Source organism: Telmatherina bonti (assembly GCF_933228915.1).
Source record: "Telmatherina bonti genome assembly, chromosome: 22".
NCBI lineage: Eukaryota > Metazoa > Chordata > Actinopteri > Atheriniformes > Telmatherinidae > Telmatherina > Telmatherina bonti.
Genome location: NC_136631.1, coordinates 25,239,876 through 25,300,946, shown reverse-complemented (window position 1 = coordinate 25,300,946; position 61,071 = coordinate 25,239,876). Strand labels below are relative to the sequence as shown.

Below are 61,071 nucleotides of genomic sequence, written 5' to 3'. Positions count from 1 at the left end.
TGTCGGATGACAAAGGCTTCAGAAATTGTTGCTGTTGTGAACAAACACATTTCAAGAGGAATTCTTTGTACTCAACAGTAATGAGAAAACTCGACACTCCCGCTCCACATTTTCTGTGCTTGAGATGCTTTTGAAACAGAAATGATGCTTCATCCTGATCCTTTTTATCTTCATCTCCTAAAATTGCAGTTTGAGAGATGTGTTTATTTTTCACACATCTTGCACTTTTTTTGGTGATGAGAACGTGTGATTTTTCTGTGCTCATTTGATGCTCCCCTCATTATCTTCAGATCAGATATTTCACGCATTAATATCAATGTTTCTTTGATGATCAGATGAGTTTCATGCCTATCGAAGCTGTGCAAAAAAAAAAGAGAAGAGCATCTTGTTGGTAAACCTTCAAATTCAGAAAGCAGAAAAAGGGAAGTCTATACATAAGCGTTGTTAAAATCATAAATCTGCGTCGTTGTAGTCAGTTTGTTGTAGGAACAAAAACAAATCTCTTAGTTTGAGGACGACACACTGAACACAGAGGCGACATTTTTCCTTTTATTTCTACGGATCTCACATGTATCGGGTTTCTTGTCACAGCGGTTTCAGCACTAATCAACTGCCTCCATCTCCAGATCTCTCTGTTTTTGAAACCCATCCTCGTGGACTTCCTGGTGCTGTTCGATTTCCTCTATGTGGTTCTCCTGTGGCCCATGGATGCCCTCAGAGAGTCCATGTGATTGGCTGGTGCTTGTTTCTGGAGGCACAGCATGAGAGATCGTGAAAGAACCAGCGATTTCCTTCAGAAGCGCCTGCTCGGCCTTCAGTTTGGCCAGTTTTTCCATCAGTGGCTTTGTTGGTGTCGCTGTTCCAGCAGAGGCAGGGGGTGGAGAGTTTTGGACTGGGTGATCCTCTTTGAGGCCTTGTCGGTCCTCCTGCACCTTGTTATCCTCCTTCTGTGTTGGCTCAGGGGGGTTTATGTCCGGTTGTGCTTTTTGCACTTTCTCATATAAATTCTTCCTTTCCTCTTGCAAAGCCCTGCAGAGACTCTCAAGCTTCTGGTTCTTGATAGTGAGAAGCTCAAATTCCTTTTCTTTGATGGCTTTCTGCAAATGATAACTCACATCAGTTGCATTTTTTTTTTTTGTAGCGAACATATTCTGCCTGGAAGGGGAGTGGGGGTTTTCAGAAATAAACAAGTGCTTGTGTGGAGAATGGCTCTTACATCTGCCACCATGTCAATGAGGCTCTTGTTGCAACCATCAAAACGAGTCTTCCATGACTGACACTCCTTCTCCAGCTTCTTCATTTTCTTTGCCATCTAAACAACAACAACAACAAAGACATCATGTTATGTGGCACACGGGCTAAAAAAAAAAAACTGTAGCTGTTGATGTTTGTAAGTGAATATCCCATGGGATTCTTTCATCTTGATTTTTTGCAGATAAGCTAAAAATTCTGACAAATATCACGAAGCTGACTGCAAATATTCTGTCGAGCAGTTCTTACTTTGTCCATGTCCTGTTTGAAGCTGCTGTAGACACTGTTACTCTTTGACACCGTTCCCTGGAACTCATCAAACTTCCTGGAGTACATGTCAAGCTGAGGAGAAGCGACGGCAAAACTTTACACAAAGGCAGAAAAGCAAGCCAGCGACGCCCATGACACGTTACTCTACCTGGCCTTTCATTTCGGTTTCTTGCTCCTTCATAACCTTCAGTTGAAGTTTATACTCTGACGCCTGCTTTAGCAGCTGTGGGACATTGAAATATGTGAGACTGACTGACAGGAGACTGTAATTCCACATGTGTCGCTAAAACAGTTGCAGAGCTGAACAAATCAGACGTGCGAAGCATACGTGGTCTTTTTCCAGCTTGTGCTTCTCCTCGGCCTCCTTCAGGATCATGTTCGCCTGAGTCAGTTTGGTTTCCAGCAGCTTCTCCTTCAGGTCTCTGTGCTTGAAGACCTTTTCCAGGTTCTACAAGACATTCGGGTGAATTTGTGAGTCACTTTTCTCACAAAGAGGTGTTCAATTTCTCGCTCAGCACGCTTTGGCTGAAGCGCTGTGTCTAATAAGTGTAAGACAGATTTGTGTGGGTTTGCATAATCGCAGTACATGCAATGAACTCTGCTCCCACTCATTCAGAGTGAGAGTACAAATTGACCTTCCTATGCTTCGCTGTAACTGCTCTGTCTGTCTGGTCTGCTCCATACCGCCTCTCGCTGGTCGTACTGTGAAATGAGTCCCTTCAGCTTTTCAGCCAGAGCACTGTTCTCCTGACACAGCTTGGTGTTGCGACTGCTGTGTTCCTCTATTTGGGCCTGGATCTCGCTGAGAGTTCCCTGGAAATGAGTGGTGATCTCTTTCCTCTTGAGGTCGTCTTCCCTGCACCGCTGCAGCGTCTCCTCCTGCAATTCAAGAATACCTTTTAGTGCTTAATACACCAGTTCCCAGCTTTGACTGTCCTGTTGTGATGAACATATGGTGACACCACCTGCCAATTCAGCTCAGATGACTGCTAATGGCACTTTTTAAAGCTCTGCTTTGGCACCACGCTGGTTTGGTTTATCTAGAACAATCTGTTGTTAAGTAATGACAGAGCTGAAGTACCTTTAAAGTCTTGTTATGTCTCTGCAGCTCTCTGCACAGCCCCTCCAGTTTACTCCGAGCCAGCACAGCCCGGCTGTGCTCGCTCTGAAGCTGGTCCTTCTCCTTCATCACTTGGAGTAGCTTCTTCTGCAGAACTTTCATCTGCTTCTGATCACTACGATGCTCTTCCAGCTGCAGAAACACACGCAGACATTTCAGCATGAAACTCAGAGGAGGATTAATATCGCAATAATGCATCACCTCGATACATTCAGTCACTCACGAGCTCGGCATGCTTCTTTATGATTGCTTCCAGTTTCTGTTCAGGACTGTCGAGTTTATTCAGACTTTGCATCAGCAGCATGGCTTCCTTCCCTAAAGAGCCAGAGAGAATTTCAAGTTGGTCACCATGTTGGAGAAATTATTATGGGTTTTGGTTTGAATTAAGTATTAGACATATATGCATTGATTTGCTGTGATCCTGCTGTGTTTTGTGTCAATGCACAAAGCTTTCTTTAAGTCATATGATCCTTGTCTGGAATGTGCAGACAAAGTCTGAGACAGGAAGAGTTTCCTGCAGGGCATCTGTTTTTGTCAGCTGCTTGGTTGACCAGTTGCTTAAGGTTAAAGGTCAGGAAGAGAATGATTGTTTTCTGTGGTCTGCCCAGCAACTAGGAGGAGTTAAGCATGGTTTATAATCGGGTGTTACTTCAGCATCTGCAGAGAGAGTTCTCTCTCCAAGCTCCAGCGTGTGCTTGTATTAGTTTATAATAAAATGTTCATTGTAAGAAGACAGTTGACTCTTAGATGTATTACAACTTCTCAAGACCAGAGTATTTTCCACCACAACCATCTGTCAGTGGCAACCCTGTAGTAGATTTTTAACACTCTGATGGAGATGTTTTCCCCTGGAAACCGTCATCTGGGATTATAAGAACGCTGTAAATGAACAACTGACACAACTATAAAAGGCTCATGGAAAATACTATTTTACCTGATTGATGCACTTCCACACATTACAGCTCTGTTTCCACACCTATCAGTTTCAGTACAACATGGACTTTTCCTGACTGAGCTGAATCAAACCCACTTCAGCCAAAATCAATACAACTTTCTCTAAAAAAAAAAAAATAAATAATAAAGGAAATAAAGAAGACAAAGACCTAGATTTTTGAGCATCTTCTTCTCCAGTTTCTGGTCCTTGCGGGCATCTGGCTCTTTGGCGGCTGTGACCTCTTCCATGTCCTCTGGCTCAGCTGGAATCTGGGCTGCCTGGTAGGTGCTAATGATGTCCTCCAGCTGTTGGCCCAAGTCCTCTGTCAGGTCAATGTGGTGGTGTTCGGACGGCGATGCCTCTGGACCCGTGGGGGCAGGGCTGCTTTCCTGACAAGTCTCCATTATTCTGAGCTAGTAAGAGATGGAAGACAGCTGGCTCTGTCACGGAGCCCAAAAATAAATGAATCATTTTCACAAGGATCCATGTTGCTCTTCTGATTATTCAACACATTTCCCTCTCAGAAATGTTGACGTGTCACAGGAAGCCAGAAACGCCACTTGATTTTTCTGCTACTGTGATTTTCTCACTGAAACGCGTCAAAATGTCCAATAAACTGTTTAAGCTAATGCATCCTCAGATTGGCTTTGTGTCGTTGTGTGAAATGACTGCAGGAGACTGCAGGAATGCCAAAAGCCTGATGTAATTCAGAAGCAGTATCACTATTACACACAGCGATCGCAAGTTCAAGTTTCTACTACAAAAAAACATTCCTCTTGTTATGCGTTTTTCAACAGAATATACGTGGTTACAGTGTAATATCTGATGTCTTATCTTATGTAAGCCTCTAAATCCTGTAAAAGTCTGAATAGAAGGAGATTGTTTGTCTATTGACAAGCAAATAACATGTCAAAACAGCAAAATGATGAATTAAAGTGCTTTTATGTTTCATTCATGATTAAACTATATGGGCTTTGGTTCAAAAACTGATGAACAAATGGAAAAATTATCTTATAATTTTGGTTCTAACACTAATCAGCAAGTTAACCTTAATGTTTGATCAAACTAAAAATGATTGACCTTAACATTTCTGAATTTAAGAACACCTGCACCAACTGAGCGGGTGCAGCCGTGGCAGCTTTCAGAAAAGCACTTTCAACCCATTTCCAGATAGTTCGAATAGAAAATACCAGTCGAAGCAAAACACAAAATGGTCATAAAATCTTGAACTGACTGATTGACTCCAGTTACATAACTTTACCAGAATGTTCTCACTACCAGGGCATGAAAATAACACACTATCGCCACATTTTGTAAAATAGTCACAGATGAGACAAAGCAGCATCTAAACCCACATCTAAGATGACGTCGGGCTGCGTTAGTGCTTCAACACAACATATAAATATTATCATGTGTGATGAATAGTAAGTATGCTTTTGGAGCCAGATAGATTAAAACATTGCTTATTTCAGCAAGACAATGCCAAACATACCAACAGCTTGGACCTGCAGGTACTAGAGTCTGGGTGTTGAACTGGCCTGGTTTTGTCGTTGTTGATGCAACACGGTGGTAAACATTCCCTTAAACCAGCCTTTTACATAACTCATGTGTACTGTACACATAGAGCTCAGCAGGAAACATAAATATTTTATAGTATAGGTAAATTTCACAAAGCATCTCCCTCGTGGCAAAACTGTGATAAAACAACAGCCTGTAAAAGTAAGTTTAAAGCCTTTTTGGTGCATCAAAGTGTAGTCATTTAACGTGACATTGCCTGCTTGTTTCTGTCTCAGTGTGCAGGCTCCCAGTCAGAGCCTGTTTATGTGCATAAAATTAGTGCAGCCTTCACGCTGCCTGTGCTTTCACAAGCAGAGCACATGGCACCTGTTCCAGACCCACAAGCTATTTTGGGAACTTCTTAATATGGGCACATTATTTATTTATTTATTTATCTATTTCTAATCCACTGTTGTTGATGTCAGTTTTAGTAGTTATGTGCATGAAAGCTGCATTTTTCAGCATTTAGTTAAAAAAAAGAATTTAAAAAAAAAAACAAAAAAAACACCAAGGTTACGTAAGTGTCCTGTTTTCTGTTCAGTGTTTTCAAAGGAGGCAGACGTTCAAATAGTAAATCAGCTAAAACTATAGGGCTGCTGATTTCTTCATCGTACAGGAATATGACAGCCGAGGAGCACAGTTAAGGTGTTAAAATGTTCTCATTTCTTTCCACAAGTGAATTTCTTTCAGTTTAGTGAACAAATGACGCAGGAAACTCTCCCTACAGTCAACAGCTTCTCCTTTTTGTGGCATCTTCAAACAGCCGTCAAACTCACTCAGACACTCATTAGTACATTAAATGCTGGGAGGATTGGAAATCTTTCCCATTTCTTTAAATGTTATTTCTTCTGTTATTTACGTGCAAATGTCTACGAAGAAGCAGGGTAATGAGCAAATAGGGTCTTACCAGGACCAAGGGCCAGAGGGGGAAAAAGAAGAGTGTCGAGGGGCTCGGACAGGCTGCCACCACAGATACAACAGCTGTGATAAGACCACCTCAAAATAACCCAGGAGAGCAGAGCTCACTCTGAGTAACAAAAGTGAGGGAGGAAGCAGCATGTCTCTGTCCAGATACTACTGTAAACATGATCAGTGTTGTTCTCTGTGGATTCTTTCAGCTTTACGGTTTGTTTTTTCTTAGTGAGCAGCCATTTTATGTGACGCTTCTGCTCCTTTGAACTGCTGCAGTACTAATTTCATTTGAAGCTGGGTTGTAGTCAACAGCCATGTAATTATTCTAACAAATGGGCTCTACAAGCTGAACTAAGCAGGAGAAGATCTGGGGGGGAAAAAAGAAAAGAAATCTCTGATTGGCCAGATTTAGAGCAGATCTCCTTTTAAGCCCAAAGACAAGAGTCAAAGTTGGTGTAATGAGCTGGAAGAGCCCCACTCTCTACATACATGCGCTGCACATGCAATATTTATTATTCAGTGGAGATGGAGCAGATCTGCTGAACATGATACTGACAAATAAAGCCTGAATGTGGTTTAATACAATCCACAAGGTGAGCACTATTTTTGGAAGCATTCATTTATTTCTCCTGCTGCATGTTATGACTGCAGTAATAATTTTTCACCAGAGGATGTCACTGGAAGGAGTTCATCCAATTTTTCACTCTGGGGATCTTTATTTTATTAATATTATCCTCGCCTAAAGATGAACATTTCCCCCCTTCACCGTGATTCAACCTGTGGTTGAAGGAAGAGACCAGGAGCTCGTTCTCAAGTAAAAAAAAAAACCACGAAAGAAGCCGCAACACACACACACACACACACACACACGCTTGGGTTAGAAGTATATTCTTTTTAAAACAATTTTGAATTTAATCTGAAAAAGTAGAGCACCAAACAATAAATTCCTCATAGCAGAAAAGAGGCACTCCATCCTGACTAACCAGTTTTGATGCAAATTGCTGAACAAACAGATTGGCTACTGAGAGGTAAAATGATTTGTCCTCTGTGTGTTTTACAGGGAATTTCCAGACATAAGAGGCACAATGCAGTTTGGTGAACATGAATACACATTAAAAAAAATAAATAAATAAATTTTTTAAAAAAAGAGAGAGAGAGATACATAGAGAGATACATAGCAATGAGTGAACTCAAAGCTCTAAACATCTTCAGAAATGGAGACATAAATTTAAAGCAATGCACCTTTAAATTTTCTTTATGTAAACATGAGTGAACAAAGTACTTTTTTTTAAATTCCACTCTCAAACTGATAACCACTTGAAGATGTGAATACAATTTTTGTTTTTTCTTAAAAGATGACACATTGTGTTTGTGATCAACACTGCTGTATTTGCCCTCATCAAACCTCGAACCTTGACATCAACTGCAGCCATTTTCCCTCTGAAAGAGATACAAATAATCCACATAAAAAGTTTTCAGGATTCAACACTGCAAAAATAGTTTAAATCATAAAAATACACACACACACACACACATATATATATATATATATATATATATATATATATATTTGGTGAATGGTTACTTACATTTTGAGCTGAAGCACAAAGTCAACCAACTAATGCTGTTAACATCATTCTTTTAGTATAACTTGCAGTAAGTGAGATTGATTTTTCCAGTTAAATGTGAAAATGCATTAATTTACTGTTGGCTGATAACCGTAGCCCCTTGGATTAGTGTCCAACATATTTCACACAAAGAGAGACGTGACAACAAAAGCAAAACAGCTGGAATGTATTAAAATCACGAAACAAGAATACATGTTTTACCCCCTCTGCTTCAACATCCATGTAAGTTCAAACATCAAAGATGAAAAGATGAAAGTGCATCTTTAAAACTCATTTAGAAAATGCTTATGGTCATCTGTATAGGCAAGAAAAAAAAGCCGTCTGTTTAATCAAAGCAAAGACATGAGCTCAAAAGCAATGCCAGCATGGCTCACTGCATAACTGCATCACTGCTGCATAAGTACAGATATACCATATAAATAGTAGTCAAATGTTTACAAGTATCAATAAGTGCTTACGCTCTAATATATAAATACATCTTACAGTATTGATAATTACATAATTACTTCCTCTATTTTTGTGCAATAGCAAATCCCATGCATTTTTACCAAGATAAAAACCACAACATTAAGAAAAATGCAACAGAAGAAACTTTTCTTGTTAAAGATTGTTTCACAAAACTGAGCTGCAGCCGTCCGTCGGCGTCAACAGACGGACCAAGAAAGAAAAAGCTTTCCATTGACCAAACTCTCTGAAAAGCACAGCCGCTTCTGAATAAAGTACCTTGACGTTTTCCATACTCATCTGATGATAAAGAGATAAAGAAGAGCAACAAAAGAAAGAAAGAAAAAAGGCACAGACCCTTGCCGCTTGATCAGAAGCACCAAACTGCACAAGAAGCATCTACTTAAAATTTGGTCAGACTTTTTTATAATACACATACATTTCCCCTTATAAATAGTCTGTAGTTACTGCACTACTGCATCACACCTTGATATGATTACATTAACAACAGTCGATTTTCAAAGTACACACAGTAAAATACAGTGTTTGTATGCATCTAAGAAGGATTATATGTTAAAGACATCTGTACAGGATCCATAAATATAATTTATGTGCAATTGTACGCAAACTACTACGTCAAACAAAGGCATATTAGCATAATATCTTTCCATATTGCACCGGCACCCAATAATGATTCTTCACCTTGCAAAACCTCCTGCTTGTTCATTTGACTAAAAAAAAAACCCTCTGAAGAGAAGAGCACATCAGACAGGGTTGGGGTTCTCCTGCAAGACCAGGCCATGTGTTATCATATTGCCTCCAGTGGGATAACGATGAGTTTATGTGCCTTATGGGACGATGACAGTTGCAAGTGTGACAGAAGGAGCATCTGTTTCTTGATCAAACCAAAGTGACACAAAAAGCTGTCTTAATGAGGGTCCTCTGTGGTAATTTTCAGAGAGGCGATGGCTTTTACGCAGGTCTGGACACTCTCCTCCTGTCTGCTGTCCTTGACACCGGGGTCAGGGCTTTTCTCCTGAGCGGCCTGGCAGCCTGTGATGTCCTCTCCACCCATCTCAGGCCCATGGACAGATCCATCCCTGCTGCTGCAGCGCTGGCCTTCGCTGCTTTGCGGGCTCTGCGCCGGGGATGGACTGACATCGGTGCTGGGGGAGGTTGGGGAGTGCAACATCTGGAGCCCTCCAACTGGAACGACAGGGAGCAAACTGTGGGCCTGCTGTTGGGAGTGAAGAGGGAGGTGACTGAGGATGTTCTGGTAATGAGAACTGGCAGCACCAGGCAGCGCAGGAGCCAAGCTGCTTCTTTGATCCTGAAACGACATAACTGGCAGCATTAGGTGCAGCTTCGCCAATGTTTGCATGTGAAAATATATCATTTAGAATCATGAAATTTGTTAAAGAAATGTGAGGATTTATTTTGAGGCGATGGGGTTCATGACTGAGGGAACTAAAACTTCCCAGCATCAAGATAATCTTCAGCGAATAAAATAAAACAAAATTTGTTTTTTAAACATTTTTTAGCTAAATGAGCTCTAAAAATTGTGATGTATGTAATCTACTCAGATTTTAATTAAAGTATCACCACAATATATGGACTACCATTACAATTTTAAAGACATTAATGCACAAGGTTAATAGTGACACAAATGTTAGCATGCGAATGAGGTGAAATGCTCAATTTAGCATATTAACCTTTCCATTACAGATGCATTTATATTTATACATATATATATATATATATATATATATATATATATATATATATATATATATATATATATATATATATATATATATATATATATATATATATATATATATATACATATATATATATATATATATATATATACATACATATATATATATATATATATATATATATATATATATATATATATATATATATATATATATATACATATATATATATACATATATATATATATATATATATATATATATATATATATATATATATATATATATATATACATATATATATATATATATATATGTATATATATATATATACATATATATATATATATGTATATATATAAAAAGAAGGAGCGAGAGAGAGAGAGAGCAAAACAGACATGGCTATTACTAAGTTAATACTAATGAGCTGTAAACATGCTTAGCATTATGCTACTTGCTAAACTATAGCATGCTAACCTTTTCATTGCAACTGCAAAGATTGCTGTAGATGTTTAAATGACGCAAGGTTTTATCTAGTTTTTATTCATGTGTAGCTGGGCATAAGAAAACAGTGCAAATGTTTCTAAATGCACTTTTAAGCTGAGAATATACTTGCTTTATAACCTTATATTTGCATAGGCAACTGGTACCACTGTGGGTTGAATTTATTGTTTATGTACCAGTTTCTGTACCATGCTCATTACTGGAGAATTCATGGACACATTAGAAAACTCGCATAGTAACTTCTTATTAACTGGATTTGTAGGGTGTAAATTATAACCAAGGTGATAACAGAGAAGATCGACATTTGGTTTGTTTTTTAGAATAAAAACAAGCTAAACCCCAACAACAGAATTGCAGACGATGATGAAGGTTCGCAAACAAAGCATGAACTGTCTTGTTTTAAAAACTTTTCATCATAACTTTTCATCATAACCTGTGTCCTTACATCTGGTCAAACATGTCTCTAAACTCCTACAAACTGGAAAATCCCACATTGCAGCGTAATAGCATTCCAATCATGTGTATGCATGATTAAAAGCAAGTATATTCCCTGCCTTACAAAATATTTCCTAAATTTGAAAAATGTTTGCACAATGCAAAACTTAAAACTACCAAATTTTATCACTTTGTCAAGAAACATTTGGAAACCGTATTAACTTAATAGGTCTAAAAACAAAACAAACTTATTTGCAAAGTAGCTTTATAGCTGGAAGAAGAATGCAATGTAGCACACACCATTTCCATTTCAAAGGTTCCTTGCTGTTGAGCCATCTCCATCTTTACTTGATGTCTGATTTTGTCACCACTGCCTTTGTGTTGGTGCGAGCCTCTGCGCGGTGATACAGCCCTCAACACAACCCTCTGCCTGCCTCTCATTGAGGATTCGCGCTTCCCAGTAAGCTCTGTTCCAGGAGACATGGGTCGTTCCATTGAGACTGGGGAAGGATGCTGGATGGAGTTAAAACTGGGTGAACCGGGCCTCAGTGGAGAGGTATCCCATCTTGGAGAGGAGCGACCTCGCGGGGAGAGCTCTCGCCTCGGTGATGGATAGCGCAGGCGCGAAGGGGAAGGCTCCCTAAGGGGAGACTCCCAGCCAGGAGAGAGCAGGCATGAAGAGTAAGGGTCAAAGAGAAGGTTGGTCTGGTCTGGAGACAACATGGTCAGAGAATCTTCATCCACAGACTTCTCTCTATGGTCGGCTGTGAGGGCGTGTCGATGATCTGAACCAGTTCGTTTGCTGGAGGACTGTTGGCGGACTTCAGCTCCAGGCAGTGAGGTGATGGAGCAGCCATGGACAGCCGCTGTGGATGTAACTGACAGAGAGGTAACGCCACACTGTTGAGGACTTGTGCTTCTTGAACGCAACTTTGGGGTAGAATCACCCTCATAGTCATCATCCTCATCATCGTCCTCATCGATGTCATCAGCTTCCTCATCCATACCATCAGAGTCCTCAACATCTGAGAACTGATGTTTGGTGGTTGCTGCTACCTCTGGTTTGGATTCCTGCTGGATGTCATCCACTTCAGAGGATAAAAACATCGGTTTAGCCAAGTTTATTGCAAAACATCATCAAATATCCAAGATAAGTAAACCTCTTCTTACCATGCTCCTGTATTTCTGTGTCATCCATTGTTACAGACACTCCAAGCTCAAGACATTTCTTCATGTGCGCCTTTGACTTCATGTGTTTAGTCAGGTTTCCTGTAGGCATGAAGCAAATATTTGTTTAAGCAGAAGTTGCGTTCCAGGCTGCAGAAAATACCTCGTTATAGGCTACCCACAAAAGAAAGTGGAAAAAGAAATAAAGAGTTGCTGATTTTGCACAAAGGCTTGGAGGTGCAGCATTGTTGCACCAGCAGCACAAAACTACACAACTTGTGCTGCTGCTGCAGATTCTATATTTATTCCTTATTTATTTATATCTATCACACATTTTTTTTTCCACACAAATGTTCATTTACAGCACTTGAACTCAGGCATTTAAGATTTCTATTTAACATAATTCTGTGAATTACTATGATTAACTTGTCTTTATGATTTAAAATGCCCACCTTTAGTTTTGAAAGCAAAGTTGCAAACCCTGCAGATGTATGGCCGCACATCTGTATGGGTCCGGATGTGTTTTTTCAGCATGCTTGGCTTCTTGCAACGGATACCACACTCCTCACAAATGTATTTACCCCGGCCTCGACCTCTCACATACACATAGTCTTCATTGGACTTATACCTGACAAGAAAAAAAACACATTTTTTCTGTTGCTTTCAGCTCTATGAAGTGAGCATAGGTTGATGCTAACATAACTGCAACACTTCAAGTCAGCACAGATGACAAGTAATATGGCAGCTTGGATCTTGACTAACCCTCCCTCGAAAATCTTAATTCGCGTTGGCACCGCCTGAGCTGTGGAGGCCTCCCTCTCTCTCCACTCCTCCTTGGCAGTTTTGGCTCTGCAGCTGATGTCTTTCACCTTCTTCCCGTAGGTGATGTCCACCTCTTTGGGCTCGGGTTTCCTCTGCAGCTGAATCAGATGAACGTACACCATGTTAACACCCATTTTAAGTGGACACCGTATCGACAGTGAAACACGATGCGTCCAATATTATGTGTCACACATGGTATTACACAGCATGTTGTGCAAACATGACCTGTGCTCCTGAAAGGGGAAAAGCCATGTACATTCACCTGAAAATGAATCTATTTTAATGCATTTTTTTTATTGAAAAACACAAGTGATGAATTAAAGTTAAACCTTTAAATCAGCAGAAGGCGGATGGTCTTTTCAGATACTTTCCAAGGGAATGTTCTGCCAAGTGATAAAAGTCTGCAGTTTGCCAAATTCTGGCTACTAATGTCCTTCAAACCTCCTGCGCTACAAACAGTTATCTCTTGCTGAAAACTTCCGCTGCCAATAGAAACAGATTCATTCAATCAGTTATATTAACTGATTAAATTAGCAAAACCAGTTAAATGTGGGATAAAGAGTGCTTTACCCTCAAACAGTCGAGATGAGATCATTTTCTCACCTGTTTCATGGTCTGCCTCCAGAGGATAAGGGATGAAACCAGTTTCCCTGTGCCAGGCTGACACATGGCGGCCACGGTGTATATAACCTTGTCTCCTCTCTGTCTGGACCGCAGCAGAGCCAGAGCGGCGCTGGTGCTCAGTTCAAGAGGGTTGGGATTGTGGGAACTCACACACCATGCAGCGTACACCGAGGCGAAAGGGGCGTTGCTGCGAGAGCAACTCGGCTTGGTGTAGTTGAGATAACACCAGCTCACACCTGTCGTTGTGCGAAGACTTGGAAACTGAGATAAGATTCTCGAATGCTCTGAGTCTGAGATCAGGACATCTCGACTGGTAACCAGCTGTGCTGCCATATCCATCTGCGCTCCTTCTTTCACTTCGCCGACTGTTATGATCGAGTAAGGCGGTGAGCTTGTTTCAAGGGAGCTGCTATCCATAGCTGTCTCGACTCCGTGTTCGGCAGCCTCAGATGCTGTATGATGAAGTGTGATAAATGCAGCTTTGTGTGAGTCACCCTGACCACGGGGTGTTGATGCACGCTGCATTTCTGACCTGCGCCCCTTCTCTTCACCCAAATGGCATTTTCCTAGCTCCACTGCACTCAGTTCCTCGACAATCTGTCCAAACATTCGTTCTTCTTTCACTCGTTTTTGCTGCTTGACCTCCATGAACAGGTCCAGGCTGCTGGCAGGGGACAGCATCCGTTTGTTTGCGCCGCCACTGGAGGCATTCGTAGTTGAGATGGTTCTGGAGGTCAGAGACAGAGGAATGCCTGTCTTGAGCTTAGCTGATGACAAATCGAGGGCTTCGACATTGAGGGTGTGAGCTGTAGGCGGTTTTGTGTGAGCTAATACGTTATGAGAATCAACATTTCCAGGCAACCGGGATGTGTGACTCTGAAGAATGGATGCACTAGCACCAATACCATCATACTGATTGTCAAAAATCTGTGATACTGATGTGTATGTGATACTGCCAAAAGATGGCACGTGAGTCTGGATTCGAACAGGTACTAAGAGGCTTGGATGAGGCAGCTGGCGAAAAGTATTCCCAGTAGAAAATATTGGCAAAGTCTGCGGCAGAAGAGTGGCTGCTGTGAATGGAGGGGAGGTGCTGCTGAGGTACTGTGGAAACATTTGTGATGGGACTTGTGTTACTTCAGTATCCATATTCAGTGACTCCTGTCGCACCAAGTTTCCCCTCCTTCTCTCCTTCAAAGCACTGATGTCCACGTGTCTAACTTTGGATGTTGGAGAAAGGCTGCCATAGTCAAATGATATGCTGCGTACCTCTGGGAACTCCTTGCGCAAGTTGCAAGGCGCCTGCTCTGAGGAGGAGCGTCTCATTTCATGCTGCTGACGCTGGTTGAGCACAGAGAGGGTGTGCCCACTCCCCGGCACAGCTAAGAGCTCTAGTGGCTTGCCAAATTCATCTTGCCTGGCTGGAGAGACCGATTTCAAGCTCTCCTCCCTGTCAAACGAAAAAGTGGAGCTATAAGATAAGTTGCTGTCTTGGCTCGGGCTGCGGGAGAGACTAGTGCAGGCAGATTCAAAACTAGATTCACCAGAGGAGTGCTCAATTTCAGCTAAACGGAGTCTTTTCTTCTTTGGAGGGAGCTTCTCTGGAGGGAATTGTGCTAAAGTTTCGCTCCTTTGAGGCCACTGAAACTCCTCCACGTGCTTCTCTGGCTCCTTTACCTGCACTTCGGGAGCTTTTTCTGGACTGTCAGGCTCAACTGTGACCCTGATTTCTGGGACTTGTATGTTGGGCTGCCGTACAAGTTTGGGCCCCAACTGATCTGACTGCCCTAATCTACTGTCAGGCTCCATCTCGAGAGATTCACCTGCCTCCATTGCTTGAAAAGAAGATATATTTTCCAACCTCTGACCATGATATTTGTAAGATTCTGCTTGTTCAGGGAGAGGCCTGTTTATTGAGTTTGTGTGCTGGATAACAGAAATTACATTCCCTAAGGTTTTTCGACCTGATGTTTCACAGCTCACTGATTTGTCCATGTCACACCTGTCCAAATGTCCTCTCCCTAAAGCCATAATGCCCATAGCAGCTTGTTTTAAATCATAGTCCTTGGTTGAATCAAACATTTCCTCACACCGCTCATGATATCCCTCATATTGACCTGGCAAATCGTCCTCTTCCCTCTTCTCTTTTCGACGCTTCCGTGTTGCCAGTTCCATTGCATGTTTCTGATGGCTCATACTCTGCACCACAGAGGGGTAGTTTTCCATTTCCAGTCCTGAGGGTGAAATGCCACTTTCGCTCATCTTTCCATGACTGTCAGTGTCTGTGTGGCCATCATGTGCGGATAGCTCGAAAGCAGCTTGCCGCCTGAGTCTCCTCATGCCCCCGGTACTAGCTCTCTCATCAAAGGAGTGGCTGCCTCTGAGGGCTTGAGGCATAGTCAGGCACACTGCTGAGGACGTTGGCATTGAGTTGCTTCTGATCAGAGGCCCCATGTCAGAGCCGGCGTCTAAGTCCGGCTCTTTTATCTCCTCCATTGTGAATGATTTAGTGTTGATTTTGATTGACTCAACTGTGTCTTTTTCTTGTGTGAAAACACGCGACACGCCTTTGTCTGAGCCTTTCCCAGTATATTCACACGAGTCTACACTACAAGCCACAAAAGCCGTCGCCTGTTTAGGGCTCGGCCGATAACACTTTCCAAACATGATCTCTTGATAGGACTTTGCGTTGGTGTTTGGAGGACCGGTCTGGTGCTCTGAGCTCTCAGAGCGTGAGAAGTAGCCTGAATCCGTGCTGCCTTTGCTGGACTGACTTGGAAGCGACAGATTGTGCTCAGAGTCACTGCTTCTTTTCTCAGAAAGTCGAAGTGCAAGCCTCTGCTTGATCGTGCAAGATTGAATTGCCCGACTAGCCTCGGCCGTGACAGGAGGCGCATTGATTTCTTGAGGTTGGGATGAACCATCCTGAGCTGACACTGACGTGGCTCCCTTTTTCTGAGCTATGAGATTGAGTACTTTTACAGCAGTGTTATCTGATCCCTCCATTGGAGAGTCCAGCAGCAGTAGCGGGTCATTAAGAGCGTCCTCGTCCGTGTCCGTGCTTTGCTCAGCATCAGAGAATAACTCTCCTTCCCCTTCAAAAGACCCCTGGTCTGTGTTGGCATTATAAGAACCAAGTTCTGAGAATGGCACTGTTCCAGCTTTGACTGAGTGAGCATGGGATTTTCTGTGTTTGTAGAGGTTACTCTTGGTTTTGAAGGAGAATCCACAGGGGATGCATGGATAAGGCCGCTCTCCAGTGTGTGAGCGGATATGTTTCTTAAGCACACTGGGTTTGGCACATGCCCTTCCACAGTAATCACAAACATATTTCCCTGGTTTTTGTGGTTTCTGCTCCACCTTAGACACTGCCTCTGACAGCTGATCCATCCCTGAATGGGAACACTGTAGCTGGACTTCGGGTGAAGCGGGAGACTTCCTTTGAGAATTGGGTCCTGGTGAATGTGCTGAAACTTTCCATCTGCCAACAGAAAACGGCTTGGTGGACTGTTGTGGAAACGAAGACACCTCATAGTCTTGATGGCTCGTGGACTGGGCTTGGGAGAGCTGATCTTCTAATTGCAGAGATTTCCCTGAGTCAGACATTTCTTTAAAAACGCATAAACCTATGCTTGGAGCTTCTTCTTGTTGCCACCCTATGGCTTCCATCTCGACTGATGGTCTCCTCTTTGTCTGAGCAGCCTCTGATGTGCCTTTTCTCTGTGCAGCATTTCTTTCCTGACCCTCAGTGGAGCTCCTTACCCCTGCGGTAGTTTCAAGTGACTCCATGAATCCAATGTCACTTCCTTTGTGATCAATGTTCAAGGATGATATCTGTTATGTAATTGTATTGGTTTCAACATGTATGTGAATTGCAGGGAAGGGTCATCTGAAAGAAATAAGGAAGAAAAGAGAGTTAGATAGCCCTAATATGGGTGCTTTTATATAAAATACAAGCTTATAAACATCTATTAAGTGAGCTGTAAAAGCATTAAAAAAAAGAAAAAAGTAGAATAAAAAAGTCCACTGCCTGAAAGTTAGAGCTATTCAAAGCTGTTTCCCAAAAGTCCCTCTGATTAAACTGGAGTATAAAATTCATAATGAGCTCCATCACAGCATGAGTGGAAAAAATGACCTCTTTGCAAAGGTACCTCATGTCAACCCTGGCAGACGCCCTAAATTTCCCCGAAACCCAATGAATGTGCGTGCCAGTACTGCAGTATGTGTCATAAATGGTTGTTCATGTGTGCAGGTTTATTTTAAGTGTGTGTATTTGTGTGTAAGAGCTGGAGGCTGAATGAGAAACAAGTAAAAAAAAAAACAAAAAAAACAAATCCAGCATGAATTCTTTATCTTTATTTGCTAAAGTAGTAGAATCCAGCACATTTTTTTCTGGTGCTCAAGTGTTTCTATTTCATGCTGATCCTGTTGAGTTCAACTAACAGGGTAATGTTGTATTTTCTACATTTATTTGACAGCTTTACTTCCCTCTAAGATTAAGAATTTACACAGTGGGTGATGTGAAAAGTCTGTAAAAGGACAAAATCTAGTGTGTAGTCATCTTCACATTTAAGATGATGAATTTGTTCACATTTTATTCCTGTGAAATGCTGATATGACTCATCTCAGTGAGGAAGAAATTATCTAGTAAATTCTCCAAGTGCAAAGCTGAACACAAAGTGCTTCAATTCAGCAGATTTAACTATAACAATCTGCTCACACACTGATGTTTTCTAATGGTGTTACTCACACAGTGGCGGGAAACCAAACCTAAAATATTACATGTTACTGCCAGTACTTCAGCTTATTTACTAGGATTTCTCATGCAGGACTTTTTCCTCTGTGTCATCATATTTACATTGTTGGCTGGTTTATTTTTATTATAGTAAAATATCTGAACACTTTCCTGCAACTCTCTGAGTATACCTGCACACCCAAGTCTTCATAGATCTGCAAACTGGTGACAACTCAGACATTAAGACTGTTTTTGCATCACAAATTTTCTCTCTTGAAACACTTTATTTGTCGCATTAAAACCAACATGCATCTACAACACATCCCAGCACACACAGAGAAGAGGAAACATGATCAGTTAATCTGCATCTTTTCTACAAAGCAGATGCTTAAATCTGCTCTTTTACCCCAAACACATGTCATCACAAGTCTCTTGTTGGACTGAGACCTTCACACCTGCCTGCGTTTCCGGTGTCATCAGCACATTGATCTGCAACAGGACCACATGCTGTACTGTACGTAAACAAGTCTGACTCCAGCAGGAAGCATCATCACGCCTGTGGTTACAGGGAGCTGGTTTGGCCGTTACACCTTCACTTCAAATCACGGGCATGGGTATCTGAGGACACATCGTTTCCATCTTCTCAGTATCAAACGCCGTGTCCTCCCTAACGAGGTTATGTAGGATTATCTGGTTCAAACCCTCTGAGTTCCCCTTAATTAGGACATCCTCCAACTCTCCCTCTCCTGCTCTCACTCTCCTTTCTTTGTTAGCACACCGCTCCAGCACAAACCACAGGATGAGAAACCAAGGTGACTCTCGAGATGCTGAGAGATGCCTGAAAGCAGGTTTTCCACCTCGTACTTGTTTGTAAAAAAAAAAAAAAACATCTCTTCAGCCTCTTTACGTCTCCCGGTCACTCTGCTTCGGATAAATTTAAGGAGTCTTTCTACTGTAATTTACGGCAAAAAATGTGAAGGATTGTAAGGGGAAGAGGGAGGTGAGGGAGCAGTGGAGGTAGGGGATAGATTGGAAGGGTCCATGTTTCAATGGGGAGGTTTACAGAGGTAAACTAAGTGGGGTGCCTGGGGGGGGGGGGGGGGGTAACATCATTCAGAGGCCTGGGAGGGAGCTCCCTTTCAAGGTGACTTCATTGCTTAGTTTCCATCCTCTGTGAGCCATGAGAGGAGGGAAGGGGTATGTGAGTGCAGAGTGACAATGAGATAAGACCCTCAGAAACAATGCATACCTTTGAACTAAACATAGCGGAGTAGAAACACATTCAGCCTCACTGACAAGTCAGACTTCTTTTTTTTTTTTTTTTTTTTTTTTTTTTGTTTTCCCCACACATTCCCATCAAGCTCTCACCTTTACAAAAATATATGACACAGCAGCAATGAGGTGCAACAACAGGAGGCAGGTGGGTGGCAGTAGGTGCGTTGTGTGTGTGTGTGGGGGGGGGGGGGGGGGGGGGGGGGGGGGGGATTTGTGGGCTGAGTGTGGTACAGTATGTCCGCATGGATGGAGATACGACTCCGTGGAGACATATATTTGAACAAGCAGGCACATCCCTGACTGCTATGAGAGAAGACAATGAGCAAAAACAAATGCTGTGCTACAGAGAGCATCGTTATGCTGCTGCATTACATCATTAGAGGCTAAGTTGGCCATTAAAGGGAACAGGCATAAGATCTGACGCTGACAACCACTCCATAAATATCATAAGGAGACTGTTAAAAAAAAAAAAAAAAAAAAGCCTGTGTTGCTCTCACAGCAACATAGCATGCAGAATGAATCAACAGCTCTCTCTCTCTCTCTCTCTCTCTCTCTCTCTGTGATCACAGTGACACAAAGCCTGGTGGAGGAAAAAAAAAAAAAAAAACAGCCTCGGCTCATACAGCAGCTGACATTCAGTTATCAAATATAATCCTCATACAAACCTGACATTTGAATAGTCCCCTGTCCCATATCGACAGTCACATGTGACATTCCTCATACTGCATAGTCCGTTTCTCCATTCTCCTCGTGTCTGGGTAGTAATAATAATAAAAGAAATCAGCAAGGTAAAGTCCCATCAGTCACGAAGCTGCTGGCCGACTGGGTGTACATTAGAAGATCTATTGATGCGAGCTAGTCACCAGAGAAAATACCCAACCGTGACGTGCGGACCCAGGCACAAAAATAGCAAAGGGGCCCTGGGAAGGATTACACAACAGCCCACGTTTAAGGACGCTTTTCCTCTCGCTCTCTCTCTCTCTCTCGCTCTCTCGCTCTCTCTCTGTCCCCTCTGTGTGTGTGTGTGTGTGTGTGTGTGTGTGTGTGTGTGTGTGTGTGTGTGTGTGTGTGTGTGTGTGTGTGTGTGTGTGTGTGTGTTTGAAAGCACAGCAGCAGCTGCCTCAATGCACACACAGAGTGGAGAGTCATGATCCAAAGAACCAAAACATCACCTTTATACAAAGACATTGTTCATCCACCCTTTGTTTCAGTGAAGTATTCTAACCTGGTGTTTAATGATGTGGATGCTGACCCACATTCAATGAGAAACCTGCATCCTAACCCAGATCAATACACTGAACGTGTGTGTCAGTATACCTAGAGCAGAGGGGGAAATGCAAATAGGACTGTGAAAGACTGTAATCACATGGTGCTACATCTGTGAATGTACATTTCCTACAAGGCGAGCCTATTCAGCGCGTGCACTGAGAGGGACTCAATGAAAGACAGCATGTGGCTGGTTTGTGAGGCGGCTGCAGAAATTAGACTTGTTCTGTGAATTCTGAGACACCCACAGCCTGTTCAGAGCCAGTTCTTCCCGTCACGACAGGATCTGCTTTGTGAATGGAGAGAGTCGTGACGAGAGGGGTGTCATTAACACACAGAGAGAGAGAGAGAGAGAGAAAAGGGACAATAATGCAGATCATGTGCAGCTGCAAAACCTCGTCCTGTGAATCAGATGTACGGGTTGAATTTAATTTAACACAGTCTCTGCAGGAACGCAACAACTTGGGAAATCTTAAGACTTCCTCTGAGCAAGAGTTTGTGCAAAAAAATACGACTGAAGACACAGCAAGTGTAACATTTTAGTATATGCTTAGTTATTAAGTATTGTGCTGCTATAGATGGAAATATACGCTGCTCAACATGTAACCAGGGCCGGATTAAAAGAGCAGAGGTCCCTGGGCCCAAAGTGTTCCAGGGGCCCCCTTCCCCACCCCAGCATTGTGAAAATTGTGAATGATTTACTGTGAAACAACATTTCTAACATCTCTCAGCCAGCACACACACTAAACACTTTGGTGTGACTATCTGGCATTTTGTTTTATGTCCAAACTGCTGGTGTTTTCCCTATGTGGGCCCCACATTGGCCCTTGGGCCTGTGCCCATAATGTCCATTGGATAAGCCGCCTTGCATGTAACCTGTGTAATTTCTGCTTTTTAAAAAAAAGCATAATCAAGATTTAATATCTAAATTGGAGCAAATTTCAATCTGGTCTCATTTTTGTCTGTCAGCGCGTCAAATTTCCCGATTGCAAACTGATTTACGACCACTCATTTGCGGGGAAACTCTGGCTGCTCAACACAATGTAATTTACACAACTATAAATAATTCACCCGCTTTGACCATCCTCTTCAGTTTCACTCTGTGCTAGTGGGGTGAGAACAACTGGGCACCTCTATGAATAGGAGTCCTTGGCTTTGGGTTTGCACCAGCTGTGCTTTCTGTGGCTCAGACGGTTTTTTTTTTTGTTGTTGCTTTTTTAAAAAGAGATCCTACTCTTAGCTTACGCAGCAGAACAAAGGCTTATGTAACCACTTACAGCTGAACTTCACCGCTGAGTTCAGAGAACTCTTCCCAAATGGGAAGTGTTGATCTCCAGTGCGACAAAACTCTCATTTCACCGCGCATTTGCTCCTGGATTCAGTGAGAGAAATGGTGAACGTAATGGTCTGTGTATTGACTGAAACCCCACAGTATTGCAGAGAGCTATTATTAGACATGGCCTCTAACAAGCCGAAGATGAAGTTGAAGCTAACTAACTGCACTGCAGCTGAGATCCATTATGCTGTATTCAGTGTCTAGAGGAGCGGCACTAAAATGGCTGATACTCAGTGTGCAGTGAAGGTCAAGTCGCTCGTCTCTATAAATATAATGGTCTGTCCCCCAGGATGTTCCACACACGGCTCGGCATTTCCACTATCTGCAGCTACACCACAGCCCTGCTGACCGGCTCACATTTGCTACAAATTTGCATGTGATTGAATGCCACACATGCACCCGAGCACAAGCAGGCCTCTAACGATGTTAGTGGTGAAACTGATGGGAGGAGGGGGAGGTGAGGTGAGGTGAGGTGTGTGAGTGGAGGGAGTGTTTATGAATGGAAGGAATGAGGTTTTCCTCCCTGCTGACTGTAGTGGTGGTCATATGTTTAGCGGAGATATCCCTGACAGGGGAAACCATGAAGCCTGCAAGTTGAACAACCAGCTGAAACAGTATCAAAAGAAAAACAAAACAATAAACAAAAACAAGACAACATGACGGGCCTCCACTTTACACCTGATGCATCAGTTCATTCAGAAAACTTCCTCCTCCTCCTCCATGTCTTCCGCGCAGGCTGTAGGCAACTGCATTTACACACCATTATCACAGCGGTACCTGAAAATAATCTGACATGATGGTGCGTTTCCATGGCAACCACGCCAACGTCTGTCACAGTTTCCCAGTTCCTGTCTACATTTATAATTACTTCCACAGATTACAGAACAAAGACAGCGGAAATAAGTGGACAAAACGGGCCTCAGCTGGATCGACCCTCCGCTGCATACATGTAATAACACAGTAGCGACTGCATTTCCTGCAGACAGGCTCTGAAATGTGGCAACTTTAGGTGGTAGCTGTGAGATAAAATCATCCAAGAAATTATTTTCTGAAGCTTTAACGTCGTATGCTGCTTTCATTTGGTTTAAGGAAATTTAGCAACACCTCTGACATCAACACCCAACTGGTGTAAAGATGTTTCATGGTTTTTAAAGAAAAAAAGATCTTCAGACTTGCTGAAGGTCTCATTTTCTTTGGACATTAGAAGCTTTTTCACTCATTTTCAGACCAGTCTTTGTCCTTGTCCACGATAGTTTATTACTGCTTAACTTATTTAAAACAGACTAGTTATTTATTTATAGTAAAAAAAATTTTAAAAAAGTACTGAAGTCATAAATCAGTGTTATTTCTTCACATTATAAAGTAAATGAAGTAGGAATCAGTAATCTCATCTTTTCGCTCTTTTATTCAGCTTATCACATTTTATCCCTTTTCTTTCTCTTTTTTCTTTCTTTCTTTCTGAGGATGCCAAAATATGAGTTTGACTGACAGAAAATACTCATTATGCACAAACATGACCTCTTAAGAAATTTCAGAAGAAAAAAAAAAAAACCCTTTGGTACCAACATTGTGTACAGTGTTTTCTGAGAAAATGAGGAAACTGGGCCAATGTAAGCTACAAGAAAAAATATTGGACTAAAAAAAAACAAGGACTATATTTAGCAGAGGAACAATATTTGACAGTGATGTTCTTTTAAGAAACAGATGAAACATGTCCAAGAGTCGCCTCTAGAGCTTTAGTTGATCCATCTACTGTTCACTGAAGCCTCATCAAGAGATGTCATGAAGGCATTTTTAATGTTTTTCGAGGCTGAAGCCTGTCAAAGGACACAAACACGGGACCAACATGAACCCAGAGTACAGACCTCAACAATAATGAAACAGTGGGGGATCATCTTGACAAAGGACGGAACAAAGGGTATAAACCCAAAGAGTTTAAGATAGACTCGAAGAAATGACAAGAATGTTGTTTAAGGGGATTCAGGCTGTGATGAAGAACTAAATATTGACTTTCAAGGACTTTCCATTGGACTTCAGGCTTTTACAGAACAATGTGTCACACTGGAGTGTCCTAAAACTGATCCCAATATTAAACTGCATTTATTCATAATATTTAATATTTGATGACAACTGCAAGGGTCAGTTAAGTGACAAATGTCTAATTCAGCTATTAGAATTTTATTTATTTATTTATTTTTGTTTTTTGTAAAAAAGCATTTCATTTTATTTTCTAACCAACTTGTCACTGAGGGGGAAAAACTATGTTAATTGATGAGAAACAAACCTGTTATGTTTTCATAAACTACAGATCTTTTTTTTTTTTTTTTTTTTTTTAAACACTATTTTTATGTTCTCACTTGCAATGCACATATTATTCCACGTAGGCCTACCTTCAAATGTCACAGCCTGTCATTTGTCATGCTACATCCCATCCTCAGTCTTCTCAGCTCACCTCACACACTGAATGCAGAACAGACACGCAGCGTGTCCATCACGTTGTGTGTGTACCGACTACACGTCATTTGTATCCTCCTTGCTTGCCGTTTGTTTAGGGCTGGGGTGGGGGGGTCCTGCAGTCATGTGCAGGTCCCAGGCTGGGGAAAGCCTGTTCGGGGACTAGACGAAGAGGAGGGGATGGTGGAGGGAGACTTGCATGGACGTGAGAACCCCTTGCAAGACCCCCATCTGCACGTCATGGAACATTTGCACAACAGGGACCTCCCACCTTAAAGGCGTGCAACAGAGAGCAGACACAACAGTGTGATCTGCCCTCCACCGCGCGCAACATCTCAGGTGACACCTACAGCTGCTGCCGGGGTCGGCGGCGTGAAAACATTGTACAATAACAGCTTTAAACAATTAATCGATGCGCTGCAGACCAGACGCTTGCAGGTCACTGTGCAACAGACACGCAGCTTCATTACGGCTGTAATTTCCATTAGTACATGGACAAGTCGGGTTTTACTGGGTAATTTGTGTTTAGAGGAGTAGATCGATCAGCTTTGAACCTTTAGTGTCCCCCTTAGTGTCCCCGACCTGCAACAAAATGTCTAAAATGGCTTTTAGTGCTGTTATACATGTGGGCAGCAGGGGGCGCCAAAGGGAGCAAATAACAGGATCGGCAAATAAAATAAAATAAAATTTAAAAAAAGAATCTTTACTGGACTGATTATTTTTTTATTTTTATCATTTATTATTTTCATGTGCTTATTCACACACAATGCACACCAACCAGTTCAATCACCATAAAAATTCATATGAAATATGAAAAAAAAATAGTGCAGGAATCTATGGGGGAAAACACTTTAAGATGTTTTGAGATCTAAGGCCCCTTCACATATTCACATCAGCAAGGCTGGCAAAGGTTACTGTGATAAAAACAATAATCAAACATGTTTAGTATTGATTCCCTGCATCAAGTGTTTTTTTTTTCTTTTTTTGTAAAATCATCACTACAGTATATATTAAAAGTAAAAATCACTGGCAGAAAAATATGTTTTTTATTTCCCTTAAATTTTCAACATATTTAGAAAGAAACTAGTTGAGGAATTGACACATAATAGTGATGGTCCCTGTGATGGTCTGGCCTCCAGCTGTGTGTCCTACGGGTTTCCCTCAGATGGCACCTTTTAGCTTCAGTGTCCAGGCCCACTGGCACGGCATCTGGTTGAAGGACAGCTGGGGAAGGACAACCTGCAGTCCGCTGGGCAACACCGGCTCCCACTGCAGAGGGCCGTGACCGAGGAGCTCCACCTTTTCAGGACAAACGCGACACGAATACGAAAGAAAAGAGACAAAGAAGAGGATGAAGAGCTGCTCTGAAGCTCAACTGTAGATTCCACCAAGCAAGTTTGCCAATACATTCAGCTTTTAATTAAATGAAGACATTGATTTTGTATGCAGACACTGATTCCTCACAGCAACGAAACAGTAAATACAAAGTGTTTAACTAGAGTTAAATGAATCCCAAACTTGTTTATGTATTGATCTATCAATATGTAAATAATTCTAAAACAATTTCTTGCTAAAAAATTTCATTTATGTGACAATTTGCTTGAAATAAAACCTGTTTCCATAGGACATAAGAGGGTAAATAACAGCTTCTAAACAAATACTGAAAAAGTGTGAACATCTGTCTAAGAAGTTCTGGTCATTTGCTGATCTGGAGGTTCGCTGGATCACTGACTGTTTTATACATTTTAGAAAAAGAAGGCCGCAAATGTAAATGCAGATATGCTCCATTTAAAAAACTGGAAAAATGTCCAACCCTGCACTTACTAAACACTTTATTAGGTCCACCTCTTCAAAGGCAAGTTAACACAAATATCTAATCAGCAGGTAACATGGAGGCAACTAGTCTCGTAGACATGGTCAAAATGACTCGCTGAAGTTCAAACTGAGTGAGGATTGAAGTGATTGTCGCCACATGGGCCGGTCTGAATATTTCAGAAACTGCTGATCTACCAGGATTTTCACACATGTTCTAAAATAAAGAGAAATATCCAATGAGCTGCAGTTGTCTGGGCGAGACTGATTGGAGATGATAGAAAGGCAACAGAAGCTCAAACAAACATTAGTTCCAATCAAGGTAAGCAGAGTAGCACATCTGAACACACAGATCTTCAAGCCTTAGCTGACAGGATATCACTGCTGTTCCTGTTGAAGCAGTTCAAAGGAGCGCTTTGTGTTTGCGTGGTCTCTCCGTGCATGCGTGGTTCTCTCCATCCAAAGACATGCATGTTAGGTCAAATGGCTACCTTAAAGGTGGAGTACGTAAGATTTTCATTATTTAAAAAAAAAAAAAAAAAACAACTAATAAAATAACTACAATCATAATTAGATAGTTTTTTGAACATGTAGGTTCCAGTCTGTCCATATTTGATGTTTTATTAAATTACAAGTTTAATTAATGACAAATGACAAAAAGCACTTTTTTTTTTTTTTTTTTTACTGGTAGGCAAACATTTAAGAAGAGTCTTTGTCATTAATTAAACTTGTACTTTAATAGCACATCAAATATGGACAGACTGGACCTACATGTTTTAAAAAACTATCTAATTATGATTGTAGTTATTTTTTTAATTAATTTTTTTTTTTTTAAATATTGAAAATCTTACATACTCCACCTTTAAATTGTCCCTAAGACTGGGTATGAGCATGAAATGTTGTTTGTCTCTCTGTGTCGGCCCTGTGATGGACTGGTGACCTGTCCAGGGTGTACCCTGCTTCTCGCCCCATGATTGCTGGGATAGGCTCCAACTTCCTTGTGATATTAATTGGACTAAACAGTCAAGAAAATGGGTGGATGGAAGTCTTGATTAAACCAACGAGCAGCTCTGAATTTACCTGAGACACTCCTTGTGTGACCATCGGTTCACTCAGAATCACCGATCCTTTATCTGGCCACTTCAGTAAAATGGCATAGACGGTGTTTTCCTTTGGTTTAGCCGTGTACCTGTGGACATGTTGTTCATTACTAAATGTGCTGAAATGATGCATCAATATATTTTACTTTTAAAAAGAACACTGATGAGACTATAAAAGATTTAACAGGGAGACAAAGAACCAGGTGCTACTTTATGGGATATTTGGATGCATAAAGCCGCCATTTAACAACTTTGGCTGGAAAATTCTGCATGCAGGTGGTAGTGCGGAAGAACGCGTCTCTTCTCTGCAGCATTATCACATTAAATCAATGGTAAGTCCCAAAGACAAGCCAGAACCTACCAGACATTTGGAGTGATGCTATCGTTCTGAGCGTGCCATGCCGTCGTGTTATAGATGGCGTCCCCGTTCACCTTCAGCCACTGGCCCACCTGCCTCAGGCGCTCCTCGAAGATCGGAGCGATTCTTCCATCGTGTGTGGGGCCGATGTTCATCAACAGGTTTCCGCCACAAGACACCGTCTCCACCAGCGTCTGAAACACATCAGAGATTATATCAGCTCAGTTTTTATGCTTTAAGGCGACTATTAGAAACAACCAAATGGGAAACAGGAAGTGCAAAAATGTCTTTAAACACAAAACTACTGGATGAAGATTCTCTGTAAGAGATGATAAATCATTTTATATTGGACATAAAAAAACAACACAGTTGACCAAAGTGCTTCACACAAACATAAGAGCAATTTAAAAAGTCTGTAAGTGTGGTTATTGAAGCAAATGACCGATGACTGACAGGTTTCAGCTTCTTGAATATGTCTGCAAGGTTTCTGGATCTCTTATAAAAGTCAATATCTCTGGTTAAAAAATATCCTATGTTAAAAAATTGAATGGTTGAATCTTGGTCCTGTGATATTTTCAAATCAAAATGTCTTCAGATATATCATAACAATTTATATATCATTCAAAAATCTAACAAAAACCTGCTATTTCACAACATAACCAATGGATTTTGACTTTTCGTTGCGACCTTTATTATTATTATTATTGTTAATTTTTATTTCTTGCAAAAAACTAAAAAAGAGAAGTGTTAAATGTCAGTGTCTATTCTGACATGAAGTAATACAGCAACACCTCAACTCAGTAGACCCAACCAAGTCAGACTGCACTACCTAACCTTCACCAGCAGGCGGAGCTCTTTCTTTCTTAAGGAGTTAACATTAAAAACTCGCAGAGTAAGCCACAGACTCATCTAGGCTGATATCACTCCTCCTGATTTAGCCTAACCATAGCTTTGAAGGTTTATTTATGTCATTAATAGACCAATTCCATCTATTTTAAGTGGAAAACATTTTGTTAACTCACTGTAGTGTGTTTGCAAACAGAAAAGTGTTGCATTTATTTGGATTTCTGAATTTATTAATTCATTTTGCTAAATTTCCTCTGAATATATGACATACTTCCAAAAAGATCATTCCTCACCTGCAGGTAGTAAAGACAGAATAAGCTAAAATAACTTATATAGCATCTTATCAGGAGGATAATTTCAAACAGAATGGACTCTTTATCCTGTTAGTGTCGACGCAGCAAGAAAGTTTCTGCTTTACCAGATTCCACAAGACGTAGTGTCTGAATCCTCTTTGTTAATTTCACTTCCATACTCTTGTTTTATTCATACTGCTATGAAGGAACTGTTGTTAAAAATGCGGTGTCTACTCCTGTGCTTCTGAAGCAATAATCTCCATTGTTTAAAAACCATTTAAACAAAAAAGGGCACATTCACAGCGGCGCCGTTTGTTCCCTTTTAAACTTAACCTGATGTTTTCAGTCCACGCTAATCAATGAACTGGATTTTCTGATTGCTACTTCTTTTTGTGTGTTTGGCGGTTGCTACGGGAACATCGTCCTTAGCAAGCAGCTGCAGCAGTTCAGCTGGTTTTAGGCCACTTAGGAAAGTGCAGCATGAAAGCAAAACAAACGTAGGTGTGAAATTTTCCAGAATTCCCGCCCAATTGAACTGCTTCCCCCGGACCGTCTGGATGTGAAAGTGCCCTAAATCAGCTATTATCTTTAACATCTACTATGGTTTGAATAAAAATGGTCAAAACTGTTGTTTGGAGTCCTTAAGTGAGAATATCAACCACAAACAATGTGCTTCTTTTAGGCAAAAGTTGTTTCCGAATAAACAGGTTTAAAATAAAAAGGTGTTTTAACTTACAGACACAAGTGTCTCGATGGAGAGGTAGTCACTGAGAGGGGCGTTGCGTCTGTAACCCCAGGACTTGGAGTCGATGGTCATGCAGTTTTCCCATTTGTGTTTGAGCAGGTGGCCCGGCTGGTAGCGATCGGAGCAGGTGTAATACCCACCGTGGGTGCAGATGGAGCCGTAACCCCACCGATCGTTTGTCACCACAGTGTCCCGCACTGGGCTATAAATAAAGAAATAGCTTTCATTCAGCTCAGATTCTGCATCCGTGATGGAAAAACAAGTGAAAAGTCTTTCTGTTGCAAGCTGACCTGTCGTTATAGAGCCAGGCCAAGAAACCAGTGCTGTTCCAGTACTTGTCAGGTGCGTCTCCGTCCCCATCAGACCACAACACCTCTGGTTTGTACTTGATAACAAGATCGTAGAGCTCAGGGAGAGTTTTGCTGGAAGGAAAGTAGTTTGTAGAAAAGACATTGGCAGCATCCAGATCAAAAAGCGGGTTAAACCACTCAAAGAGAGAGTGATACAGCCCTAAATGCAGGTCGCTGTGAGCGCGCAGAGCAGTCGCCACCTCATCCACCAGGTCTCGTTTCGGTCCCACGTCCACAGAGTTCCAGTTCCAGGAGTTTTTGGAGCCCCAAAGTGTAAAACCTGATAAATACACCAAGAAAACATCTCCTGTATAACAGCAAGACTACCAAACCAAACAGCAAATACCCATAAACCTTAGAAAGCATTACATTATACAAAAACATCCAGTATGATGTACCTTCATGATGTTTAGTTGTCAGGACGATGTACTTAGCTCCCGAAGAGGCAAAGATGTCCGTCCACTCTTTGGCATCGAAGAACTCTGCTGTAAACTTAGGGGCAAAGTCTTGGTACTTGAAGTCTGGAGGGTAATTCTTTTGCATAAAGTCCACATACGGCTTCATCTTTTGTTTCTGCCAATACCACCTGCAAGGATAATTGATTTTTTTTTTTTTTTTTTTTTTTTTTTTAGGATACTCAGCAACGTTAACTGTATGGAAATCAGTGAATGCAAATCATAAAAAGATAACTTTGCAAATTTTATGGCTCTTTTGGTGCAATTCACCAAGCCTTAAAGTCACTTTTGTAAATCCTCAGCGTATGATAACCAAAGAATTACACACTTGCAGTCTTTTTATGATATAAAAAATGTTGATTTCTTTTTTTCACTCAGAAAAAAAGAAAAAAAAACATCTTTCAACTCTATCTACAGAAGAGTCGATGAGAGGTGACTGAGTAGCAACTAAATCCTCTGTGTTGTAACATTATTATCTTTTATTCCAGTTTAGTTCTCTAGTTTGGTTATATATTTTATTTTACATAAAGTAATCGAGGAAGAGACCCAAATTGGTATAAGAAAAATCAGCCAAAAAGAGGAAATGAAAAGTATTAGGAGATGCTTTTTCTGTGATTGTCTGATATGTTGTTAAGCAACACAAAGATCTCTTTTGTGATTAGCTGTTAGTCTGTGTGTTGTTTTGAGATCCTGAAAATCCTTTTTATTTATCTGATAACTTTAGATAGCAGTTACTTTAAAAATATCTTCCCAGTTTGTAGTTTGGTTAGTTGATAATCTATCCTGTAATATTTGTGTAAAGATTAAACTAATATCAAATAGTGAATAGAAAAACATGAAGAATATGAAATTAAATATTCAAATTTCTTTCTGGGATAAATTCACTCATTCATGGTAAATGTTACAGTTTATCTTTCATCCATTTTGGCCTCCTATCATCTGTAATGTCGGCTCTAAAATATTACAAAAGCATAACTAACCAACAAAAAAACAAATGTAAATCAGAAAATATCCCTGTTCTCTGGTCAGATAAAGGCTTACAAGACATTTATCACAAGAAAACTTATAAGAACTGAGGCATTTTTGACGACTCAACATTTCTTCCTCTCCCTTCTGGGAAAATACCTCCAAACATATTTGTCTGTGTTTATTCTGACTGGAAATCCCTGGACTCTGGGGGTTATTGTGTCCAAAGTAGCCCCCTTCCTTTAGTTTCTGGTTGTGAATAAAGTTGACATAGTATTTGAGATATTTAACAGATTAAGAGTATAAACATACCAGAACCACTCGCTGCCAAAGCTCGGCACAGAAAACACTCCCCAGTGAATGAAGATGCCGAACTTCGCCTGGTCGTACCAGTCTGGCAGCGGTCTGGAGTCGATGGATTTCCAGTTCGGTTCATATCTGGTGCTGGAGATGCCCACCACGAGCACCAGTAAGACAGAAGAGACCACAGCTAAAGCTCCCATCTCAACCGGCGAGCCGCGAGGAAATGATCAGGGTTGGACGAGTTAAACAATGTAAGAGCATAAACATCACGTGAATTGTCATATGACACACAGCCTATTAAATGAAACAGGAAGGTTAAGACATGTAAGAGATGTGTTTACAAGCCACAATATTTCCTTCTTCCTGAAGCATTGTGTGCGTTTAAATTAGTTAAAATGACTCGCTACTGATACACAAATAATAAGATATGAAGCAACACCGCCCACTCGGGCTACGCCGTAGTACATGTCGTGCCACCAGGCTCCTACACATGCGCAGTCCACTTTTCTTTCAGGAACTAGTGAATGTTTTGGTTTTGAAACGCTGCAAGATCACATGCAAAGCTACGTGGATTGCCACTGTCATATCTCTGCAGGGGATTTTGATAAAGTATGAAAATTTAAAATATATAAATAATTCTCATTTTATCTAACCGTTTTTGGTATTATTGAGTTGTGGCTTTCTTTCTTTTTGTTGTCAGGACGTAGAAGATGTTATTGAGAATTCAAAAAAGGTGAACCACTTCAATTAGATCTAAAAGTCAAATAATTATTGTGGTGTTATTAATTTTACGTGTCAATATTATCCAGGCTGGATTGCTGGCACTGTTGGCTGTGGCTGAGCATGCTGAAGAGTTTGACAAGATTATTGAGTTGTCACAGAGGTAACTAGGTCTAAATGTATAATGAAACTTTATTATATACATGAATAACAGTTTATCCCCATGTACTCTTTTAGGTTTCCAGGTTTTATTTTCCCCTGCTTAGGAGTACATCCTGTTCAGGAGGTTTCCAGAGATCAGCAGCGGGGAGCCGTGCTCCAGGTGGGAAGGCTCCAGTTTGAGGGAACGGAAGACAAAATAGAAAAAGAAATATTAAACTATATGAAGAAAATTTAATAGATTCATACAGATATGTTCACCCACTAGTTGTTACTACACTGAATCATACACTGCCTTGCAACCAAAACATAAGAAAAAAGTCACCACCTGAATTTAACTAAACAAATAGTAGAGGTGGAAATGTCAAGTTTGATCATCAACTTGGTGAGATCCAAGTTCAACAAGGTTATGTGACCAATTAAATAAGGTTACTTTAACACAGTGTTTCTCAGTTCCAGTCCTCAGGCCACCCCCTGCCCTGCATGTTTTATAGACAACCCTAACTTAACACACCTGAATGAAATAAAGGGCTTGTTAACAGGCTGCAAAGAACTTTATAAGGAATTTTAATAATCTGGCTCAGGTGCTCTGGAGGAGGAATGTGTCTAAAACATGCAGGGCAAAGAGGGACTGGAATTGAGAAACACTGCTTTAACGATGGCATGTACATGTTCTCAGATTATAATGTCAAGGTTTGCAAGCTGAAGCTGTTGGTGCAGGAAGTGTGACACATCATTTTCATAGAGTGATCAGCCACCACATATTTCAACTGTGTGAAAAAGCTTCGTCTGATCCGATTGGTCTACTTCACAGGTGTCAAACTCCAGTTCTTGAGGGCTGGTATCCGACAGGTTTTTGTTGTTTCCCTCTACCAACAATCAAATTGATCCAGCAGCTTCTTGTCAACCTGTTTATGAATTTCAGTCAGGTGTATTGGAGCATGGAGACAACAAAAATCTGCAGGATACCGGCCCTCGAGATCTGGAGTTTGACACCTGTGTTCTACTTTAACCTAATCATTCACAAACCGTTATTACACACAACCATGAGTATGTCAAATGGCAGAAGATATGGTATATAAATATATAAAACTATTTTAACACAAGATTTTATTTAGGTGAAACAATAACTGTTTATTTTTGGCTTTCAGGATCTTGATGCAGCTCTGCCAATCATAGAGAAATACAAAGATCATCTTGTTGCCATTGGAGAGGTAAAGATTCTGGCAACTTTCACACTAATGCATTTTTATTTTAAAACAAGTACTAATTTAGCAGTATATGATAAATAATCTCTGTCTGCACAAAAGCACCACAATTGTCAATTTATCATTACCTTAAATACATCACACATCAAACATAGTTGCAATCCTAGATGTAATGGTAATAAAGAGACCACAGTCTTTTGCGTGTATCAAAATATTATCATCTTATAATATGAAGTTTGAAGCCAAACAAGTTACAACACCACTTGGGGACTTTTCATTCTGAATACAAGGACAATCCTGTAATTTACGTAAACCACCACACTATCATATAAAGCAGAATTATTTCACTAAAGCAGCATCTGTCTTATTGAAACCTCAGCTCGCCTGAAATAGTTTGCAGAGATTCCCGGTTGAAAACGTTTCATACTAAAGCAGAAGAATGGATAATTATGCTGACACTCACACGGTTTAAATGTAAAATGCAAAAACTTAATACTTAGAAAATCAGCAGCATGCCTTGAAGTATTTGTTTGAATAGAATGTGCCACATAATAACATAAACATAATCACAGTATTCCAGAATGATACTGCAAATAAAGCATATTTTCATAAGGTTCTGCAGACTTTGTCCTGTTATAACACTTTTTTTTTTAGATAATTCACTGATTTAAAAACAGGAGTCAATAAAATAAACTTGAGTCTTTCCTTATTAGCTGTAATATTGCAGCAGACTACAGTTCTTTGTTGTTTCAGGTTGGGTTGGATTTCACACCCAGGTTTGTCACCAGCGAGGCGGATAAGGACAATCAAAGGCAGGTCCTCATTCGTCAAGTACAGATCGCCAAAGAGCTGGATCTCCCTCTGTGAGTTTTACACAAGCTGATCAAGTTTGAAGTTGAGAAATCCACTCACAACCTCCTGAATCTACCTAAGGTGCTGATCACTGCATGACACATAACTTTTGGTGGTCATACATTTTACGATAGCTTTGCAATCATATGAGAGTATTTAAAGGTGCATTTAGTAAAAATCCATCAGAAATTAATTGAAACTATCACCCCAGCATTTTACCAGAAAGATGTACTGCTTTTTTTTTCTTGTTTTATGGTCAGAAACAAGAAAAATCCCTTTTTAACAGGAGCTCAGTGGAACCATAAGATCATTAGTGAAACTAAAGTAACTTTTAACTCATTTGAGTTACTTTAGATGTAATTTTTTCATCCCATCAATCTTGTCAGCTGATTGCAATGTGGACATCTGACTTTCATTTGAATTAGGTTAAATTAAAGTGAGTCCTCATTGGGGATCAAATATTTTTAATCTTACCATGAGCTATTCTATTCTATTCTATTCTATTCTATTCTATTCTATTCTATCCTATCATACAGTCATTTAGGAGATGCTTTACATATGAGAACAAGACAAGCACGAAATCAAATAGTAGAGGACATCGTAGGAAGGTGCTAGTGGACTGTCCAGTTGGACGCAGGTCCTTACATGAAGTGCTGCAGGCTTTTTTTCTTTTTTTTTTCCTTCCCACCCTATAATATCACCTATGTTAAAATACAAAGATACCATCATGTTTGTTGCAAAGAACTGGGCTAAGTTCTCCAACTTTCCAACACACATAGCTATACTAAGTGCTCCTTGAAGAGCTGAGTCTTCAGCTTGCTCCTAAAAGTAGACAAGGACTCTGCAGAGCGGAGAGAGTTTGGGAGATCATTCCACCATCGTGGCACAACAGAGGAAGAGAGTCTGGCTAGTGATTTAGTCCCACGTATTGAGCTAAAAGCCTTTTTCACAGAAGTGTTTCGTTCACATAAAACTGGTGTTCAGGAGACTGAAAACACATTTTTAAAACCTGATCTGAAAATACAAACATTTCTGTTCTGTTTTGCACCATCCCTTCCTTTGTATGATTTTTTTATTCTCTGTTCTTGGTGTGTTTATGTGGCAGCGATACAGCACCAGTTTCATGCCTGCAATATATATAACCCCATTTTCCACTGTTGCCTCTGAGTGGTGGGGATTGGAAAGTCAACGTTCGATGCAATCAGTTGGTTTTTACTAACTAGGCTCTTTGATATGAATTGGCTTGAAGTGATGTGTCTGTAAAGTCCACTGAGATGACATTGATGTGAAGTGGTGCCGTACAAATAAAGTGAATTAAAAGTACCTTTCTTGAACCAATTCTGTCTTTGCCTAAAATCTTTTAGGAAAACAAAATCAGTTTTGTCTCAGTGAAGATACATCCAAACTCTGGATTTCTCAGTTTACTTGTACACAGTTTAGGAAGACTTTGAAACAGATGAAGAAATGTCCACTGTAATATATAAGCAAAATAAATCCCCCAAAGGTTGGCTAAGACCACTAGTCCCTGTAGAGGAAATTAAGGGATCCGAGGAAAAGACGTTCAGATTGTCCCTGTATTTGGGGGAAAAAAGTATTTTCGGTCAAACATCACATCAAAAGGCACCTCTAAAAGTTTTTCACCACTTCTTTTCCTGTTGCCCTGCAGTGAATTTTGAGTCCAGATTAAAATGAGTTTATATTTTTGTAAAATTAAAATCTGTGCAACCCGACATGTTTAGTGTTACTTATAAACTTAATATTAAACATTTTGATAGAACAGGGAGGTTAAAACAAATAAAATTATAAGAAAAACTAAACACACACTACCGCCACTGTCACCTTTTTCTTGTATAAGTCCACCCATCCATCCATGATGCTGGGTCGAATATAACCTGTGGTTGATGGGCTCATATGAAAATGTTTTTTATTACTCTTATTCAGCAGAGATGATCTCAAACTGCACACAAATGTCATGAAAAGAGGTTCATTTTTCAGGAAAATCTGCTGTAAAAATCAGAAATTACCCGCTTTACAATGAGAGAAAAGACTGAAGAGTTCTGCATTTCAGCTCTTATGAAGACAAAATTTAAAAAAAAAAAAAAAAGCTTGAAATTAATTAGAAATTGTTCATTTCTCAAGTATTTAGCATGGTGAAAGTAGTATTTGGAGCTATAGCACGACTGGTACAATACAGCCTGTAACCACCAGACTTCTGCAGTGTTTTGTTTTTCTTTCCACTGTAGAAATGTTCATTCAAGGTCTGCAGGAAGACCCACCATCCACCTCCTAAAGGAGCAAGGTGAGGAGTTACGTTTCTGCTGTATTTTACACACGGGGAAGAGTTTTTAGAAGTAAGCTGCATCCCCTTTGCACCCTCACCAGGTGTCCAGAAAGCCCTTCTTCATGCTTTCGATGGAAAACCATCTGTCGCCATGGAAGGAGTGAAAGCTGGATATTTCTTTTCTATCCCTCCATCCATAATCCGGAGTGAGCAGGTACCGCTGGACATCTGTTTGTCTCAGATTCCTGTGGGAGAGAGTTACGTATTGGAATCACTGGTGTGCTGACTTTTCCACTGGTTAGCTGGATCACCCTGAATGTTAATGATTGTTGGATTGTGTGTTTTCTACCAAGAAGCAGAAACTTGTGAAACAGCTGCCTCTGGAGAACATCTGCCTGGAAACTGATTCGCCTGCTCTTGGCCCAGAAAAACAGGTCAAATGTTTTTATTTTAATAGTTTTTAATGGTTTATGTACAACAGGCTGAAATCTCGTTGGTCCGTTTGTTTGGAAGCTGTATTCGTTGTTAAAATAAACGCTGACTTATGAAAAGTGTAAGAAAAGTCCAATTTATTTTAATATGAGATCTTTATTTGGCCCTTTAACAAATTGTAACACATATTTAACAATGTAACATGTATTTTCTGGAAGATATTTATCATTTATTACCATGTGATGTGTCAAAATTGTTGTAGTGTAGTCTGCTGCTTCCTGGTTTCTGATAAAGAGGAGAACTCAAGTATCAGACTGTGTTCAACAGGATTTTGAGTTTTTTTTAGTTTTAAGTGATTCAAAATGTCTCAGAAATGTCTACAGGGTGGAAGATTGTCACTTTTTTTTTCTAATTTTACATTTTTTAATATAAAATATCCTTAAGTTTTGGTTATTTGCTGTGTCCTGTTTTCCAGGTGAGAAATGAGCCAAAAAATATCCGTATCGCTGCTGAATACATCAGTAAAATCAAAGGCGTGTCACTGGAGAAGGTGATTGAGGCGACAAGCCAAAACGCTCTGCGGCTCTTCCCTAAGATAAAGTCTGCCATCAGACCCTGACGGCGTATTTCTATCAAGAAATGCCTTCATCTGTTTGTCCATAATTACATGTTGGCATTTTGATTCTTCACTTTTACATAAAATTCCACTGAACGGTGAAGCCCTGAAGTGTAAATGAATAAAATCTGTCAGATCTTATGGACATAAAGTGCACACTTTGTTTGGTGGGATTTTTAAAGGTAGAAATATTGAAATTTCTTTTCACTGTTGTTGAACTTTACTAGTAAAACATGCCTCGTCCTTCATTAAATAGTTATGAAAGTTAGTATGGTGTTTCATTTTATCTACCTGAAACGGGGGAAGTTTTACAGCTTGTTGGGAAGTCATACAAAAGATGTTTTCAGTATGTTGTGTTGAACTTGGTTCTCTTAGACTGTGGCCAGATGAACTTGGATGTTATGATGACCCCTGAATTTCTTTCACATTTTCTCACACACTTTTAAAAGGCACTGATACAAGATTATTATTTTCAGTAGTGTTTTTTAAAAACATCTTTAATTGTCATGAAGGTTAAATGTTTTGCCTGATAATGAATTTTATCCATTGTAAGAATAAACCATGGATGAAAGATCAGCTGAGACATTAGCTCTCCATTGTTGACTTGTCAAGTTAAGATGATAAAGTAGAAACAGTCCAGTAGTAGAGTTGCAAAAACATGTTCAAGTCTAACAGTGTTGAAGTTTAGGAGTTCAGTGCATAATGGCGGGTGAGAGTTTTAATGTTCACGATTAACTTCAGTGCAGCAACATTAGTATAATATGTAGCTTTATGTATGTAATGCTTTAAGTATGCATACAGCAAAATCTTTGTGATTTTAGCTTTAAGTCTGATTTTAGCTTTAAAAAAGAGATTTGATTCAAAAGGTGAAAAAACAGTTTTACCTTTTTTTCATCTGTTTCTTCATACGAGACATTAAAGATAAGTCATCTGAAAAGACAAGTCAGATGTTGACAGTATCTTAAAGAATGGAAAAGGGGGGAAAAAAACATCCAGTTGTTTCAGATTTACTGCCTCATATTATTCCAGATGACATAGTGCTGATGGAGTAAATCTGATTAATCATGATTACATTTTTCAAAACAGCCATAGAAAGCACAAAACGCTTAAGCATGAAGTGAGTCTGATGACATTTCACATGCAGCAGAAATAAGTTCACATAGTATTCAGAATATTTATGTCGTGAGTTTTTATTTAATTAAGAGCTTCTTGACCAGTGAATTACAAAACATCCTGAAACATGTTTCACAATGTATTCTGCTATGAATAAGAGTCTTAAATGTATCAACATCAAGGACATCTGTATATAAAGACCTCTCAAAATGATTTAAAAGTAATATTCCTGCAAACCCAACACTGTTCCTACTGGATGACACCATTTTTTGAACTACAAAAACCAACCTTGTGAATTGGAAAACTAAACAAAACGTGTGCATTCAGCAGTTCAGAAATCTCTTATTAGATTACATCAGTACCGAGACAATACCATTAGCTGAATTCCACTCCCATGATCCCCTGTGATCACCTCCATCCTCTCGTGTGGGTGGAGGAGTGGGACTTTGTCACACTTGGGGGGTTGGCGAGGGAGGAATAGGGGTTTTAGGTGCATGGCTTGAGTCTGGGTGGAGTATGGAGGTTTGGAGGAGAGACTGAAATCTTTGTGTGTGTGTGTGTTCATAAATGAAATTTCAGTTGTTAGGTTTAAGACAATCAGCTCTACAGACCTCGGCTGCCCATCCAGTTCTGTCTGAAAGGTATCAGGTGAGCAGGCAGAGACAAGCTGGCAACCAAACTCAGGGCTGGCTCTGATAGGTGACATGCCAGACATACACTTACAGCTGGACTGGAAGATAGACCAACACAAACAAATACTGAACGATGTGAAACACATTTATAACTTTACTTTGGTGTTTAACCAGGTACAGGAAGGCCTCTTCACCATGTTGGGCACTCCGAAGACACAAACAGTGGAGTTGAAGGGACATCCTCCATTGTCCTTCAAGCAGGGGTTTATCGGTACGCAAATCTTCCCATCACCCTCGTAGCCATCCTTAAAGGAGCAAACGTACGTCGACCCCGAGGGACACATTTGCATTTCTGTCACAGTCAACTTTGTCTATGCAAAAGTCTGAGAAGAAAAAAAACTCAGAACACCTGAAATCAGATCAGATCAACTATCCTACTGATGCACAGTTGAATTCACACAAAGTTTTATGCCAATTTCAAACTTCTGTAACTTATATCTCCATAACATAACAGGAATCCCCCCCCCCACCTCCCGCAACCCAGGTTCTGCCAGAGGTTTTTCTTCCTGTGGAAGGAAAGTTTGTTGCTTTTTTTGGGTTTTTTTCTTTCCACTATCGGCCACGTGCACGCTCAGGATGGGAATTCCACCTCAAATAAACTGCTTATGTGTTTTTCTATGACTGTTAGATATCAATTATGAAGATCCTGGTCGATTCCATAAAAATGAAGAAGGTTTTATTTACTTTCACACCTCATATCTTATACTATCTTGGTGATTTTGGGGGCTATCCCTTGATTCTCCTGCCTCTGATAGGTTTCCACAATCAAGATGAGATCCTGACATATTTACCTGCATAACGCCTCTGTTAAAATATCCATAAAACAACTCAGGTTCACCTTTGTAGCTTCTTTTGCACAGTTCCTAATTAGACATAACTGCAGTACTTCCTGGATAAATTGGGCTGCTGTCCTCTGGTTTCCACTGAAACTAATGTGGTTTGCTTTTAAGAGGAGATGACTGTTTACACTTTCCTCTATGTTCCAGGTGAATTTACCAACCAAGTTTATATATACAGCCCTTCTAGCTGAGAAAATACACTTCATTGATTTTTGGTTTGTCATTTTACACACGAACCAGAAGAAATACGTCTCCTGAAGAAGAGGTTAATCTACACACACACTGAATCATAGAGAAGTTCAGGTTCCTATTAACTGGTACAGAATCAATCGATCCCACCAGAGGAAAAGTCTGATAAGGAAAAAAGTGCAATGTAAAAAAAGAATGAAACAAATCAGATGTCCGGCTATACATGCACACAGACAATGGAGAGTCAAGGAAAAATCTAGGGGTGTTATATGTTATGCAGTTCTCCAGCCAGAATTTGCCCCAATCTTTCGTTATTTCACCACATCACGTGCTTAAAGTTTGAGCAAACCTCCAGGAATAAGGCCTGTCTTATAGTGGCTGAAGGACACAAACCTGGAGTTTTGGCTTCATTGTCTTGGAGCAGGGGTCTTATTGTCATGCATTGAACAATATTAAAGAAGAAAAAGATAATTCCACAGCATTTGGTCAGATTAATTTTTGTATTTGACAAAACATTTGTATTTCTCTCATAAAGCTTCACTCATTTGCTGTCAACAAACACAACCAAATTCAAGGTGTGAAAACAGGCTAAAAAAAAACATTAGATGGAATAAAATCAATGTTTACCTACACATGTGCCAGAAATTGTCACCATGAATGCGGGTAGGCATTCACATCTAGGTCTCTCTATGTTATCCATGCAGTATGAGTGGACTTGGTGGTTACTGTCAAAAACAAACAGAAACTCACATCTGTGCAACAAAAACCTCTTTATAAAGAAGCTACAAATTATTTTTCTTTAATTTTGGTCCATAATAAGGTGTAATATAATGTGATAGGACCATAGACTATATGGACGTAGCCTCTGTGACGTCACCCATAGGTTTCTGAAGACCCAAATTGAAGCTCGGTGGGAGGTTCCTACCATCGCTATCTTGGCAGGAGCATGCGTGTCATCTCTCCCAGAAAATACAAATATGGCCAAAGAGGTGGAGCTGAAAGGGGGGCTGTGAGCGTCATGGTGGATGATTGACATCAAGCGTACTCCGAGCTGCCTGTAACTAAGAGCTAACCTGTAGATAACTGGAGCTAATCAGCTAACGGAGTTAAGCAGGCCAAAGTTAAGTCACGTTGTCAACAAGCGGCAACCCCCGGCGGTTAAAATTGAAGCCTATGCGGAAGAGCATAAAATTTGGGGTAGGTAATGTTGGCGAGCGAGCAAGATGTGAAGGTGGCGCCCTGTCTTGGCTCCTCCCCCTCTGGTTCTGCTCCTTGTGTAATCCAAGGCTTTTTTATTCGCAGCAAAGATTTTCTCTTTCTCGGCTGTTTAGCGGGAAGAGGCAAATAAACTGAGCCGGGTTGGGGAAATCCTTCCTGCATTTTCTCAGACAAGTTTCCCTTCCGAGTTTCTGCTTCTTTGTATTTTCATCCTAACATGCTGTTTATATGCAGGGTGTGGCTATCAGGTATGCGCTGCTGGAGGGGGAGGAGGGGAGCCAGGAGAAGAAGCTTACCAAATATAAGAAATAAACTTCAGTTTGGTCCAAATGTTTGGATTGGCCAGAGTTTTCCCATATTTACAGTAAACTGAGGGGTCTAACTATATTTCTTATTGTTCATAATTACAAAACTTATAGACTACAATCAGGACAAGGAACCACTTCACCCAGAAGAACACGTCTCTGAGCAAGATTACCTTCCCCAAATTAAACATTTATTTTTTTCTGGTCCTGATATCTGGAAACAACTACCACAAATGATGATGAGGATTTTTGACCTTATACAATGTATTAAGGCCTTTACACACCGGAACTGATGCTAGTAAACTCCACAAAATTGCGAAGAATTTGGAGGTGAATTATCAACGCTTTTGTCTATTCACACCAAGGGCGATATAGTGCGAATAGTGAATAAATGATGATTCATAAAACAAACTGGCATACTGGATTCCACATCAAGCTGCAACAACAGTGTGCTGATGGTGCAACAGAAAAGACAAAAAAAAAAGCACTGCATTCGTCTTGTTCTAGAAAAGAGAGGAGAACTTGGGGAGTTTCATTGTTTAATCCAGGATCGGAAGCTGGACGGACTTTAGGGACGTCCATGGGCCAGTTGTAGGACCTGCTTTAGCAGCTAGCTACTTGCTTTAAGAAGCAGAGAAGTAATAATAAAGACACTCGGCCGTGATATACAGTTTTGGATTTTTATTATATGTTTCTCTCATAAAACGACACCCATTCATTTAAAGACTGACTAGTTTAGACAGACTGTTTACTTTCTTTTCCACTGGTTAATGATAATCCGGTATTTTTATGCCTGAAAAGTAACATAATCTCTTTTATGTGTCACTGATTTCCTTGTTTCGCCCTCATTCAGCGGTGCTGTGCCACTTCAGGCCTGTCAGCATGGAAAGTCATTGTTGCGTACGCCACCACACCCTCTCTTAAGGTGTCATTTCCTCATACGGAGAGAAAGTAGCCAGAAACTTAGCAGGGACACCAAGATCCATTTTTCTCTCATTAGATTTCACTCTTTTTATGGAAACAAGCCTCATCATGCTGCTTCTGCTCCTGTTTATGGGATGTCTGGCCTCATCTGCTGCACAGACAAGTGAGGAGCAGGGATTATAGGTAAATTAAAAACAAAGAAAGAGGTAATCTGCTGAGTTTTTCAATGTGGTCATTGTCTCCTCAGCAGTCTTTCCTCCCCTTGAGACATCAGCCATGACGGCTGCTTCGGTTCAGACAACAGCGGTCCTGCCCTCCACTAATCAACAGCTTAATGGTGTTTTAAAGTGTGTTTTAAATTTACAGAATCTGATTAACATTTCTGTCTTTGCTTTAAATCTTTTGTGTCCTGCTTTTGTTTGTCAGTGATAGCGATCCTTCAGGTATCTGTTTTATCCAACCTGGAGCTGAATGAAACTACAGCACTTCCAGTCTTAAGCAAGGTCACCCATTACAAACTTTCTGCTGAAGAATGATGAATTTCCTCCATGTGTGTTTATGTGTGAATGACTTTAAAACTATGTCTTTCAGCTTCATGAAATCATCCATGATCTCGAGCCGGACATAACCTTCAGTCTGTCGCTAAAGAGCATCGTCTGAAACCAAACAGGTTCTGCTTGGATGTAAACATACTAATGTGATATTTACTGGACATCAGAGAGGTTAGCTGATGTGTAGAAATGGTCAAACTGAGCACTAAAATATTCCACTGATTCCACTGTTTTTTTTTTTGTTTTTTTTTTAAGATAATTTACCAGCAAGGAGAATGTATCAATAATCAATTAAGTTATTGCTGTATTGAGCTGGGCTGGATCTGTAAAGGTGTCTTGGAATGATGTTGTTATGAACTGGCTTTATATAAATAAAGTTAAATAGAACTAAAGTGAATCTTTGTGAGTTTGCTGATTTAAAGGTAAACCGTGGCACTTTTGCGGGCGTTAAACCCGTTAATTTAACGACACTGTCACAAAATGTTCTGTTTGGGAATCGTGTCCGCAGATAACTTTGATTAAGCTGATGGCGAAGTAATTTGGATTGACGAAATAAGAAATGTTTCAAAGGATTCTTCACCATTAAAGGATAAGGTCCTAGCAGAGGTATGTGCCTCTGAAATGTTTCGGGAGTCATGTTAGCTTTGGTCTGTAGCCGATTAGCTTCAACTAGCCACATTTATAACGTTATGAAAATGTCAACATTAGCCTATAGGACATTACAGTAATACTGCTTCCTTTCGAACAGTGTATAAAAACCATAAAACTAAATCAGCTCACATGCTAATCGTTCTATTACTTCTTTGATATTCATATCAATAATAGGAAATGTATTTATTGCATGCAAACCAGCCCAACTTGTACAGTGTATACAATGTTTAAGGAGTTTTGTTAGGTTTGGTCTTTAGCCGATGAGCTTCAACTAGCCACATTTATGCCATCCATCCGTTCTCCGCTGCTTATCCGGGGTCGGGTCGTGGGGGCAGTAGCCTAAGCAGGGAAGTTCAGACTTCCCTCTCCTGATCCACATTTACCAACTCTGCAGGGGGGTCCCACATGGTTCCCAGGCCAGCCGAAAAATATAATCCCTCCAGCGTGTCCTGGGTCTCTTCATGCAGGGACGTGCCCGGAACACCTCACGCGGGAGGCGTCCAGGAGGCATCCTGACCAGATGCCTGAGCCACCTCAACTGGCTCAACCTGACTGGATGCAGCGGAGCAGCAGCTCTACTCTGAGCCCCCCCGGATGACAGAGCTTCTTGTCCTATCTCTGAGTTAGAGCCAGGCCACCTTGCGGAGGAAACTCCTTTCAGCCGCCTGTATGCGAGATCTCGTACTTTCGGTCATCACCCCCAGCTCATGACCATAGGTGAAGGTAGGAACGTAGACTGACTGGTAAATCGAGACCATGCTCCTAATCACTCACCTCCAGGTCTCACCATCATTGCCCACATGAGCATTGAAGTCCCCCTGCAGAACAAGGGAGTAGAGATGAGTTCGACTATATCCAGCCGGAACCGCTCAACCTCGCACACAAGCTCAGGCTCCTTCCCCGCCAGAGAGGTGACGTTCCACATCTCTCAAGCCAGTTTCTGCAGCCGTGGATCGGACTGCTAGGGTCCCCGCCTGGCTTTGGAAACAGAATATGGCAAACTGTGACAGATCAGAGGACAAGTAGCTGATAAGAACTTAAAAACACTGTAAATGTGCTAAATTAGCAAATGGAAAAGAAAGTTACAATTATTTTCTTACTTGGATGTTATTCTGATTTTGCTGACAATAAACCTCAAGGAAAAAGAACATTTTACTGGATGTGTCATCTTTAAAAAGCAGTATTCACTACCCAGATGGTTGTTTTACAGCCGTATTTCACAACCAGCTACATTTGGATAAGAAATGCAGTCATATTACAGACCAGTAAAAAATAAACACCCAGTTTCACACTGGTTCTTTGCTAAATTATCCATTATGTTTTCAACACAACGTGGCTGGGTTTCACTCACGTGATCTGGAAAACATGCAAAATTCAAATGGGGGTGAGGAAATGTTAGGGAAGTACGCTGAGGGATTTAATGGACTGGCACAAAAGTAAATTTAGGATATTACCCATATAGTTTAGATAAACCAAACTTTTTATATAGTCTGGAGGATTTAATCTTTGGAAAATCTCTGGAAGATTTAATCATTTCTTCTCCCGTTTTTAGCCGGAGATTTTTGATACCTTATTTCTTTTCATTTGTAATTTTTTTTATTTAATTAACTCTCTTGTTAATTAAGAGAGTTAATTAACTATAACAGCCCGTCTCTATATAACACACAGGTTAAAGGTCACATCTCAAAGTTTAGTCAAATATAAAAACAGCTAATTCAAAACAGTTTGATGTTTTGTTTCAACAAATTCAAATTCAAATATGCCAACTTGACCTAATCGGCTTTCCAGTGAAACAAACGAGGTTTTCACTGTGGAAAAGATGTCATTTTTTCCATCGTCAATGTCATTTTAGTGCTACACGTAGTTCTTCACTCACATAAATAACATATAGGCTAACATAAACACGTCTTGTAATCTATAAAAATAACTTTTTGGATTATTTGCAGTGTATTGTTGTGTTGTGCATTCAAGTTGTGTGTATTACTGGTGGTACACGTGCCACAATTTAATTATATCGCAGAGTAAACCCTGAAGACTACAGCAATTTTCAAGTATTTTTGTTTGTTTGTACCAAACAGGACGACGGTTCTGGTCAGATTTTCTCTCTGGCTGCAACTGGAGGCCATCTCTATGAGGTGCTCCATCTGGTTTCCATAGCAACGATGGCCATCATCAATCTGACCCGCCTCACAAGCACAACTAAATGAAAGCAGCTCAGCTTAGCAGGTCACAGGTAGTCTCTTTTCAGCAGTCAGCTTCATCTCCAAACAACTTCATGGCTTGAGGTACAAAAAGAAAAGTAAGATCAGCTGATGAGCCGTTGTTTTTTATCAGGTCGGTGTATGGAATGAAGTGTGAGTTGCCACGATTTTTCTTAATAGAAAACAATAGAAAATGTTTTCAAAAGAAACTAAAACGTCTTTTTTTTTTGTTTCAACAACAGATGCTGAGAGTATAGGTAATACTGAAGTGTCTTGTGATTTTTATAAGAGACATTGTTTTGTAAATAAGGAGAAATAAATAGCAAGTTTTTGTTCCTTTTTTTGTTTATTGCATTGAGCTGTTGTAGTATAGCTTCTGTGTGTGTGTGTGTGTGTGTGTGTGTGTGTGTGTGTGTGTGTGTGTGTGTGTGTGTGTGTGTGTGTGTGTGTGTGTGTGGGTATACATGGAGAAAAGGACTGTGACACATCCTTGAGGGGGTGCGTCCTGAGTGGATGTGAGTGAGATGGGGTCTCCTTCTGCATCGCCTCTCCTTCTTTGTCAAACCTGGCAAATTTATGGCAAATAAATATGGGAAATAAATTCATCCAGGTTTGAAGGAATTTCTTCCATAACTGCCTGACCTCAGTTCAAGGAAGAAATTCCTCCATGATTTTAAAAGATCTGAAGGAATTTCTCTCTGCATTAGTTTGGGGAAGAAACGTGGTGGGATTTTTGTCTCACAGATGTCATTTGGGCTGTTCTTTGATGAACATCAGAGTTTGTAGATTCTGCACTCTCCTGAGCAAATTTTCTCGGACACTTTTACGCTCTTCTCTGTTCTTTTCTTGAGCCTTCTTAAGATTGGATAATTTCTGCACAAGCTCTGACTGTTCTTCTGTTTGCTGTTGCTTCTCCTGGTCTTCTGGTTCTTTCTCAGACTTCATCACAGATGTACTTTGGGCTTGTTCTTCCATGAACATCAGAGCTTCTAGATTCTGAACTCTGCTCAGCACATCTTCTCTAAATCTTTTACTCGCTTCTTTATTCTTTTCTCGAGCCTTCTTCAGGTTGGATATTTCCTGCAGAAGCTCTGACTCTTCATTTTGCTGTTGCTTTTCCTGATCTTCTGGTTCTTTCTCCGACTCCATCACACATATTTCAATGGAGGCTTTAGTTTCTTCCTCAACCAGGAGTAGGTTCTTGTGCTGCTCGCATTGTTGCTTCTGCTTCCTGAGGTCTTCCTGACTTTTCTCCAGAGCAGACTTTATTCTGGAAGTTTTCTCCACCTCCTGGGCTAAGCAGGTCTCAGCTCTCGATGCCCTCGTCCTCTCAGCAGCTAGAGCTGATTCCAGCTGGATGACTCTGTTAGAGACGTCTGCTTGTATGACACTTTTCTTCAGCACAAGAGATCCCTCTGATTGGCCGGTCTACACACACATTACTGTACGCGTGGCAGCAAATGGCAAACATTTAACTTAGCAGGTCACAGGTAGTCTCTTTTCAGCAGTCAGCTTCATCTCCAAACAACTTCATGGCTTGAGGTACAAAAAGAAAAGTAAGATCAGCTGATGAGCCGTTGTTTTTTTATCAGGTCGGTGTATGGAATGAAGTGTGAGTTGCCACGATTTATCTAAATAGAAAACAATAGAAAATGTTTTCAAAAGAAACTAAAACGTCTTTTTTTTTTGCTTCAACAACAGATGCTGAGAGTATAGGTAATACTGAAGTGTCTTGTGATTTTTATAAGAGACATTGTTTTGTAAATAAGGAGAAATAAATAGCAAGTTTTTGTTCCTTTTTTTGTTTATTGCATTGAGCTGTTGTAGTATAGCTTCTGTGTGTGTGTGTGTGTGTGTGTGTGTGTGTGTGTGTGTGTGTGTGTGTGTGTGGGTATACATGGAGAAAAGGACTGTGACACATCCTTGAGGGGGTGCGTCCTGAGTGGATGTGAGTGAGATGGGGTCTCCTTCTGCATCGCCTCTCCTTCTTTGTCAAACCTGGCAAATTTATGGCAAATAAATAGGAGAAATAAATTCATCCAGGTTTGAAGGAATTTCTTCCATAACTGCCTGACCTCAGTTCAAGGAAGAAATTCCTCCATGATTTTAAAAGATCTGAAGGAATTTCTTTCTGCATTAGTTTGGGGAAGAAACGTGGTGGGATTTTTGTCTCACAGATGTCATTTGGGCTGTTCTTTGATGAACATCAGAGTTTGTAGATTCTGCACTCTCCTGAGCAAATTTTCTCGGACACTTTTACGCTCTTCTCTGTTCTTTTCTTGAGCCTTCTTAAGATTGGATAATTTCTGCACAAGCTCTGACTGTTCTTCTGTTTGCTGTTGCTTCTCCTGGTCTTCTGGTTCTTTCTCAGACTTCATCACAGATGTACTTTGGGCTTGTTCTTCCATGAACATCAGAGCTTCTAGATTCTGAACTCTGCTCAGCACATCTTCTCTAAATCTTTTACTCGCTTCTTTATTCTTTTCTCGAGCCTTCTTCAGGTTGGATATTTCCTGCAGAAGCTCTGACTCTTCATTTTGCTGTTGCTTTTCCTGATCTTCTGGTTCTTTCTCCGACTCCATCACACATATTTCAATGGAGGCTTTAGTTTCTTCCTCAACCAGGAGTAGGTTCTTGTGCTGCTCGCATTGTTGCTTCTGCTTCCTGAGGTCTTCCTGACTTTTCTCCAGAGCAGACTTTATTCTGGAAGTTTTCTCCACCTCCTGGGCTAAGCAGGTCTCAGCTCTCGATGCCCTCGTCCTCTCAGCAGCTAGAGCTGATTCCAGCTGGATGACTCTGTTAGAGACGTCTGCTTGTATGACACTTTTCTTCCTCAGCTCTGCATACAGAATGGCTGTCTCCTTATCAAACAGAGATTTCTGAGATTTTATTTGTCGTTTCATCTTCTCTACCTCAGTCATGAGAGCCAGTTCTTCCTTGGTGAAATTCTGTTGTTGAACCTGGAGCTGAATTTGCAGCTCAGACAGAGAAGTCTCGGCCAATTTTCTTTTCTGTCTTTCCTGGTAGAGTTCTGCCTCTAGTCGCTGCACCGGCTTAGATGCTTGTGACTTCAGCCGATTCACCTGATCCTCGTGATGTTTCTGCAATGCTAAGATTTTCTCGTCTTTGACAGCCAAGGTTTGATGAAACAGCTGTTCTGGGATCATCAGTAGACCTGGGCTGTGAGTCATGTTCTGTTCATAAACATGGTTCATGTTGATAGATTGCTGACTTGGGTTGTTGGCCTGCAGAAGCTTCAGCATTGGATGTGGCTCTGCAGCTGGGGGTCCAGACAACGAAGGGATCCGTTCAGACCGTGGTTTTTTTGGGCGGACACTACAAGGGATGTATGATCCTGGGTTTCCTGATGTTTTTGGGTGATTCTTTGGGTTTTCAGACATTTTGCAGAGGTCTTTCTCAGTCCCGCTGGTACGATTTTCAGGTTTTTGACTTTCTGCCTGATGATAGGACTGATTTAGGTTTCTAGTTAGAACATCAGCAACTTTAGTCTCTGGTGATAGAAGACTGGATTTTTCATCTTTACCAAGAACCAAAGGTTCTGCAGTGACTTCCACTGGTATATGTGATCCAAGTGTTACTGAAGAAGTCTCCAGGTTTCCAGGTTCCTTGCAAACATCAGTGATGGTGTTGCCTCTCTGAACATGGTTGTTGTGATCTTCATGTGTTTTTGTCTGTTGAGTGTTCAACAATGTAGCAGAGTAAGACTCACCATTTTTCTGTTGTTGAACCTGGAGCTGAATTTGCAGCTCAGACAGAGAAGTCTCGGCCAATTTTCTTTTCTGTCTTTCCTGGTAGAGTTCTGCCTCTAGTCGCTGCACCGGCTTAGATGCTTGTGACTTCAGCCGATTCACCTGATCCTCGTGATGTTTCTGCAATGCTAAGATTTTCTCGTCTTTGACAGCCAAGGTTTGATGAAACAGCTGTTCTGGGATCATCAGTAGACCTGGGCTGTGAGTCATGTTCTGTTCATAAACATGGTTCATGTTGATAGATTGCTGACTTGAGTTGTTGGCCTGCAGAAGCTTCAGCATTGGATGTGGCTCTGCAGCTGGGGGTCCAGACAATGAAGGGATCCGTTCAGACCGTGGTTTTTTTGGGCGGACACTACAAGGGATGTATGATCCTGGGTTTCCTGATGTTTTTGGGTGATTCTTTGGGTTTTCAGACATTTTGCAGAGGTCTTTCTCAGTCCCGCTGATACGATTTTCAGGTTTTTGACTTTCTGCCTGATGATAGGACTGATTTAGGTTTCTAGTTAGAACATCAGCAACTTTAGTCTCTGGTGATAGAAGACTGGATTTTTCATCTTTACCAAGAACCAAAGGTTCTGCAGTGACTTCCACTGGTATATGTGATCCAAGTGTTACTGAAGAAGTCTCCAGGTTTCCAGGTTCCTTGCAAACATCAGTGATGGTGTTGCCTCTCTGAACATGGTTGTTGTGATCTTCATGTGTTTTTGTCTGCTGAGTGTTCAACAATGTAGCAGAGCAAGACTCACCATTTTTCTGTTGTTGAACCTGGAGCTGAATTTGCAGCTCAGACAGAGAAGTCTCGGCCAATTTTCTTTTCTGTCTTTCCTGGTAGAGTTCTGCCTCTAGTCGCTGCACCGGCTTAGATGCTTGTGACTTCAGCCGATTCACCTGATCCTCGTGATGTTTCTGCAATGCTAAGATTTTCTCGTCTTTGACAGCCAAGGTTTGATGAAACAGCTGTTCTGGGATCATCAGTAGACCTGGGCTGTGAGTCATGTTCTGTTCATAAACATGGTTCATGTTGACAGATTGCTGACTTGAGTTGTTGGCCTGCAGAAGCTTCAGCATTGGATGTGGCTCTGCAGCTGGGGGTCCAGACAACGAAGGGATCCGTTCAGACCGTGGTTTTTTTGGGCGGACACTACAAGGGATGTATGATCCTGGGTTTCCTGATGTTTTTGGGTGATTCTTTGGGTTTTCAGACATTTTGCAGAGGTCTTTCTCAGTCCCGCTGGTGCGATTTTCAGGTTTTTGACTTTCTGCCTGATGATAGGACTGATTTAGGTTTCTAGTTAGAACATCAGCAACTTTAGTCTCTGGTGATAGAAGACTGGATTTTTCATCTTTACCAAGAACCAAAGGTTCTGCAGTGACTTCCACTGGTATATGTGATCCAAGTGTTACTGAAGAAGTCTCCAGGTTTCCAGGTTCCTTGCAAACATCAGTGATGGTGTTGCCTCTCTGAACATGGTTGTTGTGATCTTCATGTGTTTTTGTCTGCTGAGTGTTCAACAATGTAGCAGAGCAAGACTCACCATTTTTCTGGACATTTGATGTATCTTTAACCAGCTTTGGTAACTGAGGAAATTCCTCAAGAGAGTCAGCATAGGTTTTGTCCGTGGATTTCAATTGCAGATCCTTGACAGGCGCCATAGGTCTATTTTTCCTGGATTTCTTGCGCCAATTGTTTACGGTTTGATGTTTTGTTCCACTTGGTTCTTTGATTAGCTTGACTTCTTGTGATCCAGGTGTTTCATTCTCTGATGCTGGTTGTATGGTAGTCTGTACAGACTGCTCTGCAAATGCTGTTTCAGAAAGGGTTGCTGCAGGTTGGGGAATGTAGTTTGCAACAGACATATTGATGATACTATCAGCTGCAGTCACAGATGGACATTGATCAGGTTCTCGGACTGAAGGCTGTGCAGGCGAGTCCTTCCCAGAACTGTCCAGTTCAGCTTTTGTGTTGTCTTTTTGTTGCCGGTCTCTTGGGCTTTCTGTCTGAAGACAGGACTGATTTGGGTTTTCTGGAGTAGGCAGAACATCAGCACCGTTAGTCTCTGAAGATGGATGACTAGAAGTTTCCTCATACTGAACATGTGAACTTGGTTTTGTAAGAACAAAAGTTTCTGCTATAAGTTCAACTGGAATTTCATATCCTGGGCTTCCAAATGTTATTGGGGGGTCCAGGTTTCCAGATTTCACTGATGAAGTTTTAGCAAAGTTTGGTGCTTGAGGAGAGGGTATCTCAAAGATAGGTACCAATGGTTTACGTCTCCTAACTTTCTTACCATGCTTGATTTTTGTCTGATCTCCTTTAAGGTGTCTTTTGTCCTTACAATGTTCCTCTGCTTTCCTCGGTTGGTTTGTGGTTGTCAGGAGTTCAGTGGGGATTTCTGAGCCTGGGCCTCCAAATGTTATTTTCTGGGGATTCTTCAGGTGTTGAGATTTCTTGGAAACCTCTGTCTTGTCTCTCTGAACCTCCTCTTTGGGATGTTGAGATGTTTGTTTGTTGTCCCGATGAAGGGGCTGGTTTGCATTTGCAAACTTGGTGTTGTCTGTATTTGTCTTATGGGCTTCAGGTGTTTTTGTTGGCAGTGCAGGGAAGTCTTCATTGTTCAGCAAAACACCAGAGTTGGATTCACCTTTTTCCTGAAGAGTTGATGGAGCGTTAGATAGTTTTGGTAGCTGAGGAAATTCGTCAAGATAGTCATCATAGGTTTTGCCCATCGAGTCTAGGTGCAGATCCCAGACAGGCCCCGTAGACGAACGCTTCTTTTTCTTGCGTCGTTTCTTTTGCAGTTCATATCCACTTGCATTTGGTTCTTCAATGACAAACTTAATATCTTGCACGTCAGGTGTTTGATTCTCCAGTGGTGGTTTGGTGGAGGTCTGCACAGAAAGTTCTGCTGGGACTGGAGCAAACATGTTAGATCCAGCTGTTAGCTCAGAAAAGGTTTCTCCAGGTTCAGCACCTTGGTTTACAACCGGTGTTTGGACAACACTTTCAGTTTCTGTCACAGCTAAATCTTGCTCAGCTTCTGTGATGGGAGGCTGAGCAGGTGAAACAGTCCCAGAACTGTTTCCTAGAATTAGTCCAAATGTAATTTTCTGGAAATTCTTGCGTTTCTTAGAAACTTTGCACATTTTAGCATCAGTGTTTTCGTTCTTGTTCTGTTGTCTTTTGTGTTCAGGTGTTATTTTCTCCAGTGTGGGAAAATTTTCAGCACTGAACGATATGCCAGAGTAGGTCTTGCATTCATTTTGGGGACTTGTTGTATTTTCTCCAACGTTTTGTGAGCTAGGAGACTCCTGGAGACGTTTAACATTCCAGACAGACTCCAGAGATGAAGGTGTTGTGACCTTCTCAGGTTGTCCACTGTGGACTTGAATTTTTCCATTTGTCTGGTCTCCTTTAAGCTGTCCTTTGATCTTACAATGTTCCTCTACTTTCCTCGGCTGGTTTGTGTTCGTCAGGAGTTCAGCGGGGATTTCTGAGCCTGAGCCTCCAAATGTTGTTTTCTGGGGATTCTTCAGGTGTTGAGATTTCTTGGAAACCTCTGTCTTGTCTCTCTGAACCTCCTCTTTGGGAGGTTGAGATGTTTGTTTGTTGTCCCGATGAAGAGGCTGGTTTGCATTTGCAATGGGTTCTACTGGGATTTTGGATTCTGGGCCTCCAAAAGTTGTTGGGTGGTTCTTCAGGTTTTTAACCTTTGAGGGATTCTCCACAGAGTTTGATCCCAGAAGAGACTCATCCGTCGCTTTAGGTACCAATGGTGTATGTGCCTTGACTTTCTTGTACTGTTGGATTTTACCTTGGTCTTCATTTACACTTGTCTTCATGGTGGGAATATGCAGTTCTTTCATATCACAATGTTTCTCTGCTAGAGACTGATTTGTGTTTGCACAAGAGTCCTTGCAAACATCAGTCTTGGTGTTGTCTGTATTTGTCTTATGGGTTTCAGATGTTTTTGTTGGCAGTGCAGGGAAGTCTTCATTGTTCAGCAAAACACTGGAGTTGGACTCACCTTTGTCCTTTAGAGTTGATGGACTGTTAGATAGTTTTGGTAGCTGAGGAAACTCGTCAAGATAGTCATCATAGGTTTTGCCCATCGAGTCTAGGTGCAGATCCCAGACAGGCCCCGTAGACGAACGCTTCTTTTTCTTGCGTCGTTTCTTTTGCAGTTCATATCCACTTGCATTTGGTTCTTCAATGACAAACTTAATATCTTGCACGTCAGGTGTTTGATTCTCCAGTGGTGGTTTGGTGGAGGTCTGCACAGAAAGTTCTGCTGGGACTGGAGCAAACATGTTAGATCCAGCTGTTAGCTCAGAAAAGGTTTCTCCAGGTTCAGCACCTTGGTTTACAACCGGTGTTTGGACAACACTTTCAGTTTCTGTCACAGCTAAATCTTGCTCAGCTTCTGTGATGGGAGGCTGAGCAGGTGAAACAGTCCCAGAACTGTTTCCTAGAATTAGTCCAAATGTAATTTTCTGGAAATTCTTGCGTTTCTTAGAAACTTTGCACATTTTAGCATCAGTGTTTTCGTTCTTGTTCTGTTGTCTTTTGTGTTCAGGTGTTATTTTCTCCAGTGTGGGAAAATTTTCAGCACTGAACGATATGCCAGAGTAGGTCTTGCATTCATTTTGGGGACTTGTTGTATTTTCTCCAACGTTTTGTGAGCTAGGAGACTCCTGGAGACGTTTAACATTCCAGACAGACTCCAGAGATGAAGGTGTTGTGACCTTCTCAGGTTGTCCACTGTGGACTTGAATTTTTCCATTTGTCTGGTCTCCTTTAAGCTGTCCTTTGATCTTACAATGTTCCTCTACTTTCCTCGGCTGGTTTGTGTTCGTCAGGAGTTCAGCGGGGATTTCTGAGCCTGAGCCTCCAAATGTTGTTTTCTGGGGATTCTTCAGGTGTTGAGATTTCTTGGAAACCTCTGTCTTGTCTCTCTGAACCTCCTCTTTGGGAGGTTGAGATGTTTGTTTGTTGTCCCGATGAAGAGGCTGGTTTGCATTTGCAATGGGTTCTACTGGGATTTTGGATTCTGGGCCTCCAAAAGTTGTTGGGTGGTTCTTCAGGTTTTTAACCTTTGAGGGATTCTCCACAGAGTTTGATCCCAGAAGAGACTCATCCGTCGCTTTAGGTACCAATGGTGTATGTGCCTTGACTTTCTTGTACTGTTGGATTTTACCTTGGTCTTCATTTACACTTGTCTTCATGGTGGGAATATGCAGTTCTTTCATATCACAATGTTTCTCTGCTAGAGACTGATTTGTGTTTGCACAAGAGTCCTTGCAAACATCAGTCTTGGTGTTGTCTGTATTTGTCTTATGGGTTTCAGATGTTTTTGTTGGCAGTGCAGGGAAGTCTTCATTGTTCAGCAAAACACTGGAGTTGGACTCACCTTTGTCCTTTAGAGTTGATGGACTGTTAGATAGTTTTGGTAGCTGAGGAAACTCGTCAAGATAGTCATCATAGGTTTTGCCCATCGAGTCTAGGTGCAGATCCCAGACAGGCCCCGTAGACGAACGCTTCTTTTTCTTGCGTCGTTTCTTTTGCAGTTCATATCCACTTGCATTTGGTTCTTCAATGACAAACTTGATATCTCGTACAGTTTTCCATTTACTTTCCATTGTTAAAACAAACTGATCTGTTTCCTTTCTTCAAAGACTGAAATCGGGATGCGTACTGAGGTGTGTTCTCAAAGTGTACTGACTTGACAAAAGCAGGGGGTATTTATAGGAATGCTTATGTCACAAAGGATCTTAAAGTCATGGAAGCAAACTAGGCTCCGCCCTTCAACTGAACATCCTATAACCGTTGCTAAGCAACGCCAAATTGTTCTCCTGCTCTCAGTTGATTTTATCAAAGATTACATGACTTGTTTGTATGTTGCCTGGCAACAGTTGCAACTCAGTTTCAGCCATAGATCATGTTTTAAAGATGGACTGGCTTTCCGGCGGTTAAAAGTGAAGCCTATGCAGAAGTGCATGAAACTGCAGTTCCCCCTTCATCCTCTAGGGGCTGGCTGCAAAACAGAGCAAATCCCCATAGACTCCCATGTTAAAAAGACCAACTTCACAGCAGAAATAAACATGTTTACAGCCTGGTTCAAAATTCCTTTTTCGGTCAGGTTTACCTTCATGACAAATGTGGGGGGAGTGATTTTTTTTCTAACTCTCCCGTTTAAAATAAATTTAATAAATTGAATTCATTAATTTAATTCAATCAATTATTATTAATTAATTATAAATATGATATATAATAATTATAATTATATATATATATATATATATATATATATATATATATATATATATATATATATATATATATATATATATATATATATATATATATATAAAATTATTTAATTCATTTCATTTCATTAAATGTAATCTCGAAGTTCGGCGTATTTAAGGCCGTGTCCTTTTGATTGACACCCGATCTCCTGCTTCAATTCAGAAGAACGTAGAACAACCGCAGTTTTTAGCCAATTAACAATGTGACTTAGCTTTAGCCTGCTTACCATCATTAGCTGGTTAGCTCCTGTTTTCTCCGGGTTAGCTAGATTACCTCTTAGCTACAGAAAGCTCAGAGTTCGCTCAATGTCAAACATCCACTATGACAATCACAGCCACCCTCTCTGCTCCACCTCTTTGCCCATATTTGTATTTTCTGGACGAGATGACAGGCATGCCCCTGCCAAGATGGCGATGGTTGGAACCGCCTACCAAGCTTCAATTCAGCTCTCCAGAAACATATGAGTGACATCACGGAGGCTACATCCATCTTTTTATATACAGTCTATGGTCTCAACCTACATGCAGCCAATTATAATAGCTTGTTATAGCTATAAAATAAAAGCAGTTTTTAACTCAGACACCAAGTCTGAAGACCATACAAACAGATGTTGGTTTCAAAGGGGAAAAAATTACTTCAAGACATTAATTTATTCATTATTATTATTATTATTATTATTATTATTATTATTATTATTTATTTATTTATTTATTTATTTATTTATTTATTTATTATTAATATTTATTTATAAATTTACTTTTGGTGATTTTTTTTTTTTTAATATAAAAGACATGGTACTCATAGGCAAACCAGAACAACAGAATTCACAGAATAAAGAGTATTTTATTAAAAATTAAACACAGATCAACAGTGACCAAGATCTTTTCTCCTTTGCAAAAAATTCTTTCAAGTTTGTTTGTTTTGTTTTGGTTTTTTTTTTTTTTTTTTTGCCATTTACAGTTGTTTTTATGTACTGTTCTGCATACAGTACCAGTCAAAAGTTTGGACACACTTTCCCAATGGATTTAATAGGAAAGTGTGTGCAAACGTTTGACCAGTAGATACACTAACTTCTGTCTTATCTTGGCCACCACGTTAAAATATTTTCTGGATACGTCACTGCTATTAGTATGTGGTAATGGTCTGACGCTATGTGCATGTGCACATACTCTATATTTATAAAAGTGATGCGACAAAAAACTACTACGAAAGTACTGCTATTTTACTACTGATTATGATACAACATGTTACCACTGTCAAAAAATTAGAGCTGTAAAATATGAACATGTTAACACAAACAGATTTATCTATGGAATGAAAATGCTCTGCTTTGTGTGCACAAACAGCTAAATTATTCAGCATGCCATAATAAAAATGCAAATTTGGTATTATTTCAGTGAGAGAAAAATTATTTGGGCACTCTGTGAACAGAATCCACTGAAAACTGCTGCATCCTCTTTATTTATGAAGTTTGATAGTTTTCAAGCCTTACATTTAGATTTAATTTTATCTTAAGTGCTGCTATCTGATGAAGCATAATCAGATTAAACTGTCTGCATGATCATTTGAATAATCTGATAACTCCAAAAATCAGATTGGCAGATGTTTTGTGGAAATGTAAACAGGCTCAGTGTGTCATGCTCAAAGAGTTGGTAAAGCCATACTAAAATTATTTTCCAACATTTTTTATTTTATTTCTGGAGAACTACAACGCTAGCAAGCTCTAGGTAGACTGGACCTGCCCATTTAGTTATTTATTTATTTTTACTCCTACTGTCAAGCATCATAACAAGCAGAATGGCGATCTGGCTCTTGTGTTATGTCAAATAAATTTTCTTTGCCAAAAGAAACTTTATAATACAAGGCCTTTTCTGAAAATTTAAGTATTATTATTTATTTTAAACTTCTCTGTTGCTAGATGTACATAGTAATGCTGGACAAGAGGGTTGGTGAACAAAGAAAGGAGAAAGTAAACAGGAAAGGGAAAAAGCGAAGAAAAGAGTGGGAACATGGACAAAGGGACACTAGATAGACAGGTAAAAATAACCAGTTTGACACATTCAATCTTAAAAAAAATAAATAAATAAAAATCAGCTGCACCTTTCAGAAAACTGAACACCACCTGCAAAATCTCCTATAAAGAAAATTGACCATTATCGGAACTTAAAAAGCAGATGAGCCGAGGGTAAGGGGGGGGGGGGGGGGGGGGGTGGTAGTGGACTATATAATACAAAATGAAAATGGTCTGTTACTTGATGTTTCCACATCATGAAATCGCCAGCAGCAAATTTTTAGAATACCACCAACTTAAATCCATTATAGATAAGAAATACATCCCTGATCAATTAAACTTGAAGTTATCTATCAGGATAGCAGTATTCTTGAATTTCAATGTCCCAAAGTTGTTGTCAAAATTATATAGATAATTATCAAAGCTAAAAGATTTCATCTCTCTCTCAACATCAAAATGGGAGGCAGACTTATCCAGCAATGTTAATCAAAATAAATGGTCACAAATATGTTCAAACACCAACAAAATGGCTATCAATTCAAATATCCAACCAATGCAATTCAAAATTCTGCATAGAACTCATATAGCACAAGAGATGCTCAGGATGGATCTGTCACGATCAAATATCTATTCACATTGCACTGAAAAGATGATTGACAGATACTTTCACATTTTGCCAACCTGTTCAGAGATTCTGGCTCCAGATAATCAAACGTACAGCTATCTGGAATGATTTCTTGTGGTTCCCTGGCTCACCAACCATGTTATAAAACAAAATCTTTTTCTTCTCCCCTGCTATGATAGAGGGGAAACTACAGTCAACAGTAACATTTTCAGCTGAAAATCTTTATGTTGCGTACACAGTGGCATTGCTTCATCCTTTACTGAACAATGACTGATGTGATCATTGGCTAATTAGTCTGGATCAATCACAGATCATCAGCATTTGAGGTAATGTCGCCATCATACATCATCAAGGAGATTCTTGTAATTGTGATTCTTTACAAAAAAATAGTACAGAACATCATAGTTTTAAAAAGGAGGGTTTTTAATATGTAAAAATTAAGCAACAAACCAATAATTGCTCAGTTTGAGACATGTCATTTGCAAATCTGGCAATCATTTTCTAAAAATGTGAAATACAGAAACAGTTTGGCGTTTTAACTTGCAGGAGGAAGCTGTATTGAGGAGTGTTTCTTAACGGTCACTGATGCAACAGATCTTTGCCGCTGTGTTGCATTCAATGTTGCACCAAAAAAACTCAAAAGATAAGAGGTGCTGATAACTGTATTTGTTTTCCTCAGTTTTCTCACTTATAGTGCTTCTTTCAAGTGCGTAAAAATTCACTAAAAATTATTATTTTAAAAACTTAAAATGTTTGAGAACAGTAATGCTGCTGATTTTTTTTTTTTTTTTTTTTTTTTTTTTTTTTACAGTTTTTACTATTTTATTACGAATAACTTATACTGATTATGTCGTGTTGCACTAATATTTTACTCTTTGTTGTCTAAAGAATGTGGTTTGCTGTTGTGTTGCTAAAATAAGCAAAGCTCACTCTGAAAAAGGTTGCATTCAGGAAGATTTGTCACATAGATCAGTAAGAATGACTTCATAGATGTGTAAGTTATGTATATATGTGTACTAATATACCTCATTTCATCAGGGTTTTGGATCACTAATCACACAAGCCAGATGATCCTTTACCTCTCTCTCTTGCTTCATTTTTCTGTCAGCTTTGTGTTTTTCCTCGATTTCATTGTACTTACCTGCAATAAATAATAAATAAATCTTAACTTATCTTCTCCAGGCCTCAGCAGAGTACTGTCAGTTTTGATGTACTCTGAGAGTCATAAATCACATCTATCACATCCTGCAATATATCATATAGGTGTTACTATCCAAATTAGCTGGCAAGTGTCCTTCCACTGCTTCATACATTTTGTTTGTTTAGCATGTCACACATTTACTTGCTTTTGTTTCCCTCCTTTCCTTACATGTTTTAGTATCTAATATGTTTTTTTTTTTAATTAATAAATCTTAATCATTTTAGGGTGTAAATTGTGTTGTGCAATGTGATTTTGTGTAAATGTTTAGAGAGCCTGATGAGATTAGGCTGAGTCAGTGTTCATGTCCACTCTAAAGAAACTGCTGCACAGCTTTATCTTACAGATAGACCACTGTAATGGACTTTATTCAGGCTTTCCTAATGCAATGAAAAAAGCATTGATCCAGGAAGATGCTGTTTGACTTATATTTTAACATAGCCCTGACTAGGTCTTAAAACAAAAAAAAATAAATAAATAAAATAAGGGAACAATTCATTATTTCCAAAACCCAAGTCAATTT

At 40.3% G+C, this 61,071-nt stretch overlaps 4 protein-coding genes across 8 annotated transcripts; 1 reads left to right on the top strand and 3 right to left on the bottom strand.

The window, feature by feature from the left end:
- Nucleotides 1-536: 536 nt before the first annotated feature.
- On the bottom strand, nucleotides 537-6,143 carry txlnbb (taxilin beta b). 2 transcript variants are annotated; one of them, XM_079261822.1, is made up of 10 exons: nucleotides 6,040-6,143; nucleotides 3,745-3,988; nucleotides 2,865-2,956; nucleotides 2,603-2,773; nucleotides 2,206-2,400; nucleotides 1,850-1,969; nucleotides 1,670-1,744; nucleotides 1,501-1,593; nucleotides 1,217-1,312; nucleotides 537-1,097 (listed from the first exon to the last, which is right to left on the bottom strand). In XM_079261822.1, exons 2-10 carry the CDS (start codon nucleotides 3,977-3,979, stop codon nucleotides 603-605), a joined length of 1,572 nt encoding a protein of 523 aa, XP_079117948.1. In that variant the 5' UTR covers nucleotides 3,980-3,988; nucleotides 6,040-6,143; the 3' UTR covers nucleotides 537-602. The 2 variants fall into 2 exon arrangements, with proteins under 2 accessions (XP_079117948.1, XP_079117947.1); XM_079261821.1 differs by having other exon boundaries at nucleotides 3,745-4,015; nucleotides 6,040-6,139.
- Nucleotides 6,144-7,017: 874 nt separating this feature from the next.
- Nucleotides 7,018-20,220, bottom strand: hivep2b (HIVEP zinc finger 2b). The gene is made up of 7 exons (XM_079262097.1): nucleotides 20,065-20,220; nucleotides 13,369-17,278; nucleotides 12,706-12,863; nucleotides 12,396-12,571; nucleotides 11,947-12,045; nucleotides 11,077-11,864; nucleotides 7,018-9,446 (listed from the first exon to the last, which is right to left on the bottom strand). The coding sequence occupies exons 2-7, from the start codon at nucleotides 17,176-17,178 to the stop codon at nucleotides 9,045-9,047; spliced, it is 5,433 nt and encodes a 1,810-aa protein (XP_079118223.1). The 5' UTR covers nucleotides 17,179-17,278; nucleotides 20,065-20,220; the 3' UTR covers nucleotides 7,018-9,044.
- A 5,014-nt stretch (nucleotides 20,221-25,234) lies between these two features.
- On the bottom strand, nucleotides 25,235-31,965 carry fuca2 (alpha-L-fucosidase 2). Its single transcript, XM_079261811.1, has 7 exons — nucleotides 31,693-31,965; nucleotides 30,358-30,545; nucleotides 29,900-30,239; nucleotides 29,601-29,811; nucleotides 27,729-27,919; nucleotides 27,348-27,456; nucleotides 25,235-25,754 (listed from the first exon to the last, which is right to left on the bottom strand). Exons 1-7 carry the CDS (start codon nucleotides 31,881-31,883, stop codon nucleotides 25,617-25,619), a joined length of 1,368 nt encoding a protein of 455 aa, XP_079117937.1. The 5' UTR covers nucleotides 31,884-31,965; the 3' UTR covers nucleotides 25,235-25,616.
- Nucleotides 31,966-32,185: 220 nt separating this feature from the next.
- Nucleotides 32,186-38,192, top strand: LOC306772906 (putative deoxyribonuclease TATDN3). 4 transcript variants are annotated; one of them, XM_079262564.1, is made up of 10 exons: nucleotides 32,186-32,292; nucleotides 32,384-32,416; nucleotides 32,493-32,566; nucleotides 32,670-32,725; nucleotides 33,714-33,776; nucleotides 34,524-34,633; nucleotides 36,866-36,921; nucleotides 37,005-37,117; nucleotides 37,257-37,337; nucleotides 37,811-38,192. In XM_079262564.1, exons 2-10 carry the CDS (start codon nucleotides 32,394-32,396, stop codon nucleotides 37,952-37,954), a joined length of 720 nt encoding a protein of 239 aa, XP_079118690.1. In that variant the 5' UTR covers nucleotides 32,186-32,292; nucleotides 32,384-32,393; the 3' UTR covers nucleotides 37,955-38,192. The 4 variants fall into 4 exon arrangements, with proteins under 4 accessions (XP_079118690.1, XP_079118689.1, XP_079118688.1 ...); XM_079262563.1 differs by having other exon boundaries at nucleotides 32,192-32,292; nucleotides 32,641-32,725; nucleotides 37,260-37,337; XM_079262562.1 differs by having other exon boundaries at nucleotides 32,192-32,292; nucleotides 32,641-32,725.
- Nucleotides 38,193-61,071: the final 22,879 nt, after the last annotated feature.

Bases quoted from the DNA above. Each gene is read 5' to 3' on its own strand.
- hivep2b (XM_079262097.1), bottom strand. From the start codon at position 17,178: ATGGAGTCACTTGAAACTACCGCAGGGGTAAGGAGCTCCACTGAGGGT. The intron at 12,046-12,395 runs GTGGGCATTTTA...TCATGCCTACAG, and splicing joins CTTTGCTTTCAAAACTAAAG to GAAACCTGACTAAACACATG. The intron at 11,865-11,946 runs GTAAGAAGAGGT...TATCCTCTGAAG, and splicing joins CACAGAAATACAGGAGCATG to TGGATGACATCCAGCAGGAA.
- txlnbb (XM_079261822.1), bottom strand. From the start codon at position 3,979: ATGGAGACTTGTCAGGAAAGCAGCCCTGCCCCCACGGGTCCAGAGGCA. The intron at 1,745-1,849 runs GTATGCTTCGCA...AATGTCCCACAG, and splicing joins ACAAGCTGGAAAAAGACCAC to CTGCTAAAGCAGGCGTCAGA. The intron at 1,098-1,216 runs GTAAGAGCCATT...TATCATTTGCAG, and splicing joins TCATTGACATGGTGGCAGAT to AAAGCCATCAAAGAAAAGGA.
- LOC306772906 (XM_079262562.1), top strand. From the start codon at position 32,239: ATGCAAAGCTACGTGGATTGCCACTGTCATATCTCTGCAGGGGATTTT. The intron at 32,417-32,492 runs GTGAACCACTTC...AATATTATCCAG, and splicing joins TTATTGAGAATTCAAAAAAG to GCTGGATTGCTGGCACTGTT. The intron at 37,118-37,256 runs GTACCGCTGGAC...TTTTCTACCAAG, and splicing joins CCATAATCCGGAGTGAGCAG to AAGCAGAAACTTGTGAAACA.
- fuca2 (XM_079261811.1), bottom strand. From the start codon at position 31,883: ATGGGAGCTTTAGCTGTGGTCTCTTCTGTCTTACTGGTGCTCGTGGTG. The intron at 29,812-29,899 runs GTCAGCTTGCAA...CTTTATTTATAG, and splicing joins GCCTGGCTCTATAACGACAG to CCCAGTGCGGGACACTGTGG. The intron at 25,755-27,347 runs GTAAATTCAGAG...TGTCCTGAAAAG, and splicing joins TCACACAAGGAGTGTCTCAG to GTGGAGCTCCTCGGTCACGG.